General features: G+C 41.9%; 3 protein-coding genes across 12 annotated transcripts in view; all 3 read right to left on the minus strand.

Moving 5' to 3' along the window:
• Positions 1-1196: 1196 nt before the first annotated feature.
• Positions 1197-3395, minus strand: LOC135548543 (ras association domain-containing protein 10-like). The gene has a single exon (XM_064978272.1). It carries the CDS (start codon positions 3094-3096, stop codon positions 1702-1704), a length of 1395 nt encoding a protein of 464 aa, XP_064834344.1. The 5' UTR covers positions 3097-3395; the 3' UTR covers positions 1197-1701.
• Positions 3396-5794: 2399 nt separating this feature from the next.
• On the minus strand, positions 5795-59214 carry LOC135548550 (transcriptional enhancer factor TEF-1-like). Of its 10 annotated transcripts, none has more exons than XM_064978302.1 (16): positions 59030-59214; positions 58735-58764; positions 58482-58608; positions 40361-40613; positions 19430-19494; positions 17717-17779; positions 17563-17625; positions 15330-15341; positions 14115-14249; positions 13792-13838; positions 13424-13482; positions 13151-13275; positions 11744-11917; positions 10394-10534; positions 9600-9752; positions 5795-8959 (listed from the first exon to the last, which is right to left on the minus strand). In XM_064978302.1, the coding sequence occupies exons 4-16, from the start codon at positions 40560-40562 to the stop codon at positions 8846-8848; spliced, it is 1353 nt and encodes a 450-aa protein (XP_064834374.1). In that variant the 5' UTR covers positions 40563-40613; positions 58482-58608; positions 58735-58764; positions 59030-59214; the 3' UTR covers positions 5795-8845. The 10 variants fall into 10 exon arrangements, with proteins under 10 accessions (XP_064834374.1, XP_064834382.1, XP_064834358.1 ...); XM_064978310.1 differs by having other exon boundaries at positions 13792-13829; positions 58735-58817; XM_064978286.1 differs by having other exon boundaries at positions 58735-58817.
• A 7956-nt stretch (positions 59215-67170) lies between these two features.
• parvab (parvin, alpha b) overlaps positions 67171-72089 on the minus strand; it is an 11131-nt gene continuing 6212 nt past the window's right edge. Inside the window, exons 8-13 of the mRNA XM_064978390.1 lie at positions 71400-71419; positions 71195-71256; positions 71040-71108; positions 70857-70958; positions 70705-70777; positions 67171-68594 (exon numbers count right to left, since the gene is read on the minus strand). Coding sequence (XP_064834462.1) covers positions 68518-68594; positions 70705-70777; positions 70857-70958; positions 71040-71108; positions 71195-71256; positions 71400-71419 — 403 coding nt within the window. The 3' untranslated portion in view covers positions 67171-68517. The remainder of the gene's footprint in view (positions 68595-70704; positions 70778-70856; positions 70959-71039; positions 71109-71194; positions 71257-71399; positions 71420-72089) is intronic.

The raw sequence follows: 72089 nt of genomic DNA on the forward strand, positions 1-72089 counted from the left end.
CGTGTCTCTAAAGTACAAATGCCACCCCTTACCCTACCTACCGTGTCTCTAAAGTACAAATGCCACCCCTAAAGTACAAATACCCTACCTACCGTGTCTCTAAAGTACAAATGCCACCCCTTTCCCTACCTACCGTCTCTCTAAAGTACAAATGCCACCCCTTACCCTACCTACCGTCTCTCTAAAGTACAAATGCCACCCCTTACCCTACCTACCGTGTCTCTAAAGTACAAATGCCAACCCTACCTACCGTGTCTCTAAAGTACAAATGCCACCCCTTACCCTACCTACCGTGTCTCTAAAGTACAAATGCCACCCCTTACCCTACCTACCGTGTCTCTAAAGTACAAATGCCACCCCTTACCCTACCTACCGTGTCTCTAAAGTACAAATGCCACCCCTTACCCTACCTACCGTCTCTCTAAAGTACAAATGCCACCCCTTACCCTACCTACCGTCTAAAGTACAAATCTCTAAAGTACAAATGCCACCCCTTACCCTACCTACCGTCTCTCTAAAGTACAAATGCCACCCCTTACCCTACCTACCGTGTCTCTAAAGTACAAATGCCACCCCTTAACCTACCTACCGTCTCTCTAAAGTACAAATGCCACCCCTTACCCTACCTACCGTCTCTCTAAAGTACAAATGCCACCCCTTACCCTACCTACGTCTCTCTGTGCCACCCCTCTAACCTAACCGTCTCTCTAAAGTACAAATGCCACCCCTTAACCTACCTACCATCTCTCTAAAGTACAAATGCCACCCCTTACCCTACCTACCGTGTCTCTAAAGTACAAATGCCACCCCTTACCCTACCTACCATCTCTCTAAAGTACAAATGCCACCCCTTACCCTACCTACCGTCTCTCTAAAGTACACATGGCCGCAAGGGCATGAACACACACACACACACACACAAACAGTGATGCATGCATCCACACACTCTCACACATACGCACATGCATGCACGCACACCACACACACACACACACACACACACACACACACACACACACACACACACACACACACACACACACACACACACATGCATACACATACATTATTTAACATCATCCTACACTTTTTACTCTTCTCAAACTCTTTCCTGATGCATACAATTTGCAGACTTAGTATTGATTAGGCAAGGAAAAGTAATTTTCTACACATTTCAATGAAGCAATTGCACATAAGCTTTTTAAATTATCTTTATTTTAGTATGTCATACACCCTTCATATTTAAGACTCATTAGTGTGTCCACAAAATCACATTGGATAAGTGCAGAGCACTACTTCACTTCCAACTAAAATGTGCACTTGATCAGTGTTACATTTAGCATGTATCTATTTTAAGTCTGTTTAGTCTTGCAAACATAAAGATTTCCATTCCTTAATCAATAATAACCCGTCGCGATAACACAGAGGTGGGTCATATCCTGGTACAGGTCAAAGGGTTTTATATTGAAAAAAGGCAGCAAAATATGTGAATAGCTATAATTGCATATATTTAAGTGACCAGGTATTTTGACTATGTATTGGGGTAAGCTACATAATAGTTTATACATTTTGGGACATTTTTGAATACATTATATTGTGTTGTTCATTGTGGGGATAAACTCTATGTTAGATCCCTGAGTTTTTAGACATACAGTAATTATGTCCCATAATTGTCAATAGAATTTGAAGCATCCTGGCAATTCATACCAATGACTCGCACACAGGTGGGTTATCCGAGTCCTGACTGTGCATGGAGCTCAGGCCAGTGTCTGAGTCGTCATCGTTGGCATTGCAAGTCTTTGAAAGCCCCCTGGCTTGCTCCACCCACTCGCTTTTCGTCTCCAGGGGATGCATCATTGCTGCCTCAGTAACCACAGAGTTGCGGTCATTGTCCTCGCCTTGTGTCTCGTCATCCTCTATATACAATGAGTTCACTTTCTCCAGCAAATCCCGTATCTCCTTTTCTTTCACCCCCCAAATACCCTGGGTTGTATTCAAATCACTCCTAATAGCCTCCAAATCCGTGTTCAAGCGCAGTCCAATGTATAAACTAGCATCCAGCTGCGTTTTGATCCTCTCCTCCTCCAGAAACAAATCGTTCTCTAATGATTTATCAGCCTCGAGGGCTAAAGTTTCAGTGTGTGTCGCGTGGGCTGTTGATACCCACATAGCGGTCTCTCCCGCGCTGGGTTTCACCTCTTTACTTGACAGCTCCTCTTGCCTTCGCTCCATCCACCTCTGGTTAAGTTCCTCTTGGATCTCCACAGCAATGCTGTCCATGAGCGCTTCGTGCTCAGCCAATTCATCCTGAAGTCGAATCACCTCCTCACACCGTTGGGCATACTCCTCGAACTGGGCAACAGCCTCCGCCGAGCACGGCTTCTCGCCCTCCTGCTTGGAGAGCCCGTCAGAATGCGCATCCACTAAGTATGTGTCCTGCACGTAATTGATCCCATGCATTTGTATTCTGTCAAAATGAACTTTAGCTTCATACCTTTCTATCGCTCTGTCCAGTTCTTTAATTCTCTGGATCTGTTGGCGGATTGTGTGGTCCTGGGATATGACCAAGTGAACCAAAGTTTCCATTTTCTCCCCAGTGGGCGCATCCTTGGACACGGTTTGCGCCCTCTTGTTATTTATTTTATCCAACTTTCTGAAAGCTTTCCTGACAATCCGACGTTGTTTCTCGGGTGAGAAGCCCATGGTGGCTCTTGCTGTCCCCTTGTAAATGCACGGACTCTCCTTACTGAGCACCACACGCGCCTCTGCGCTCCGGGGTCCATGGTTAGCCAAAGAAGCCTCATTTTTAACCAACACAAACCGCACGTTCTCCTGCTCCTCTCCCCACGCGCCCCAAAGTCGAAGGATCTTTGTTTTATTCGGCAAAATTCTTTCAGATCCTCTCCATTTCTCTACGATGCAATAGGACTGGGGTGATCCCGAGAGCATGGCTGCAGAGACACGTTGTTTCAAGTTTTGATCCTCTAGAAGCACATTGACCACATCTGCACTGGTTGTGCGCTTTGACAGTCCGGAGACAAGCTTCTCCTCTCGGCAAACCCACACAGATATCTTACTTTCCTTGGACTCCATCATAAACTAAAACGAAACGTTATTCCCCTTTAGAATACCATTCACATTCCGTTTTTTGAGGAGGGAAACGGATTAGAACAGAGTTTTGTCATGCAAGTGCTAAATTAATTGTACATCCACATACGTTAGAAAATAAAGCAACATCCAACATTCTGAGATAAATTGTTCATTTTAAGCGTTCCCTCAAGTAGTTGGTAGAGGATGGGAAGTCCATGCAGCCGCTGTCGCTGTTTGCTCTGTGTCCAAGTAAGCACACTCAACTGCGCCCTTTGCGCGCTGTGCGTACAACAGGAGACTCGCGCTGCTTTGATCACATGACAACTTTACAGTTCCTAAACACAACAAGTAACACCGCCCATAAAGTGTGTTCCTCTCCCAGAGAACCTGATTGCGTATTTTGATGAAACATGATAACAACAACAACAACACTATTATCAATGAATAACAACAACAAACGACTAATACTACAACTAATAATGATAACAATAATTACAACAACTACCACATCAATAACAATAGTAGTGATATACTACATTATAACAACACGTAGAATAATAAGTGTATACATGCGCATCTAGTATTATTATTAATATTAATTTATAATAATTTACTGTCCCTTGACTGATGTACCTGGTCTGGTGCCTTGGCTGATGCCGACATAAACGCAGACAGCCCTGGGGGTTATGCAACACTTCAAATAGTGACAATGGGATATGTGAAATAAGGTACTGACATCCCTAAATCAGAAGATATTATCTTACTGCTGAGCATATATACTTTTAAAAAATCCATTAGCATGCAGTGTACAAAGTAAGACTAATTTACACACATCTGCATAGGAGGCTGTAGCCTAATACATCGCACCATGCATCTTCTCTGGGTGACACACATTTCACTTGACTGACAAACACCACAACAAACAGACCGTAAAAGAAAAGCGATTGTATTGAGTCAGTTTCGCGGGGTTCCACAATATATTGCCTCATCTCACTTTTCTATTCATGCATGCTGATCATCAACATCAGCTCAACAACCCAGTGGTTAAAAAAACATGGTTGAATCAATGTTTCCGCGTAATTTCAACAAAAAATAATGAATTGTGATGACACTGAATCAACGTGGGAAACGTATGGGAATTTGTTTTTTTTCTTCCAGCTAACTATTCATCTAAATCCAATTACATGGTGACATTCTTTGTTGATTTCACGTTGAATTCTTGTTAAATGACAAATCAACCAAATATAAACCAAAACTAGACGTTGAAATGACATCTGTCCCGAATGGGAAGATACACCACTTCCTGGTTCATTCAGAAGGCAGCGTTCTAATCTTGATCTCGAGGATTTATCTGGAATTAAGAGAGAAATTCTGACCCCCTGCTGGTACCTGTCAAGTGAGGACAGCTACACCATGAATCAAGACCATAGTAAGGAACATTTCACACCCATTATGAGGGTCCAGTATTCTTCCTCTTGTACTCAGATACAGAAACACAGGAAGTGTAGTAGTCCAAATCTGGCAGGGCTCTGACCCCTGGGAAGATTACACTGGTGCCCTGTGCATGGATTTAAAAATGACTCCATAATCAGATCCTCTCACACACATGAGCCAGACAGACAGACACACATCTGTTAGATATTATGTGGACAGTGTCAGTGGAGAGAGAGGATAGGGAGAGGGCATTCTGTAGACGGACGAGTTGTTCTCTCTGATTATTAAGCACACTAAACTACTGGTGTTACAATCATTACAACATAAAACCGTTACAAGGTGTAATCAATGTCTGAGTGAGTGAATGAGAGAGCAATAGACATACCTAGGCTCCAGGTTAAAATATGCTAGCACCATTTACAACAGCGTTACAGAATGACCATGTCAGTGCAACAGCCAAACAGCAGCACTGTGGCCTTCAGTCTTTTTTAGGTTGGTCCAATGGACAAGTCTTTCATTTGATTATGGCTCCATCTGGTGTTTGCGTTCAGTATTACCCATGATAACTGTTACGCAAAAAAAGGAAAGTGGTACATTTTATAATGACACAAATGCTTCACAAATCATTCACAATATATATATATATATATATAATTAAGTGCAATAGTCATGCTAGATCTAATTCAAAATGAACGAAACACAGAACTTTAGCTGAGAGAGGGCTGTGCTTCAGGGATGATAACATTGGGTGGCAGGTAGCCTAGCGGAACCTTGAGAGCTTTGGGCCAGTAACTGAAAGATCATTGGTTTGAGTCCCCCAGCCGACTACATGACAAATCTGTTGATGTGCCCTTGAGCAAGGCACTTAACCCTAATTCCCCATGAAAGTTGCTCTAGATAGGAGTGTCTGTTAAATGTAAACAATCTTTATCAAAGAATGCAGCCTGTGTAAGTGACTTCACTGGGCTTCATTATTGTTTTTATAGGGGATTCTTTTGTTGTCCCAGATTATGAAATCCAGTTTCATAACTGAAAATACTGCCACATGACATACTGTAACATAATGGAGATACTATAACAAGGCTGGCACCAATACAAAAGGCAGGGAATGGCTCCCTCTGTTGGTTATTTGTGGTTAGTACAGCTGATGTGTTCTTACATATTATGTTTATTTATCTAAAGGTTAAGTTCGAATTTAATGTATTAATGTGGAGATGCTCTAAATTGTTTTTGTATTCTCACTGTCAGTTGTTCACAGAATAAAAAGGGAGACCATATTTTTCCTGATTTATTTAACTTCAATATTGTATACATACAAAGTATCTAGAAAGCTACAAAATATCGACCACTTTATCAAGAAGGCATCAAAATGTTACGGAGCAAAGACAAGACCATATGCAGTAGAGAACACATACACATAGCAGGTTTTATTTTCTGTCCCTTGCTCCAACGCGTTACTGTCGTGGATATGAAAAGATATCACACTTCTGTACCAAGAAAAGCAAGGATATATCATTTTATACAAAGCACCTTTTTACAAAGAAAATCTCTGCACACAAACCCAATAGTTGTTTTTATGATACTATCTGAACTATGGAAAAGTTCACTTTAAAGCCAACATCTTAAAATGGTAATAACCAACAAAAAAGGTACCAGTACCTACATTTAGACCAAATTACAAACAAATAACAACAAGAGCTAAACTGCTGATATCTTTGTGTCGAGATTCCGTTACACATCCATGCTTTATGTCCATTTTATTCAGAGTGTCCTCCAGACAATTCATCTGACCAAAGGCAACAGTCTTCTGGTCCCCAGAGACATGGGAGGTACAGTCAGCTGTTCCAGCCTGGAACTGACATGTCAAATGTACCAGCAGTGTAGCAGTAACAGCATCACCACCCTCTTGGGGCTTGGAATATACCCAAAATGTCATCACAAACCATCATATACACGTAGAACAATAAAACAGGAACACCTCAGTAAGTAATTCATAAACGTGAACTAGTACACAGGGCAAAAAGGGAGATAAAACAGTTAACAAAGGAAAAATACATATGCCTACTGAACTCCAGTCTCCATAGGGCTGTAGCAAAAATACTGAGCAATTGAACCAACATTGTCTGTATCCACCAGAAATATTTTCTGCAATGATTCAGAATAAGATGTTCCCATAAATAATTTAGTAAGAATCAGGAAACATGTATCTCTTCTTAAGGTAAAGTTGTAAGCCTATGTGACTTCACAGCTGCTGGAACGAGTCACCATCCTCCATTCTATCAGTTGCTGTCTGGTCAAACAGGCCTTTCACAGACTATACATTTACACACATGAATAGTACAGGTACTCTTCTTAACAGATCATTTATTAAAACCAAATTATATTAATATATATTTTATTTCACCATGGATCGACTCACTCACTGTCCCTTGTCATCTAGTACAAACCTTCAGCAAGGCAATGTGGTGATTGGTTTCATTACATCTCTTTTTGGTTTAGCAATGCTTAATTCGTAATTATTTAGTGTTTTCATTGCTGGAGATTCTAAACCAAAGGCACTTCCATGCTACAGTGCAGGACATGACTAGAGATCGTATGTATCTCTGTATTTTTGGTCTTTCAAAACAGGAAAGGCAAAGTCAGTTCTTATTTATGTTAAAAAGTAACTCAGTTTAACTCGTGTGTGTGGTAAGATTTTGTACCAATATGTATATTGGTGAGTGATTTTATATATTTTTTTGTGCGTGTTAAAAACAAAATACATTCTTAAAAGTGAACCAAGGCCAGTTTGACACCATACAATAAGGCACTGTACACTGTTACACTTTGGCAGATTGTACTGTAGTAGAATTCCTACAAAATGTGAAAATTAGTCACCCAGCTTAGGAAAGAGATCACAGCTTTAGTGGCATCTTTTGGAATTCACACGTCCGCAACATGTTTAAGGCTCGGAATTGGTGTAGGCCACAGATTCATGGGGTGGTGTGAACGTAAAGGCAGCGACACTGGCTAGAACTTAGTAGAGATTATACTGCAATGACCAGAAAAAATACACAATCTGTTCAGAGGCAATGAAACTGCATACTGAAAACAGCCCGCTGTCTAAGAAGTGATCAATTTTCTCACGGTTATTTCAGGATATCCTAAAACCTTAAACCACACACCTAAAAGAAAAACGAAAAAGTTCAAAATCGGCATGTCCTAGAAGGGGAACCAAGTGCTTAGGACAAGGTGACAGTCCACTCAGAGTAGCTAAAGTAGTGCTTTCATGTTTTTAGAATCAAATCCATTTTAATGACTGTCTTCTCAGAAGAGAGGGACTCGTTTGTAGCGTAGGACATTGGAACAGGATAGATGTATGGTTTCCTTATTGCAATGTAAGACGTGTGAGCCCTGTCTGAGGCAGACACAGGTTGAACCAGGCCTCTGTAGTGTAATCCCAGTGCATTCATTCTGCTGTTAAGTGTCTAAGACCTGGATTGTCCACAGGGATCGGTATCTTATTTCCCTGAAAGAAACAGATGCTTTTGTAAAGCAATAACTTCACTATTATGATGCCCACAATCACTTGCCTTCGACTAACTTTCGTGAAGAAATGTCATTATCACCAAAATGCATTTTTTTTAAATGCTTTTCTTTGGAAAACCTATTGGTCAAGTGTGTATGTACGGTTTGTATATCTATACCACAGGAGGCTGCTGAGTGGAGAACGGCTCATAATAATGGCTGGAACGGAGCAGGTGGAATGGCATCAAACACCTGGAAACCATGTGTTTGATGTATTTAATACCATTCCACTGATTCCACTCCAGTCATTACCACGAGCCCGTCCTCCCCAATTAAGGTGCCACCAACCTCCTGTGACCTATACGCTCACAAATCAACTACAGATATACACGTAGTTTACAGGACCAATGGGGAACAGACAACATCTTCCTAGTGTTTTCTAAGTGTACATTACAAGATCAAAGAGGAAGAAGACAACATATACATAATGTCTGCTGACCAAATTAAACCCAACCAACAGATTCCTTACATGCTGCCTCTTATATATGTACATCCTACAAACAAAGATTGACTCGCCATCCTTTAAAATGAAGAATTTCTCCTGTATCAAAACATAGAACAACTGTACCGCAATTCACAGCTGCAGTCAAACATCAAATGCATACATTAATATACAAAGAAATGACTAACAATAGGCTTCACCCAAAATGTGACCGAAAAGCAGTGCATGTGTGATTTTCAGCTAGAGGCACTGTCAATTTGTTTTGAGGTTCTTTAGTCTATGTAAAGGGAGGATTCAGGGGGTTCAGGAGTCTCATTCCTTCACCAGTCGGTAGATATGATGCTGTGCACCGTGCTCGCTGTTCGACACCTCAAACACACACGCCATACACAGCAGAGTCTCCTGTGTGTCCCTGTTCGTCACCACCTGGAAGAGACGGAGATGTCATGTTAGTCATTCAGACCAAACGCAATCCCACTCCATGTAATGCAATGAGCAGTCTCTGGAGAGGAATATGGGTCTCAGGAAAAGGACTGTCCGATGTTTGAAGGCCCACGGACAGATCTCAATCAGCAAACAATGTGACAAAAACAAGTCAATGTGTAAATCTAAGGAAATTAAAGGAGTGGGTGAAAAGAAATGAAACAAACAAAACCGGGGCAGGGTTGAGAGGTCACACCCACACATCCATTAAAAAGAGCTCTCTCTCTGCAGTGGAGAAAAGGACTTTAAGCCCCCATGTGATGGCTAATAACAGGGGTCCCCACTCCCTGTGATCGCTCCCCTCCCCTCCTCCCTTCCTCTCCCCTGCAGATGATAAGACTCCTCACACTGCGTTCCATCCCCTGTGGAATGTGAGGAATGCAGGTGAAGGGAGCGAGGCTCATCTCAGGTTCCGGTCAGAGCTCCTCTTTTCAGGTTCGCTGGAGCCAAAGGAGCCCAGCAGAAAGCTAGGATAAAGGAGAGGGAGGGTCCTAGCCACAGGTTAGAGTAGTGAGAGAGGCTTTTGTAATTGGCTGCTTTAGGAAGCAGTAGTAGGACGGACAGGACAGGAAGTAATCCTTACCAATAGAATGGTGAAGTTCTCCAGGACACTGTTCATCATGTATTTTTCAGGCAGGTGTTTGAGCTTGTGGATAAAGTTGATCATGTATTCACACATGGGAGACCGGCTTATCCTGTACACAAAGCGTCCGTTCTCAAACCGGGCATACTCCGTCTGGGGGGAGAGAGAACCAACATCCAGAAATGTGTGACGCATATACTGATAGATATGCCACACATACCGTATACCTTCCCTATATCGGCATCGAACACGTCACCCTCCCTAAAAGAGGGGGTGACCTTGACAATTTATTGATAAAACTAGAGGCCACCTGGATCTTTAATTTAAAGATCTCATTGTAGAGTTTGATCTGAAGCCATTCCTGTGATGATTGTGTTTTTGTTATCCATTGTAAATAAAGTGTTTGTAGGCCTATATGATGTAGCCTAATTGTATCTATGATCGTATGCAATCCATTCATGCTTTTTTACATGTTCTATTGATATTTGTAAATCGACCAATGAAATCATGCCACAGCTGGCCATGATTACAGACACCTGTGTGTGTCCTTCCAAACTATATAAACTAGTGAACCGCAGTGTTTGTCATCAAACCCTGATGAAGACAGCTTGGCTGTCAGAACATTGGTAATAAATTATTGCATCTGAACTCCTCGAGTGTGAAGCTTTTCTTTTTGAAGCGTTCTACTTTGCTTGCCAGCACCTCACCTAACCAGGTGGGAGCTTCTTCGGCCTCCAAATATACTGCTATCAACAGGTGAATATGTAATTTACAGAATATATTTTTTTACTCACCTCCACCTTCTCCACGACCTGCTTGCCAAAGGAGCACACCTTAGTTGAGCAGGTGATTGTCATGTTCTCAGAGCTCTCATACTGACTGGTCACTCCATAGAAAGCCCCCACTTCATCCTGAATGTTGCAGTTCAAGTCAGCCTGGGAACCACAAATAACACAAAAATTAGTCGTTGGTAAGACAGAAATGTCTAATTTGTTCGTCCATATGAGGTGAGAGAAATGTGTTTTAGCAAAGAATGGTCATCACAATACTGCTCTCTAGTGAGAGGGCAATGAGATGACAATTTAATGGCATGCAGAACAGAATTGTATGTATATGCACCATGCAATGGAAAAATGTTAGTGTAGATTGAAAGTAATTGATTTCAAATAAAAAAATATCCTACACCTGTGAATGTATTAACATCTAGCGGGGCATCAGTGATCATGTGGACAGTCTTAAATAAATAACAAACTTCTTAGCCACCTCTCAATGACTATGTAAATGTAATCAATATTTGGAACTAGATGTTAAGGGAGATTAAATGAAGTTATGTTAAGAGGCTGATTCATGCTAGTGAAAAGGAGCAGTGCTCTGAGGGCAGCTCTCTAGTTCCAGGACATCATGTTCATTATAGGGACAAAAAGAGCACATCTCCTTCTATAGCATCCTCCTCCTTCATTAGTCAAAGCAGTTACACTTTAATTATTGTGCAGATTGTGCCTTTCATTTGAAATTCAGATTGGCCGGTCACTTCAAAAGGAATTTGAGCGGGCTGTTCTGGCTGCGACAGCGAGCCCCACTTTGTTGGCTGCCGCTAGTTAGCATTTTCCATTGGGGTAAAATACATGCAATGTTTAAACAGCCATTAAGAGTGCAACCAGGTCACTCCATTGTTTTGAGATATTGCACTGAATTAGCGAGCGCTTTGATCACAAGCTCCCCTGCTATGCGAGGCCAAATATAGCAACATGCATTCTGCAGCCATCTTCAGTGTTTAGCCTCTGATTAAACCCATTCACTAGAGATGAAACCAAACAAATCCTGTTTTCTCTGGGTTGTAAAAAAGGAAATGCTTTATACTATAGAAACATGAGAAATGATATACAGTATATCTTTATAGAGATACTAAGGTAGAACAAAATGCATTAAATCTCACCAGTTTCATTTCACAGGCTAATTAATAGTAAATAATTCTGTAAACAGATTTGTTTAAATATCTGAGTTTATTTTTCTTTCCACAATACTGGTCTTCTCTGTATCTTTTCTTCACCTCTTTCTTCATACAAACACACATGCCTACTGTACACACTAAAGTGCTATTCAGTCACCAGACCAGTGCAGATACTTAGCAACAAGATACTCACCCAAAATTTTATGAGGAAAAAGGAATTCTGGGGACCCTTGCCAAAGAGCTCCTTCAGTCCTCCTTTCTTTTCAGGGAATTTGTCATAAATCTGACGAATGTCCACTGACTCCAGCAAGGCATCGCTGTAGGAGTGGTTCGTCTGTCCGATGTGCACAAAGAGGTGCTTGTTGTACTGAAAGACAGTAAACAGGAGGATCTTACACAACTAATATCAAAAAGACGCATTTGTAAATCAGAAAAAAATGCTTTTGAGTATTGATCTCTCATGCAGAGATCTCTGTTTCTGTTTTCAATAACTGTAGAACATCTGGCTGCCTGAGATCCTCAGAAAAACGATTCTAATTTACAGTACCAGTCAGTCTGTTCTCCATGGTTTATGAGATAAAAAATATAAATAAGATAGTCATATATAGTCATAAAACAAAAAGGAGGAATGCCAGCAAATCCGGGAATATCTTCACAATGAAATCTGTACTATTGCCCTAATGCTCTGGTTGTGAGAGTCAAATCTTATCATGAGGGTTATTTCAAAGTCACTGTTGCCCTTTACTTCAGTACCAGAGTGCTGCATGGCCTCTCCAGCCGAGCCTTAAGGCCATGTAACCATCTCAAATATTCAGCTAAATACAAGATTAATGGCTGTCATGCGATATCAATAACAAAATAAAATCCTCGGGGGAATGCAGACAAACCAAGACAGATCGCTCACGTCCAAACCAAACAATAAAGAATGTGAGGCATGAGCTTAGGGCTGCTGGTCTGTGTGCCTTTTCACATGACGTGACATGGGTCTGTGGTCCATCTTACTTTCCCTAATCCCAGTGTTCTGTGTGTGTATGGTCGGTCAGAACTAGTGAAGGGAACTCAATCTAGTGTGTGCATTCATTCTCGTCTATTTGATCCTCGACAGTGTGCAGCTAGACCCTCTGTGTGTTGAGAGAGGGCCAGAACTAGCTGATAAGAGCTGGACATGACTGACGGCTATGTCTCATGAGAGTGGCCATGAATACAGACAATACCCTCCCTATCTTGACATGCTTTTACATGCTTTCATGAAAAAGAAGAGCTATAAGAGCGTGCAGGTATTTTTTCCCTCAACATTAAAACCCCATAAAAAAACGGAGGTAGCGCCAGTCTGGATACAGTGAATAGGTCAGTGGCAGTGTGTAGTGGTGCAGAATGGTGATGAGTAGCCTGGTAGAGTGGTACATGCAAGATACATATAATACATATGCAGAGTGGTGACGAGTAGCGGCAGGTAGCCTAGTGGTTAAGAGTGTTGGGCCAAAAGCTTGCTGGTTTGAATCCCAGAGCCGTGTAGGTGAAAAATATGTTGATGTGCCCTTGAGCAAGGCACTTAGCCCTGATTGCTCCTGTAAGTCGCTCTGGATAAAAGGATACTCACAGAGTCTTGGTCTCTCTGCTGCTCCAGGAAGGCAGAGAACTCCACCAGCCGGAGCTTGGATGTCCCAATGGAACGGCCATGCCACGCTGGAACTGTTGGGGCTGGGGCTGATGTGGGCTCAAAGCCTGCATCACAACCACCATGAGTAACACTCTCTCTCTGACATAACAAACTGAATTTTATCTCCATAGCTCATTATAATGTCAGATTTTAAACAACGCTATAGGTCTACTTATTAAGAAAAAAGGACATTTGCATGAGCGAAAGCCTTACTGGAAATCGTTGTTACTCCCGGCTGGATGGGATATGCTTGTTGGGTGAATGGCTTGATGCTAAAACAGAGGGAAAAATGCAATGGTCTGGAACTTCTACAGAGCAACATATTGAAAATATCACTGACAAACAGCAAATAAGAAATAAGGCTGACTGAAGTATTTGTACAAGAGCCCATCCATTTCTATCTATCATTTCTATATGGACCCTTCAACTGCTGCACCCACAGAGAAAATATTGGCGAGTACGTGAAATAGAGCGACAGAGATCGAGAAAGTGAGTGGAACAGCAAGAGGGTGACAGAGAGGGGGAGAGAAATAGAAAACTGTCACATTGCATGTTTTCTGAGAAGAGAACATGACACTCACTCTTGTGATGATCCAGGTTGGGCTGTTGATATCATGCCCTGCCAAAACTAGAAAATTAGATAAATCAACACACAACAAAACATCCAAACACACATCCCTGAAAAATATTTCCAAGCAGCACAATTAATGTAGTTATCTCGAATAGCATTCATTTTGACTTTGTGCTTATCAGATGTGGTCAGTTTCCATAAAACCCTGGTGTGTGTAATGTGATTTGGATGGAACGTCAGCTGTGTTGGCTGGGGAGCAGGGGGCCTGGTGGCTGCCCTCTGTGGTGTGTTGGTCTGAGTGGACCGATAGTGGGTTGCCGGCGAGTCTCTTACCCCTGCCGCTCCGGGGAAGGCTGGGCGCGGGATGCCTGGCAGGCCCAGCTTGTTGTGGATGGCGGTGGCAGAGACGATCTGAGCCGATGACATGGAGGCCATGCTTTGGAGGGCTTTGTCCTTCACGGTCTGATCCTTCAACAGCAGTCACAAAAGGCTTAGCACTCACAGAGGGCAAGATGGGGGACATAGAACAGTGATAACAACAGCCACGCTTCTAAACACACGAGCACACACACTCGCCTCCAACAATGACGGACAGCAGGCACGTTAAAAGCAAACATATTGCGGCAGCCATTAAAGAAGTGGATTGCTTCAGAGGAATGTGCCACAGAGTAAGGTGAAAACTGAATTCCTGAATAAAATGGTACGTGCGGGTATGCACTTAATAGAAGCACGTTTCCTTGTTGACTAATCTATCTCTAACACACTTCCTACCATATAGAATAGGTAATAGAGTGAGTAATAATAACTCCTTTCTCCGCTATTCCTTGAATATAACATAATTCAATAGTTCTTATGTCAAGGCTGGATTTGTCTGCCTGACAGAACAGTTAACCATACAAAGAGAATGACTAAAGTAAGTCCGAAGGATGAAGGCTTTGGTTAAGAGTTCCTTCCATGGCTCCTCTCACCACGTCCCCCCACTATTCTCCTTATGAGAAAGGCTTCAGCTCAACACAGTACATGAGGACTACTCTCAGCCTTTGTGTATCAGGAGAAAAATGTAATCACAGTTAATTTAATGTTGATATCAAGAAAGGTTAATTCATTGATAGTAGTGGGGTAGTGAGTTAGGGAGTTAGTGGCTGAGGGAACGGTGAAGAAATACTCACTAGCATCAATTCCACTCAGTTGTCTGCTGTATACCATCCAGCTAAACCCTATCTATGACATTCCGTTTCTACTGTGTATTAACAGAAATGTAGTTTCTTATCCCAACACAAGTAGAGCAGTATACAGTATGACTTCTAACCCATCCTTCCAGAACTAGGATCCCCATCCCACATGCAAAAGCTGAGGGTGAGCATGCTGGCAAGAGCTGTACAGTATCTGTAGATGGAAGGGTGTGAAGCTATGGCAGAGGACCACAGACTAGACAGTCACTGGGCTGCAGCAGCAGCTATGGTACAATAGCAGAAGCAAAGATACTCAACCAGCTGACAGGTCTGGCAAGAGCAGAGCGAGGAGCTTGGACAGATAATTGATACTTACCATGCTTGTAACCTGAATGCAAACAAACAAGGTTTTATTGTAATTTGACAATCCCGCTGGACAACAATCCTGCATTAGCAAGATGTAACAATTTATGTTTTAACAATGAGCATTTTGATTTCAATGATCCAACGCACAATACCTTGATAACAAAGAGCATTTCTAGAAATCACTTCAATCAATTTGACAATGTAGGTGAAAGTCGTATGATGTCATTCAATTAATCAGATTTCAGTTATTCAGATTTGATTACAATAATGCTTGTACAATTATATGAATTCTATTGAATCATCTTTTAGGACATGATATCCTTTGGTCATAACAAAAATGTAAGAAAACCCTGACTGACAAAATACCATTGTTAAATGGTATAAAATATTAAAATGTGTATTCAAAGCAAACTGCACTTTGAAGTATTCATGCCATGTCCTCTGTCAAAACATTACACTGAAATAATGTATCGGTACAGGAACCCCAGACTCATTAATCAACTAGTACTGCTGTCACACTGAAACTTGGATAGTAATAATGTGGGGTGGGACATTCTGGAGAATGTGGTGGACTTGGAATGTCTGAGGATTTGATCATTATGGTCAGCCATGGCTCGAGAGAAGTAGCACAAAGAATGGCACCATAATGACTGTCATTTCACTCAACATGTCTCAGATAAGAAAAGAGAAAGAGCAGATATACAGCGATGTTCCCTGTGAAATGGAGGGGGCCTTTCTCTTTGCTGCTGATCTCTAATGCTTTAGATGAGAGTAGACAGAGACCAATGCAAAAGATGGCTGTTTTAACTCAGACAGCCAAACTGTGCCTGAAAGACCAGGCATTTACAGCTGGCTGATACACACACACACACACACACACACACACACACACACACTAATGAGGGGTCATTAATCCATCTGAACACTGGGAACAGGGGAAAAGTGTGAGAGTCAAAAGATGTAGTCATCCCTTCATAAAGACGAGAGAGAAAGAAATCTGGCAAAACTTTAAGGTCCTTAAAACACACATACATTGCCAAATGACCCCTGTAAAAATGTTTTGGTACATTTATTACAAGATTACACCTTTCACAATATATTTATTTTCACAAGACATTTTTTGAAAGGGTATAGTTGGTGCTAGCACATGATTTTCAACACATTGGTAAAGATGAGTCACAGAGGAAGAATGTAATAGGACAGCTACACATGTACACAGAGAGGAGAAGGCAACTGATAGCAATGTCAATGTGATAGCCTAGAGTTATCAATATGGAGGGTTGGCACAACAGCAGAGAGGGCAGGTGAGATGCTGCTTCCTCATGGTCTTAACTCAGCGTGGACAGGGGAAGATGATTAGGTTAAAACATAAAAAATAAAGAGGCAAAGGTGTTTTCATAGACCACCCTTAATCTGTGAACCTAAACCCTTTTAACATGCAGCACATCAGTGGCTGATAGTGTGTCTGCTTTAGGACATGTAAACAGACTTCTGCTGATGACCTCTGAACTCCAGCTCTCAGCCACTCACCAACAGCCAATGCATCTTGCCAACATGCTTTCCCACATACAGTACAGATAACACCAGTACCAACCTCTGATTCTGGGTTCACATTGTCATGCCAAACAGAAAGAAAGGAGCAACAAAGTCTACAAACTATGAGCGCCATTTGCTTTGAGGGTTTTATAAGGATCCAACGCGGTTGGGCTCATTTTCATTTAACTGTAGAAAATGATGACTTTGCCTTTCGGATGTCTGGGCTAACATTAACATATTTTTCTTGGCAAAAGAAATTACAGAAAAAAGTGAAATTCTTTAAGCTCTTTTTGAGAATCTGTGGAACAGAGCCTTGCTCTCATGAGAATATTGAATTTCTAATTCACATTATATCTACATGTATTTTCAGACTTGCATTATGGACACTAGTAATAACTATATCTTATATTTTCACAAACTTAAAATATTATTAAAAAACCTGAAGTATTTAAACAGATCCTTACAATTGTTTTCAAAGCAAATGCACTTATTGTTCAATAACAATGAAGAAAATAGAAATAAAACACGTGTGTGTGTGTGTGTGTGTGTGTGTCAGAGAGAGAGGGTGTTATATTATGAATTCTAATCATAAGCAGGGGATCTAGGCTACGGGAATCAGAGCGTCAGGCATTCACTCTGTCACCAGGGGAAACAGGAAGTAAGGCGACGCACAGCAACCACAAGCCCAAAAGCAGAAAAGCGCATACCTTTAGCTTGGAATGAAACTCACGAGATTTCCTTCTGGCAAGAACCTGAATGTGACTAGACACCTGCGGGGTAGGGGAGGGGAGGAAAACAAAGGAACAGCCTGTAACCATGGCGATGAAAAGCCCCCCTGCAACTGGGCAAAGCCAGACGTACCTTGATGGCAGCTGAGATTTCTCGAACTTTCTTTCTTGCTAAGACCTGTATGTGACTAGACACCTCCATTTTTTTTAAACAAAAGAAGAGAGAAAAAAACAAGAACACCAAAAATACAAAAAGGATTACACATCTCTTTGTTGAGAACACTTCAGGGGGATTTGAGCTGCCCAATAGGATAATAGAAGCATCTCCAAGCCACACACCAAGCTCACAGCCACAAAGCATTGTGTTGCCTGTTGTTGTCACTTAAGTGAGCTGATTAAGAAGGATGCAGGCCTCTTTAGCACACATTAACAGGGCGCAGATGTGATCGACTGTGTACTGAATGAGAATCGGCCAGTCTTGTATTCTTAAGGGAGCCGGATAAGTCGTTTCAGAGGCCCATGCTGCTTTCAACATTCACACAGACTTGGAAATATGTCATGCTTTTGTATAAAATATTCAGTATGTAAGTGGTTGGCTATAGTAAGATAATGTGTGGTCAGTCTGTATTTCTGACAGGGGGAGGAACAAACGCTTGGTCTGAGGGGGATTTCCTTTCTCTGCTCTCGGTCTTAATCAGGCCAATCACACACAAGTGGCTGTTGAGGTAGTTCACCGGGGAATGATCAACGCCTAAAAGCATGTCTGTCAATATGGGGAGCAGGGTGATGGAGAAGTACTCCAATCCACCTCGCCAAAATAAGATTACAATTCAATCTGACATTCCTTATTTTAAATCAACCTATGTCCTGATATTGTTTTCTCTAGTCTCATACAGAACAGGGCTCTTTAGTTAAAGCAGTGAATGTGGAAGTAATCATAATATTTCAAATTATGTTAATTCACTCAAATAAATTACCATGATTTCTGATTGAGACTGATTTCTCAACATCTCAACACTTCAATAATTAAATATCAAATATTTGTGTTTTTTGGTTTTATCATAAATTATATTACAGCAGGCATACAACCTATCTTGTGTGATTCCCCACTGAGAGAGTGAATTACAGACATAGCACACTTTCTCTAGCTGGCTGATCAATTCCCACCCAGCTATAGAGTGTCAGTCTGGACACAGGGGTGTTTATCATGGACATACGAGCCAGTGGCCATAAGCATGACTTCCTGCTCAACCAGACTGATGGACCTCATGGTCAGACACCTTCCCACCAACTGATATTATGGGAGCTTATGGGTAATATCTATTTATATCTACAGTCTGTTGCTTACATCAACTGGAAACGTATAACAGACAAAAATAATGTTGTTATTAATCAATGTCCAATCATCTATGTCCTAATCCAGTTTCTGTTGTGATTATTTTAAAACACCAAATACATTTTTCACAACAAATATTGAATAATGTATCCATCTTATAACACTCTTCCAGACGGAACGAGTGTGTTATAGTTGCGTTACTGTAATGTGAGGGTGTCCAAGTCAGAGTGTGTGTGTGGTGTGTGTGTGTGAGAGAGAGCTTTTGAAGAGGCATCATCTCATGCAGTATAACTGTAAGAAGACTAAACCCTTCCAGGGTCTGGTAAGACAGCCTCCCATCAGACCAAGCATGCAGCAAAGCTCCATGCAACTGTGTGTGTGTGTGTGTGTGTGTGTGTGTGTGTGTGTGCCCTGTGTTCTCTCCAGCAGAGACACAGGCAGTTTTAATAATTCAAATAATTCAACAGGCAGTGTTAACATGCCATGCAAACTTTTCCGCTCCCCTCTTACCTGCTTCCTCGTCCTCGTCTTTCCAGTCCGAAGCTTGATGTATCGGGCAATCAGCTCATTCCGACCTGCAGAAAGCACACAGCAAGGAGAGAGAAAGGTTAGCACAAAATAAGCCATCATTGAGATCCTGGACATTATGTGTCCTTTTCAATTTACAATGACACAAATGAAGCACACAACAGTCAAATATGCATCACACTGTATAATCATCAGACATTTACTATATACTATATACGTCTCCACAAACAAACAAACATCCCATTTAAATGTAAAAGCGGCATGTTGCATTAGCATGCGAAAGCCTTACAACAAGCATACAGCCTTTCAAATTCATCTAATTGAATTCCATTCTCTTCAAAGCCTCACGCTATGAAAGGAAACTGATCCAGACATTCATACTGTTACTGTAAATAATGGCAATGGAAATATATTAATTTAAGCAGTGCTGTTCTCACTAAATGATAATTAAAGCATGGGCTTTGTAGTGATTTCCAATTAATGGCAGCTCCAAACATTCTTCTGCCCTCAGCTCGCCTCTAATTGCTGTAGCGATGCACAATGACCCCTGCTTAGCCTTTTCATATGGTAATAACATACCGCCACCCCAAAACTATTACGCAAATTATAGGTAAGGAGCCACTCTAATTATGTGTCCAGCTGAAGGCAACCAATGCCATGGACCTACTGCCCCCTCCCATGTAATGCAACACGTCCTTTAAACAACCAAACAGGCTTTTTTTCTCCAGCTCAATGAAAGGCCTTGTCTTGATATTTCACTTAGCATCATCAATATACAACGGTACATTGGCTACGGAGCAGTGACTGTGTTCTCAGAATGGAAAAGCTACAACATTTCCTGTGAAAGGCAGTGGCTGGCCTAATGCAGAGGCTGCACATGGGGGTGGTGACTAAAGTGAAGTATAGAACAAGTGTAGCGGAGGTGGTGGCAGGCAGGTCTGGGTTGTTAGGCTGGGGCTGTATGTGCTGCCTGTTGTTTGTGTAATGTCACACCGAGGCAGCCAGGCAGAAGCCTCCACCTGCTGTGAACCCAGGGAGCGCGCTCTGTTCAGGTGTGCCAGATGAAAGGACGTTCAGTCTGGGTATTGCCCCTTGAGTTACTGCCATTAACAACACCTGTCAAGGGAGAGGGAGTCTCTCTCTCTCTCTGTGTGTCTCTCTCTGTCTCTCTCTTGGATGCCAGAGGGGTTTGGATGCCAAGATCTTTGCTTTCACTATTTTATCAAATGTATTGGCCCCTAGTTTCACTACTGGCTCCACATAAGCATTTCAAATGTTCAGTTTCTTTTGAAAGATGTAGCAGATATAATCCGTGCCTTTTCAAAATAGTACATTTAAATCAACGCACTGAAAAAAACTGAAGAAGTTAAGTAAACACATGTTGTGTAGCTCAACACCTTGCTCCATGTGTCTGGCACACCCAGACAGGTGTTGCTCTGCAGCGTGACGGGGGCTGGGGATTGTTGTGGGCGAGGCACCAGGAGGGAGGGGTGTGGCGAGAGTCGTGACCCAAGTCTCGTCTCCTCACAAGGAGCATTTAGACAAGGCCAGGGTGACTGAATTAGGTTTCCTTCCCCTGGAAAAATAAACAGCATCTGGGGGATTTCAATCCCGGCCCGGGCCTCCCAGCACTGTCATCTCTCCCAGATGAACCTGAGGGCCGCGCTATTTTCAATCATTCACACACTGTGAACACATAACATGACAATAAGGGCATTCACGCAGACGCCTGATTCCTAGATCAAAGCACACAAATGCTTACCGCTGAATTTTTTTCTTTTTTCTTGACCAGGCTGAAAAAAGACTGCTCAGCGGGTCTTGGCAAGCCTGCTTTCTTTCCTGTGTTTCCACTGCAAAACAGCATTTGCTAAAACAGCAACTGGCCACATTCAGCACTCTGAATCCACTTTATTCAACTGCCCTCCTCCTACATAAAAAGTTTCGAAGGGGCAATACTGTGTCTCCCATAAACTAATCAACACTTGTGTTTTACTCTGGGAGATGTGGCACAGTGCCTGGAGTCGCGGGGTAGAGAAGTTACCCCTGTTGAGAGTTCTAATTCCCGGTTTGGCCGGGGTAGGCAGTCATTGTAAATAAGAATTTGTTCTTAACTGACTTGCCTAGTTAAATAAAGGTTAAATAAATCATATAAATAAATACAAATAATGCAACATTTTAAAGTCCGGCCTTCTCATTTCACTGGAACCTAAGAAGTGCCACATGTCTTTATTTATCTCTCTCTCGCTCTACTTTTTTATTCACACTTTTTCAAGTACAGTTGGTTTCAAGTAAATCTTTGTGTTTTTAATTTCTTCTTTTAAAAGCACATAATGTAATTGGAAACAAATGTCATTGGGTCAAGCAAGCTTTTCGATGCCATGAACATTTTGACTTAACTAAAGTGAAAGAAGTAATTACATTCATACAAATGAGAACAATCAATTTAAATAAGAATCAACAGATTTTTATGCCCTAAAGAGTGAGAACCAATGGGAGTTGAAAGTTGTTGTGAATCAAGATAGAAACTTTCCTCCACATGAACATAAGGCTCCCATCTCTGCTTCATCACACATGCTTATTTCAACTCTGTGGGAGGTAAGAGTCGGAGCTGACATGAGCTGTTCATCTTATTTAGTGAGGTATACGACTGGGATGAATTATCACCCCTAAAGACGCTGCAGCAGGCTGTTTTACTCCACTATCTGTCAACATGTTGGCTAACACCTTCTCTCAACGCAAGACCAGACTTTTACGTTGGCCTGGCTCCTCTGCATCTCTCCTCCAGAGGTTTCCCGCTGGGCAAAAGTAACCCTGCATCGTAACCGATGATGCCCTGGGCATCCGCCTGAGTTACAGAGCGCTGGAAGAGAATTGCTGAGGGGGAAGCTCTCAATCTTTGGGAGTTGGGACCATCGTAAGGACACGTGATTTAATTTTCATTCAGGTTGACGGGTGGATAGTTGTGCCCCACTAGAGAAAAACGGGGAAAGTCATGACGTGGGGATGCGGGTTGACTGAGGGAGTTAACTCTTGAAGGAGGGTTCTTGTTGTCACTCAAAGCAGCAGGAAAAGGATTAGATCTTTATGGTGTGACCCCCAGAGTAGAGTCATGCTGATAGGCATGCTCTGTGGATTCCTTCCCCCCGGTAAGAATGGTCTCCTCTGACCCTCAATGACCCTGAAGGTCCGGGGCCATATCAATGGCATTCAAACCACAGCACCACAAAAAGCCAGTCGGTCCACTCTTCCTGGGATTGTCCCCCAGCAGCTGATTCTTCATTCAGACAGAAGTCTAATTTGGCCCTTAGCATCCTTCCTCCCTGGGAGGACCCTGGGACAGCCTCACCCTGGTCCCTAGCCCTGTTGGGTGTGTTACAATAGTAGTAGAGAATAAAGTCACAGTCCACTCAAGCCTGACCACACTCAAGCCTGACCACATTTTCTTCCCCTGCAATCAAAAATCAAATTTTATTTGTCACATGAGCTGAATACAACGGGTGTAGACTTAACCGTGAAATGCTCGCTTACGAGCCGAGCCCTTCCCAACAATGCAGAGTTCAAAAATAATCATTTGAAAAAATGGAACACAAGAGGAATAAAATACACAAGAATGGAGCTCTATACAGGGAGTACCAGTACCAGATGAGGTGTTTGAGGTAGATATGTACATGAAGGCAGGGTAAAGTGACTAGGCATCAGGATAGATAATAATAAGAGTAAAATAAAGAACAGAGTAGCAGCAGCACACAATGACTGTAGAAGAGAATGCATGTGTGTGTGTGTGTGTGTGTGTGTGTGTGTGTGTGTGTGTGTGTGTGTGTGTGTGTGTGTGTGTGAGAATGCTTGTGGGATTTGTGTGAGCGTGTCAATGTACTGTGTGTGTGAGTGTGTATATAGTGTGTATATAAAGTCTTGTGAGTGTGCATAGAGTCAGTGCAAAATAGGGTCAGTGCAGATAGTCCAGGTAACCATTAATGAACTATTTAGCAGTCTTATGGCTATTTAGCATTCTAATGGCTTGGGGTTAGAATCTGTCTCGGAGCCTGTTGGTCCAAGAGCCCATGCTCCGGTAACGTATGCTGGACAGTAAGGGTGCACAAACACACTTTTAATAGGATAATGTTTCAATTCAACATGTGATGGATGAACTGCTACTTAGGCCTATTAGCTGTCATGGTTCACACAGCAGCACCACTTCGTTTATGGTTTGAAACATCTAAGGTATGTAGTCATTGTCGCACATAACACGTTCCACCATTAAAACTGTAAAAAGAAGACCATGTTTTTTCAGTGAGACAGCAGTAGTCAATGAGGATAACTGGCCTAGTTGGAAATCCCCCCCCCCCCCCACTCTATCCCCCATGGACTGTTGGGGTTTACACAGCTGCTGTGTCTGCTTGCTCCTAGCTCCCATCCAACACCCCCCTACCGCCAGCCCCCACACTGCCTCTACCCCACCCCACTCATACCCCCTTTGGTGCTGCTGGAGCCTGCTGCACCCCAAAAAAGAACAGACTCACAGTTTATTTACAACTCCTCCACTTTCCCTGTGCGTATTCTGACAATGTTCCATCACACTACTTTGAGTAACATTAGCATTACTCAGAGTTGAACTCGCTCTTGAGCAATCATTTCCTCTGAAATTTATAGAGGCTTTCTCAACGTTTCAAAAATCCCCACTGTGTCATTTCCTGGTTGAGCGTTCCAACTCCTTTCTACCTTGAATGAGTCCTTTTGGAAGTTTTTCTTGGTAAGCCCTTCACATCATTTATACGTCTTGACTCTCTCTCCTCTTCCATTCCCATCACATTACTGTCTCTCTATTTAAAACTAATCACTGCTAACAAAACTTCCATCATTAGCTGCTCTATGAAAAGCAGAGAAGCTGAATCTTGCAGGAGATACAGTATATTGACATTTGAGTTGAAGATAGTTCATCCCACATGTCCTTCTGCTTCAGCCCATTTTCTAAAGTACTTATGAGTGGTGAGTGACACCGGGGGAAGACAGGTGGTGCTGTGGCCTGACTATTGTCACCTGCCAGGAGAACATGGGGGCGGCATATATATGGCCTGAGAGCTTAATTTTGCTCAAAAATGGAGCTGACCCTTCAGAAACTTGAACTCAGCCCAGCCATGGCAGTGATGAGATACATTTCTCCAGAGGGTGAGCTGGTCAATTAGTGATCTTGATGTGCATACATTAGCCATTGATAATGCACCCAGAGGCCATTGTAAACAAAGCATCTCCACTGGCATATCAATGAAAAGATTATTAAATCTGAAAAGGCCCCAAAGCAATACAGCCACATATGATAGACATTGGGCTAATTTAGGTTATGGTGTATTAAACGTTTTAACTGCCTTGGTTACGTCCTTTGAGTGGTAATAACAACGCTTTCCTGAAGGTTTTTTTCCCTCCTCCTTTTCAAGGCGATCATTTCCTGTAGCAGCACTTTTGTTTAATGCAGGCACAACCACAGTCACATCTGGTCCGGCGGTGGGCGATGATGTCAATGGATGTTGAGACCGTGCTGGGCTTGGCTCCATGTCAGCCAGCGGTGCGCTCACTCATGTGGTTTTAACTCTCTCCTCTTAGTAGGAGCACGGGACACGCATTGAACAGCACAGGGGGCAACCTCTCACCCACACCACCCGCCCCGCCCTGCCAAACATATCTATCATTCATTCTCATTACAATGTAATTTTCTCAAGTGTCACTTGTCAAAGCCCAAAATGAACCACCAATGTGATTTAGCCCAGGCTTAACCTGAATTAGACTTGTGAAAGCTTAACACGCTGTAAGATGTTACGGCACTGCTCAGTCATTATCTCAACCCAATATTTAGAACCTTGTGCTGTAGGAAACTACTGGGTAAAGCACCTATTACACATTCTCCTGTCTCAAAACATTCATTTGTAAGTCAAGGAGCACTACAGGGGACTTTCTCAAACCTCTCTCTCTCTTTTCTCTCTCTCTCTTGCTTTCTCTCTCTTTTCTCTCTCTCTTTTTTCTCTCTCTCTCTCATTTCTCTCTTTTCTCTCTCTCATTTCTCTCTCTCTCTCATTTCTCTCTCTCTCTCTCATTTCTCTATTTTCTCTCTCTCATATATATCTATTATATATATATATATATATATATATATATATATATATATAAAAATCTCCCACCCTCAATCTACAGACACAGACATCTATGTAAGTGTTGATTACATGAATGCTTGTCAATGTAAATGGCTAGACCGTTTTCCTGTCTGGGTAGAGTAAGAGCGGCATTGATCCTTTTCCATTGGGTTTCCTGTCCCAGAATGCAGTGTGGGCCAGAGGCCAGCCTCTCTATCTATCTGGATGGAGTAGCAGGTTCAGACAATAGGCCTGACTTCCTTGTCATCCCTGATAGATGACTCAGGGGTCTCAGGCTGACATTAGCATCACAATAGACTAAAGCAACAATATGGAGGCATTCAGCATGAGGGTCCCTGGCTGGGTCAGGGTGTGGGTAGAGGAGGCATTCAGCATGAGGGTCCCTGGCTGGGTCAGGGTGTGGGTAGAGGAGGCATTCAGCAGGAGGGTCCCTGGCTGGATCAGGGTGTGGGTAGAGGAGGCATTCAGCAGGAGGGTCCCTGGCTGGGTCAGGGTGTGGGTAGAGGAGGCATTCAGCATGAGGGTCCCTGGCTGGGTCAGGGTGTGGGTAGAGGAGGCATTCAGCAGGAGGGTCCCTGGCTGGGTCAGGGTGTGGGTAGAGGAGGCATTCAGCAGGAGGGTCCCTGGCTGGATCAGGGTGTGGGTAGAGGAGGCATTCAGCAGGAGGGTCCCTGGCTGGATCAGGGTGTGGGTAGAGGAGGCATTCAGCACGAGGGTCCCTGGCTGGATCAGGGTGTGGGTAGAGGAGGCATTCAGCACGAGGGTCCCTGGCTGGATAAGGTTGTGGGTAGAGGAGGCATTCAGCAGGAGGGTCCCTGGCTGGATCAGGGTGTGGGTAGAGGAGGCATTCAGCAGGAGGGTCCCTGGCTGGATCAGGGTGTGGGTAGAGGAGGCATTCAGCAGGACGGTCCCTGGCTGGATCAGGGTGTGGGTAGAGGAGGCAGAAAGCCTTTAACTTGACAAGAACAGCGGCACACTAGGAAACACCGCTTGCCAAGAGGAGAACCTGTCACTAACAATAAATGAGACTTGTGCCTGGAAGTTGAACAGGTGACAGGCAATGGTATCCTACATGTGGCTGTCAGTTTCAAGTAACCTACATTTGAATATGTACAAAATAATAAAACAAATATTTTTACGTAACGATAGCCCAGATTTTATAATCGTAAAACGTAACCACACTGCAAAAGTATGCTGTTTGTATTGTATTGAACAAAACAATAGGTCTGTCCTTTGAGCGAGAGGCTAGCTGAAACAATTCCAATGCTTCTAAAAATAAAGGATTGAAGTTGCTAAGATCCTGCAGGTGTTTCCCCATGAGGGTGTGGCTCAAAGAAACTCACTCCCCCCTTCCTCCTCCTTAAACCCCCCCCCCCCCCCCCCCATTTAAAGCCTGGGGCCCTAAGAAAGACTTCAAGGCCAATGTCGGCATGTCGACGATCACACACACTCAGGACATTTTTAGGGTCACAATAGTTTACCCCACCCCCCACGATGACACACACACACGTCCCACCCATCCATCCCTCCTAGCTTTTACAAACGGAACGTTTAAGCCTATATATCTAAGCCTATATATCTAAGCCTATATATCTAAGCCTATATATCTAAGCCTATATATTTAAGCCTATATATCTTCCAGAGCGGCTGTCTGTGTGTGCGTGTGTCCATCTGCCTCCTGCTGAGAGGGCACGGTCACACGCAAACACACGTATACACATCCTCTACATCCTACTCACTCACTGATAATCCATCGCATGGTGCCATGCTGCTGAGTTAGAGGAAACAAGGATTAATAAAGACCATATGTTCGTTTTTTTGTGAAAATAGTTTTCAAGAACGTTCTGAATTATTTGAAGTGAAACATACTGAGGGATTCTGATTGTCATCTGCAGTCTGTACATTCATTGTAGCCTCCACCCAAAATTCCACAATCCATGATTTGACTATTTGATTTGTAGAGCCTGCTGTGTGCCTGTGTAAATGTAGGACAGGCTCCTTAATGTCTCTGGGAGAGAGAAATAGAACCTCAGTGGCTGTTTGCTTTCAGCTCTGACCTCGGCCCCAACACTCAACATGGGTATTTCTCATTCATACAGCCACAGACCACAACAAGTCTGTGCTCATTTGAAACAGAAAATGAACAAAGTAACCCAATCCATGAGGGCACTTATGTAACACTGAAGAAGAAATGTGAAGAGCTAATGAATTTGGTTTAAAAAGTCATTAAGTAATGTGTCCCCTCTTCAGGACTTCTCAAACAGGCCGGTGGGGCAGACAGAAACCACAAAGATTCATATCACCCATTTACAAAACATGAATGTCCTCAAATAACTCACTAAACTCACATATGGGTTTACACGAACAGATGATGTTTTTAAGATTATGTTTACATAATATCACGTTTAATATAAAAAATGATGTATAAAATGAGCTCCACAAACAAAAAGACGTAATCCAGTCCACTTTCAAAGACATAGATATAATGACGTTCCCAATCTCTTACATAACCTTTTAGCATACAATGTGAAATGATAGAAAGTAACATTCAAATGTAATGACATGATTGTCATTTTAGAAACAGGGGCCTACTATTACTCAAATACATTTACAGTATTTCTCTAAAATCGATGTGCTAGTAATCTGTTGCAGACGAATACGTTGCAAAACTACCATAAACCTATATTTTTAATATTTCCGTCTAAAATGTATTTATCTACGAGAAGATAAGATCTTATGAGAAGATATGAGATATGAGAAGATATAAGTTCTTATGAGAAGATAAGATCTTATATTTATTGAAGTATAATCACATTTTCTCTTAGATACACTGATTTCAAGAGATTCATCGATCCCATTTCTGCAGTTTGTTAATTTGATGTTTCTAATGTAAGGACTTTGCTGATTGATTGAGAAAATAGAAGCAGTTCCTTCTGACGATCAGGGCTACAAAGGGTGAGCTCTTCTATGGAACGGCTAGGCTATATTTGTGGTCTTAAGAAAACAAAGAACAAACAGAGCAGCAGACCCCAAACTTGAGTAACGTTTCTCATTCAGTCGTCGAGCCGTCCAACAATATCCACTACTTAATCATTGTCATGTGATATAACTGTTGTTCCACAGTGAGTAACAGCATGGAATGCAACCAGGATCTACAAGCATTCAGTGGTAATAGACCATCACTTTCACCCTCAGAAAGTGGCCAGCTGAATGGGCTTTTGCCAAGTTCTTGCGACTCCTGATACACATCCATAATTCAACCCAGTGGAGATCGGCGCACACACACACACACACACACACTCAAAGGCACTGTGTTTAGTCTTCCGGCCTGATTAATGGATAAAAAGTCTCATTCGGTGGCTGGAAATCTGACTGCGGATCAATTCATTTCTCCGTATAATATCTTTGTATGTAATTAATACCTCTTTAGAAATCTATTTATTTCTGCCAACACCAAAAAGAAATCAATACTTCACTTTAACTGACCATAAAGTGGGTTAAAAGCTCAGTGAGTGGTTGAGGTAATGAGTCAGGTTAATCGTGAGAGGCTAAAGGTGGGGTATTTCTTTCTCCAGCTAACAGGACATCAGATATCAACAGGTTACTGACCCGGGTCTTCATGGAGACACAGAGAGGATTACACCAGCTAACCTCTGCTAAATGTTGACTGTGTTTCGGATAGGGGCGAGGAGTTAGGGGCGCCACCCATCACTCAGAGGCCCTGGCCGGCTCTACGTCCTCTCTCCCTGGCCTGTACTGCTCAGGCGAGCCTGCGGCTGAGGCCTACTCCCCCCTCTCAGAGCAATACATGCGCTCACCGGGGAACAATTAACGCAGCCAGCACTAGTCTGAATCACTCTATCAATTAGGAGCCACTGAGTATATCATCACATACACTACTGCAGAGGCAGACCTGGCCGTTGGGTCGGGGTGTGTCTTTTTAGGAGTTGTGGGGGAGGAGGAGAGAGAGAAGGTGGGAGGGATTAAATAAACAACCAGGGAGTCGGGCTACAGTCAGACTGGCTGCTGGACTAATCTGTGAGGGCGACGGTAATTAGCAGTCCCCTGAGGAACTTGTAGCGGAGCGCGGCCGATGTGTGAACATGACGCTGGCTGGCAGGCAGGGAGGCACCCCCACCCGCCTCCTCACAGGGTTAAATCAATATTTTCAATCTCTCAGGATCAATCCGGCATCTGAACACAAAGAAAAACCTGTTAGCGGCGACCAATATGTGTAAATGAAAAGCCCAACTTTGTGGCCCTGATGTGGTCTGCCTCTCCTTCTCCTGTGTGCTTCTCTTTAACTCACACAGGCTGAAAGTAAAAACCTTATCTCTCAAAGTTGTGAGGGAATTCTATCCTTTTCCAACAGAGAAATCGCACACAATCTTCTCTGTCAAGGCTGTAACAGTCTGACAGCTCCAATCAGTCTAGAAGAGATAGCTGCCTGTGATACAGACCAAACACGATAGTAAATGATAGTAAACGTGCCCAATGTGATCATTTCTCTGCTGTTGAGATATGAATATAGAAGTCTTCTAAGTGCAGCTCCTTTGTCTGCTTCTCTGCGATAAACACTGCAGTATTGGCAAGGCTAGCTTATCTCCTACCTGTTCTTCATGATCCTCTTCACAAACAGACTTACAGTTTGTACATTTGAGAATCCTATGGGCTGGGCTTTACCTTGGTCATACAATCACAGGCTTCAACATCTGCTGCCAACATTAAATGGCAGGCTTTAGGAGCACTGGTTGAAAAATATAGAGATACAGTACAGATTCCATTCTTACGGATTCCATTCTAGACAATCTGAACCCTCTCTTCCTAAAATTATCTGCCGCCATTGTTGCAACCCCTATTACCAGTCTGTTCAACCTCTCTTTCGTATCGTCTGAAATTCCTAAAGATTGGAAAGCGGCCACAGTCATCCCCCTCTTCAAAGGGGGAGACACTCTAGACCCAAACAGACCTATATCTATATCTATACCTATATCCATCCTGCCCTGCCTTCCTAAAGTCTTCGAAAGCCAAGTGAACAAACAGATCACCGACCATTTAGAATCCCACCGTACCTTCTCCGCTATTCAATCTGGTTTCCGAGCTGGTCACGGTTGCAACTCAGCCACGCTCAAGGTCCTAAACGATATCATAACTGCCATTGATAAAAGACAGTACTGTGCAGCCGTCTTCATTGACTGTCAATCACCGCATTCTTATCGGCAGACTCAACAGCTTTGGTTTCTCTAATGACTGTCTCGCCTGGTTCACTAACTACTTCTCAGATAGAGTTCAATGTGTCAAATCGGAGGGCCTGTTGTCTGGACCTCTAGCAGTCTCTATTGGGGTGCCACGGGTTCAATTCTCGGGCCGACTCTTTTCTATGTATATATCAATGATTTCGCTCTTGCTTGCGCGGGTGATTCTTTGAACCACCTCTATGCAGACGACACCATTCTATATACGTCTGGCCCTTCTTTGGACACTGTTTTAACAAACCTCCAAACCTTCTATTGTGTTAAGAGGTTCAATGCCATACAACACTCTGTCCATGGCCTCCAACTGCTCTTAAATGCTAGTAAAATGAAATGCATGCTCTTCAACCGATCGCTGCCCGCCCGACTAGCATCACTACTCTGGACGGTTCTGACTTAGAATATAAATACCTAGGTGTCTGGCTAGACTGTAAACTCTCCTTCCAGACTCATATTAAGCATCTCCAATCTAAAATTAAATCTAGAATCGCCTTCTTATTTTGCAACAAAGCCTCCTTCACTCATGCTGCCAAACATACCCTCGTAAAACGGACTATCCTACCGATCCTTGACTTCCACGATGTCATTTACAAAATAGCCTCCAACACTCTACTCAGTAAATTGGATGCAGTCTATCACAGTGCCATCCGTTTTGTCACCAAAGCCCCATATACTACCCACCACTGCGACCTGTATGCTCTCGTTGGCTGGTCCTCACTACATATTCGTCGCCAAACCCACTGGCTCCGGGTCATCTATAAGTCTTTGATAGGTAAAGCTCCACCTTATCTCATCTAACTGGTCACCATAGCAACACCCACCCGTAGCAAGCGCTCCAGCAGGTATATTTCACTGGTCATCCCCAAAGCCAACACCTCCTTTGGCCGTCTTTCCTTCCAGTTCTCTGCTGCCAATGACTGGAACGAATTGCAAAAATCACTGAAGTTGGAGACTTATAACTCCCTCACTAACTTTAAGCGTAAGCTGTCAGAGCAGCTTACCGATCGCTGCAGCTGTACACAGCCCATCTGTAAATAGCCTATCCAACCAACTAACTACCTCAGCCGCATATTTGATTTTGTTTTTCAGCTCTTTTGCACACCAGTATTTCTACTTGCACATCCTCATTTGCACATCTGTCACTCCAGTGTAAATACCTAAATTGGCCTATTAGTTGCCTTACCAACTTACTTCATTTGCACACACTGTATACATGTATGTATGTATGTTTTACTTGCTATATTGTATTTACTTCGCCACCATGGCCTTTTTTTTACCTTTACCTCCCTTATCTCACCTCATTTGCTCACATCGTATATAGACTTGTTTATACTGTATTATTGACTGTATGTTTGTTTTACTCCATGTGTAACTCTGTGTCGTTGTATGTGTCGAACTGCTTTGCTTTATCTTGACCAGGTCGCAATTGTAAATGAGAACTTGTTCTCAACTTGCCTACCTGGTTAAATAAAGGTGAAATAAATAAAAAATAATTTAAAAAAATACAGATTTTTCTATTGTGTTATTGACTGTACATTTGTTTATTCCATGTGTAACTGTGTTGTTTTTGTCGCACTGCTTTGCTTTATCTTGGCCAGGTCGCAGTTGTAAATGAGAACTTGTTCTCAACAGCCTATCTGGTTAAATAAAGGTGAAATAAATAAATGTATTACACAATTGATTACACAGAATGGTTTTATCATTGTAGAATGGTTGGTCTCATCAGTAGAATGGGTTTCATATATATACAATGGTGCCATCATCAGTGTTAAACTGATGCTGTACATGAATGGAGAGCATAAGACACTGTATCTTTAAGAAGTCCAGAGTTCCAGCATTTTACTCAAACAAAAGCAGCCAATTGGGAGCGTGCAACCTGAAACCAGCCCAGCTCTATAGAGACTCACACAGGCTTCCCTGCTGGGACACACCCCATAAAGTCCCTGACACACACAGGCAGCAGAATATTCCCTACTAACCTAACCCTGCTCTCACATGCAAACCTTTCCTGATAAAACATTGAGCAAACCTCACTATGGTCAAATCACAACTGAGCACTCTGTAACCCTCTCTCTTCCCTGCATGTCAGGAATTACATGGCACCTTAAGAAAGCGCTCTTTCTTCTCTTGTTAGAACAGGATGGAACTTGAAAACACGATAGTGTCCCTTACATGGGAAAAACAAACATTGTATTTTGTACAATCATTTAAGGATAAAAACAGCCTCAGTGTTGATCATTTTAGGACAGAGGTCCATGCTTGTTGTGTGTACGCTTGTGCGTGTGTGTGTGTGTGTGTGTGTGTGTGTGTGTGTGTGTGTTTAGCCTACATGCATGTGTGTGTGTATGTTTAGCCTACATGCATGTGTGTGTGTGTATGTTTAGCCTACATGCATGTATGTGTGTCTGCTTTGTCTGTGTATAAATGTGTCTGGGTTCTCACAGTCTCTAAGAAAGCCATCTGAGATTCCATGGTACATTCCATTCTGATGAGGAGCCTGTGTCTGGACATTGATAAACCAACTGAGGTCCTGACCTACAAAAGACAAACTGAGACTGCAGTTCATACCAGCCACTGTATGCTGATGGATTTACATAATATACCGAAAAGTCCCTAAATGCCACTAAACAAATCCAGCGGAAAGAATTTACAAGGATTTTCCTTCATCCAACCCTGACATATGGATACACCAAAAGCATCCTCAATATTCAAAAACGTTGCACACAATCTCAAATCAAATCAAATCTCCGTTCCTATTGCTCCGTCTGCGAGCAAGCCATCTCTTTAGCACTATTTAAGCGCCTGCCAATAGCATCCCGTCACCCACTGGTCAACAAATAACAACAACAATAGTCCAGGGCCCATTGTTCTGGCTGAGCAGCCAAGCGTGGTGCAATTCCCCAACAGCCTGAGGCTGGTTAACGCAGCAGGCAGGCAGGCAGGCAGACAGACAGGCAGGCAGGCAGGAGACAGGAATCTAAGACAAGTGCCAACATGCCATGCCTGGTCACACCTCACACACAGGGTCACTTCAATATCAACACAGGTCGACACTGGGGTCTACATGCTGGGGAGACCCCTACTAAAAATAACAGTACTGATCATCTAAAAAGCTGAGAATCTAGATTAAAATCCCTTCTAATGTAAATTGATTACATTACGATTACATAAGTGATATGGAATCCAGTTGTAAATATAACCAGACCTGTTTCTATCACCTGTACTCCTACTCTTCGAGCTGGGCCTATTGAACAAACACACGTCTCTCTCTTCATTGCCACGGGCACAAAACAACAACAGGTGCAGGCAAGCAGCAGCAGGATTGTCAGCGTTGAGCTTGGTTTAAAGTGACAGCACAAAGAGCACATATAAAAGGTACCCTCCTCGAATTTTAGAGGCTGAAATGTCATGTGAGTCTCATTATACTGCAACAGTCTCCCTTTGAAAATCCGACAGAATTTTAAGGAGCAGACAATTGGAAGCATTGTCCCTGAGAATAAACGAAATATACTGTAGTGAGTGGGACAGGGCGGACGACAAACAAACAGAGAGACGGGCAGATAGAAGCAGAAACATCTTCACTGACTGACCCAGAATGACTACATAACTTTGGTGTGTCAACCTATGAACTCATGACCTTTACATCCTTTACATTATTCAACACAACCCCCTGCTAGTCTCACAATGCCAACATCCAGCCCGTCCAGACTGAACTCAGATTACACTTCAAGGGTTCCTCTTATCAGGAGAAAAATATAATATAATTGGAATTTTTCCTTCATGTGTGTAAAAACACAGCAGTGCTCCATTGCCACAATGGCTCAGGAACAAAGAGGGGATTATTGTGGAGGTGTCTGATGCCTCTCCGTCCTGAAGTTCCGCACACTCCAATCTGTGTGAATGCAGGTGACTCAGGGAGCCTGAGCTGATCCCAGAATTCCTCATTATCCGCCCAGCGGGGGATCTCAGGTCCGCTCGTTGTCTCTGGAAGCACTGCAGGGCCGGCGAAGCGGGCCCCAGAGGAGCACAGAGCTGGGCCATCGGGGGTGAGCCAGGTCTGCTCATTATGCCTAACTCATCCTTGGCATCCCTGCAAACCAAGTGCCACTTAGTGCCCGTAGGAGAGGCATGGGTCGGCCCACTGATGAGATGACAGAGCACACAGCAAAGCAGTAATGGGAAAGCTTTGTTTCAAAAGACAAGGAGGATCAAGACATACGTGGACTGTGTGTGGACTGATAGTGTCGCCAATCTCCAGAATCGCATGTAAAGCCCTGTCTTACCTGTACCTTAGTCATCAAGCTGAAATGACAGAAAGCAGTAAACATTTTCCACCTCTAAACTCAACAGATAGAGTGTAGTGATTGGCCAGGCTCAGATAGGGCCCAATCAGACAGCCTCCAAGAGCAGAGCACAGATGGTCGTTTCACACATCATAATCATTACTGTTGCCACGGCTTCACTGCTCCAACACAAACATATTGTGATATTTAGGCTGGTTTATGAAAGCTGTGCCAGTGCTTTATCTACATTGATGTAAAGTGGAATATTTTGCTGCGGTATGTAACACACACACCAGAGTTAAACAGCTCTGCAATGGAACACATGAATTATATACAGCCATCCTTTGAAAGTGATGAGCGTAAAATAGAAGAAATGTGACTATAGGCAACACCTGGGAAAATTGAATGAATTCAGATTTTCTTTGGCAGCAGTAAAATGGGAAAGATTCACTCACTTGTATTGCAAGGCTAGCGCGTAAATGCAAATACACAGTGAATACATTCATAATGTGGGGCATGTCATTTCATGCGTCAACCCCATTTCTGGGCTGAGTTAAATAGAGGCTTGCACAGCAGGTGAATTATGTAAGTAAGCAGCAGTGTTGGGGGCTTGGGGCCACAGCCACTTTCTCACTGTGCTTTTCATGATCCTCTCATCAGCCAGCCCAGGGCCAGGCTCTGCCTACCATGCAGCTGTGCTGTTGTTCACCCCAGTCACAATTAACCTCTGAGACTGGGCACGGTGCCAGCCCCGATGAGACTCAGGGCACCAGAAAGCTCTTCAGGTAAACACCGCCACGATAGGCTAAGAAGCCGAAATTAGACATTGTTTTGAACCATGAGGCAGTTGCTATAGAGACTGTTGCTAATTAACTGCACTCGGCCCGGGGGCACCAAAGGGCTTAAGGGCACTCAGGACGGTTCCTCTTGTGATGAGCTTTATGCACGGTACCCAAGTACTATCCCCAGGGTCTCTCATCACCAAAATACCTGTGTCTCCACCCCCCACCTGTCACAGATGCCATGAGAGGGGCGGTGGTGGTCTGTCTGTCTGTCCATCAGGACCAAACCCTGTGGACCAGGATTACAAAGCTGTGTGAGGGGAGATGCTCTATGGTTGGCAGGGCCCGGCTCGCCCTCTTAAAACACAAATCACTGTGGTGTTTCAGACCAATCAATGCCCTCCATCAGCACTGAGGACCACTTCATGGCTTTCTCATCATCTCTGGTGGCATTCTGAAGTGATGCCCTGCGAGCTAGAGCACCTCACTAATGGAAATCTGTAGCATGCAGGGAGAAACAGACACATATCTAACATCATAAACAAAACGCTTCAGTTTTTCTCGGGGAAATGCAACAGGTCGGAATGTCTAAATATGAGGCTCTTGCTGGTAAATCTGCTTTGTCGGGGGCTAACTCTAGAGATATCCCCTTTGTTCTCTGTTTTTTAAAGAATGACACCGGCATCATACAGATATCCCAACAATTCATGATTGGTGAGAAAGGAAGGAAGGTGTGAGATTCCTGAGGGAGATGGAAGAGGCTGTGTTGTGAGATTCCTCTTGTCTCTCCAGTCAGACACAGTGTCTCCTGTGAGACAACATTGCCTCATTGAGAGCTGCATCTCTCCACAGTTTACAACACCACTGACTACATCCATAGCAGACTACCCTCTAAAAAATGGGCATTCTTCCAATAATAATACTAATACAATTTCAATGTTTGATAATTATTACATTTTTGTGCAAATAGTATTTCTTAATAAAACAATAACATTTGAGTTAAACTATTTTGGTAAAATTGCTTGAAGGTAAGATGTTTGATATTTCTTACTATTTCCTTAATTACACAGTCATAATATGTAAACAAACACTATACCCATGTTTTTAAAAATAAAAACAGTCCCAATAAAAAGGCAGCCTATTTTCCATACCGGGCAGTGCTACAGTCCTCTTAATGGCTCAGTGAGTATGAGTGGGGTCACAGTTCACGCTATGATGGGTTTGGCACTAGGACCCAGCAACAGCTGCAGGGTTGAACAGAACAGCTAGCCTTGCCCCCAGAAAAAAGCCCACAAACACACTGAGACCAGTTCCAATCTGCTCCACTCCCTGCCCTCCCGCCTCAAAGTCCCACCAAACTTTGTGTTAGTTAGGCACTGAAAGACCACGTCCCCCCTCCTCCCTAGCCCCCTGAAAAAAACAAAAACAAATCTTCCTCTACACACTATCTTTCAAAAGCTCTTTCACACAGCTGAACACTGGCTCTCGACCCAGTCTGTTTCCAAGGCACAACAAACAACCTTGTATAGAGCTTTCATGTGCAGCATGTAAGCTTGTTGTCTTCACATCTTTGGATCCGTTGTCCATTGTGCTGCAGAAAAGCAATTGAATTGTGCAGCATGAAAATTAAGAGAGAGTGTTACACACATAATACACTGTCCATTAACACATCCCTTGATAAACTTCAGTGGTACTTGAAGCATTATTTCAATACAAGGATCATCCCACTAGATTTACACACCTACGCATGTTGCCTCCAGAACAGCCTGACTTCTTTGGGGCATGATGTGCTGTGGTGTTCAATTGTTGCTCAATCGGACATGCTACCTGTCCCAGACCTGTTGTTTTCAACTCTCTAGAGACAGCAGGAGCGGTAGAGATACTCCTAATGATCGGCTATGAAAAGCCCACTGACATTTACTCCTGAGGTGCTGACTTGCTTCACCCTCGACAACTACTGTGATTATTATTATTTGACCATGCTGGTCATTTATGAACATTTGAACATCTTGGCCATGTTCTGTTATAATCTCCACCCGGCACAGCCAGAAGAGGACTGGCCAACCCACATAGCCTGGTTCCTCTCTAGGTTTCTTCCTAGGTTTTGGCCTTTCTAGGGAGTTTTTCCTAGCCACCGTGCTTCTCCACCTGCATTGCTTGCTGTTTGGGGTTTTAGGCTGGGTTTCTGTACAGCACTTTGAGATATCAGCTGATGTAAGAATGGCTATATAAATACATTTGATTTGATTTGTTATCAAGGGACCTTGAAAACATTCCCGACACCAGTACACCACTACCACCAGCCTGTACTGTTGACACAAGGCAAATTCGCTTCGGTCACTTGTTTTGCACATTCTAATGTTCAATCGGACAGTAACTGAATGCCTTGATGCCAGTCTGCCTGCTATATAGAGCAAGCCACGGCCAAGTGACTCTGTCTGTAGGAGTGAACCATTTCCATGAACAACGTACCTAATAAACTGGCCACTGAGTGTATATTTCAGTCAATATTTCACTGTGATGGGCTGACATCTCTGGCTCAGGGCACAGTGAAAGGCCAGTCCGGGGACACAGTGGATTATGCTGGTGAGTACAGTGGGGCAAAAAACGTATTTAGTCAGCCACCAATTGTGCAAGTTCTCCCACTTAAAAAGATGAGAGAGGCCTGTCATTTTCATGATAGGTACACTTCAACTATGACAGACAAAATGAGAAATAAAATCCAGAAAACCTAGTGAAGACTTACAGAAAACGTTTGACCTCTGTCATTGCCAACAAAGGGTATATAACAAAGTATTGAGATATTAGGGCGGCAGGGTAGACTAGTGGTTAGAGCGTGTGACTAGTAACCAGAAGGTTGTGAGTTCAAACCCCCGAGCTGACAAGGTACAAATCTGTCGTTCTGCCCCTGAACAGGCAGTTAACCCACTGTTCCTAGGCCGTCATTGAAAATAAGAATTTGTTCTTAACTGACTTGCCTGGTTAAGTAAAGGTAAAAAATAAATTGACCAAATACTTAATTTGCAAATAAATTCATTAAAAATCCTACAATGTGATTTTCTGGAATTTTATTTCTCATTTTGTCTGTCATAGTTGAAGTGTACCTATGATGAAAATTACAGGCCTCTCTCATCTTTTTAAGTGGGAGAACTTGCACAATTGGTGGCTGACGATATACTTTTTTGCCCCACTGTGTGCAAGCGGATACCCAGCACATCAAGCATGGTTGACCTCCGCTCAATCCCCCTGATCCCAGGCAGGTCAAGGTACATTCAATACCACCAATAACACAACCACTGACGGAATAGCTGTAGACACCACTCTGTATGGCACTTCCCTTTCCACAGCACTGGAAACAAACAAAGCAGAAGACAATGGATTTTTATGAAAATGAATAACCTTGAATCGATTATTATCATATTCTTTATGCATTAGCAGAGCCAGCAAAGGCCTATCAATTCTCCCAAGGTTTGCATTTGACACAAAACGTGCTGTTTTATGTTAAATGCTGTTTTGTGGAATTTGAAATGGTAGAAGTGCCTGAGCTATATAACTTGTCTGATGGTGGCCATTTGATCTCTTATCGGAGAGAAGAATGCATCCAACCAAAAATGAGACTGGCGTGTCCAGTCTGCACTAGTGAGTCTTGTCCTTGGCGTTAATCATTTAAAACATGCAGGGCAAACCTATTTGTTATGCTCAGAATGGCACTCCCATTCTGCTTGTGGGAGAGAGGAGGTGGTGCTGAGGTGGTGAGCTAGTTGGTTGTGTGGTCTGAAGCCTCTTTGTACCGGCAGCTGAGGGTGCTTCGCTGCAACTCCTAGACTTTACATTTGGTTTGGCCAGAGGGGTCACATGACAGCTGCAAACTAACACCCCGAGGGGCTTTCTGCTTTCACTTGACACTGACAGGCTGTGAGAGAGTCCAACACTGCAGAAAGAAAATATTCCCTCTTTCCATGACATCACCCAGCCAGGAATGGGGTTGGTGGCAGCCACAGCTGGTGGCAGCCACAGCACCATCTGCCCCTGCCTAATAGTTAATGCTGCTTTACTTATAGACTCCTACTTCTCCAGAGAAGGGACATGAATGTATGGCTACCGCCAAGGAGCCCTTAACAGCTTGCAAGTCCCACAAATGAATTCCTGATTGACATTTTCACTCCCAGTCTATTGTTTTACTTGTACGGTCCCTTTATTAACACTGAATCTCTCCGAAAATCTTCCTCAGTCACTTTGGGCACTTTTTAAGCTCCCATACCAAGATTATTTGAGTGTGAAATGATGATATGCAATTGGTTTTAAAAGTGAAATGTTGTGACTGCCATCTTAAAAAATCTACGTAAAAAAATACTATATATATATATATATATATATATATATAATTACAAAGGAGGGTATCGTCGCTCTTCCTCCCATGTACCAACCAACATCCCTGACCCCATGTACTCACCGTACATCTTTCCCTCGTCAGATAGAATGATCTTCCTGCGCCCACAGGGGGGATAGATGGCCAGCGCCTCCTGAAAGCTCTGCTCGATGTCGGGGCTCCACACCCCCTCGGCGTCATTGTCAAGGGGCTTGTCTGCCGAGTCGCTCATCCTCTCCATGTCCTCGGCAGGGCTCTCACTGCCGCTCCAGCTGCTGGGGTCCATGGTGGTGCTTGGGATCTCCAAGCCGAAGCCTGGAGCACTGTAGAGAGAGATCTGGAATTCCCAAATAAACAAACACAAACTATCCGTCACTCTCCACAGCACAGGCATCTGCCTCCAAGGCAACAACACACTGCTCATGGCCACTGGTCAATAGTGTGGTGAGCCAAACAGGAGAGGATTCTTGGCCTGGCTATCTACCTATGATGTTAGAATTAGGATGACTGTGGTACAGTTTTACTAGATGCCATGGAAGGGACTGAAATGTTCCTTCATGCTAGTTTTTGTCCGAAATTTTAAATGGTACTCTTGAAAATACTTCATGTTATCTCCCATTTAAAACAAATGATGTGATGGAGGTCAAGTGCAGGGACTTCATCACAGGATCCATTTTTAGCTTGTTGTAGTAGAATCCCCTCCTTTATTTTCCAAAATAGATAAGCAGGCAAATAAAAAATACAAGACTGCAGACTTAAAATATCTAATGAGAACATAACCCTAAAACACATCCAGCGCACCTGGCATCTCCTGCACAGGAGCAGTTGAAGCCTTTTAATACCAGCTGTCAGGACTGTCAAATAGACTCTTAAATCTGGATGAAATTCATGTAGGACAACTGTAGAATGTTTATGAGGCAAAAAGAAATAGAGAAGCCCACTCAAGAAAGGACACAACCATATCTGTACCACTTTAAATTTCAAATGGAAAAAAATATCCCCTGTCTTCTTTGTTCAAGGAAAGAGTCTGTTTTCCACATTGTGAATTCCCTTGACAGAAAATTCCACTGTGAGATTCCTCAATTTTCTTTGCATGTATGCTGTGTAAACAACCTGCTCTAAATTAGATCCCCATTAAAAACTCATTCAAACTGCTAGACTGTAAGCGAAGGAGGAGGAAATCACATTTAAATTCGAGGCAGAAAAGTACCTAAACTGAAAGTGTCCATCTCTCCTCAATCAAAACTATTGTCCTCAAAGTAACTCATGAAAGCAATGCAGGTTCTTATGTATTGCTGTAGACAATCATGCTGAGTTGAATTTTAACGGTGAAAATCACAACTGGGGAGTTCATTTGGTGGATGTTTTTGTAGCCCTTCACTCTAGCACCCCCCCCCCCCCCACCCCACTTCCCCATCTCCCTCCCTATCTTCCCCTCTCCCTCCCTATCCTCCTCTCCCCTTCCAGACGACCGCTTCCTCTCTAGGCAAGATCCTATTCAAGCTGCACAAGCTGTTGTGAAGTGGGACTAGCAGCATATGTTTCTTCTAGAATGTCGGTTCGTGAGGGGGAGAGGGGGGGGAGGATGGGAGCAAGCTGTTTGGGAGAAGAAAAGAACCTCCCAGAGAGTGGAGGGAGCGTTTACTGAATTCTGTTTTTGTGAACTGACTGCTGACTCTGCAGAACTTACTCACAGACTGATGAGGGAGGGGGAAAAACGTCCATTTCAACCACTAAATGGCTTGGGCTTTTTCTCCAGCCTTGCTCCCTCCACCCAGACTGAATAATAAACTACACCAGTAATCACAGGCAGCACGGTCATGATTGTAATACCTGACCTCAAGCAAGATTTTTTCTTTACTTCTTCAACAAGTCAAACCCAGTCAAGTCATAATAGTGGTATTTTTGAGAGGACCTTTGAAAAACATGCCTTTGCATTTGTCATTGCCAATGCCGTAAGGGATTCTGAAAAATGAGTCTTCTCTGTGATACAGCATTTATTTTTCTTAAATGGCTGTGAACACTCTTTCCAGGGGTTCACCATTCAGAAAGAGAGAGAAAAAAATATATATATAGAGAGAGAGAAAATAGAGAGAGAAAAGAGAGAGCGAGAGAGAGAAAAGAGAGAGCGAGAGCTAACGTGAGTGTCTGGACACGTCTGGTTTCCATGCTAGCTCATGATTTCCCTCCAAAAGAGGGAAACAACACTGATATTTGGAGGGGTGTTTAGTGAGTTCATGGCCATGTTCATTCCACAATGGTCTGATGTTTCCCCGCTCTTCTACAGGTGGTTTCCCCTGACGCGCCACACCAGGAAATGAATACTGTTACACTGAAGCGTGCAATGAATTATTGAATCCACCACCCCACCCTGTCCAAAAGAAAAAACTGAGCTCTCAACCACAACTAGCATTTACCGCTAGGGAAGGGCAGCAGAGAGCCTTGGCCTATCATATTGCTACATGAAAAGAATAGAGCAGAAAATATTTGAATCTGGGGTATAAAGATCGAGGGGAGTAGGGGTGGAGGGGTAATACATATCATTGAAATGGTATAATAGAACTTGGTAGGCTAATTCATTCATTTTAAGTGGTACTCTAAATTAATTTTGTTAATATAACCACTATAAATAAACCTTTCCTCTCTCCTCCATCCATTGCTGGGGATGGTGGCAAGCCGCATCTGCTGCAGGATTACTCTGAGGGGGGAAACAGCGGTACACACTCCATGCCATGTAATCACAAAGAGCTTCAAAGACTGAGGCAGCAAAGGGGCTCAAGAGTACCTCTCTTGGCCAGTAGAAGCATCCACGTCGTACAGCTGACAGATCTACAGTAAGTCAATGCTATTTAGAAATGCATTTACTTAGTGGCAGTTACATTGTGATATAATCAATGTCCGCATAATTCTATGACATACTGGTGTCATAGAATACACATTTTTCTTGTTATTGGTACGTTTATTGCCACCATTCGCCAAAGTCAATTCAATGGAATAATACATTGTCGAGGGCGTCAAGAAGTTTATTCCCCACCAAGACACCACAGCCAGAAGCACTCTACCGTATGTCCCCTGAATGAATGACTTTAACCTAACACTGTCATTAGCACGCTGTAGTCTATTAACCTGAACAAGTGTTAGAGAACATCAGATAAATCTATTGAGTTACAGCAGCTTAATCACTGGGCATGGCTGAAGTGACTCTGCAGTCATTTGGCTTAGTAATAAATCACCCTACATAATTGACCTCTGTCACTATTGCATAAGGAGCATCTCTCAGGAGAGCACCTCCACAACCAGATGAATTCTGGGTCCAAGCGGATGACCACCTCCTTGAGCATGCTGAGGAAATATGAGGTCAGGTTCACTCAATTAGCCAGAGTTTGATGGGTATGTCTTCATCTTTCAATTACTGATAACCCTTTGTTTCATTGATCTCACGACATTGACAAGTGAGTCGTTCTTGCCGTTTTGAACAGAGTGAGATCATCAGTGGAGCATAGCAGTAGACGTTCTTTGCTGAAAGTTTGCACTTTTTTAACGGATAAAACATGTTTTTAAACACAAGACAAATATCATAGAACACCTTGAATATTCTTCTAATGAACATCCTCTAAACTATGGTCACTCAGCTGTCTTAATGGAGAAACAAACGCAGGGGCATGTTTGCAAACAGAAAATAAAACACTTCTCTTTCTTGATAGGAGAGAATGAAGGATTTGCTGACTCCCAAGACCTTGACTTTTCATCCCTAAAACACTTACATGACAAACATAAATCATTGCTGTCCCCTATAGACTTGAGTAATACAAGGCAAGGGAAAGACATTTACCAATAGAACATGATGTAGATGAACTGAGCCAAATCCAAATGCAAACCATGCCAAGTGCATAGTAACCTAACAGAGTTACTGTGTTAAGAACTTTTTTACAGCAATCAAACAAGTGTGTCTCTAATATTTAGTCTATGTTACACAGCCTTCTGTATAAATACACTCATAGGAGAATGTGCCTGGGTGCTTTAGCCATAACAGGTATGCTATGCTGAGCTGGCTGTGTGTTTGGACCGGGAGAGAGACGAGTGTTGTGATTAGTGCAATATGTCTCCAGATGATGCTGAAGTGGTGATGTTAGTCCAGGCCCCAGTGGCAGATGGGAGACAGAGATTAGTCATGCAACAATATACTGTGGCTGGGCTGCTGTCGCTACACCTCGCTCTCAAAGCAGGGAAAGCATTTCAGACATACCCAGAACAAGGACACCATAGGCTACAGACAAGTCCCATTCCCACCCAGGGAGAGGCGCTTTCTCACGATCATACGTACATCACTCAAAACAAAATAGCCCACCAACAAACATGATAATTTCATCTGGTGTGCACTAACGTATCACTATAAGCAGGTGTTTGCTGCACACTTTTCAATACAATTATGGAGCTAGACTGGTAGAGCAACATTGCATTAGTTGCCCTACAGCAAGTCTACAAAGTAGAAAGATGCTTAATTAAAATGCATTTGGCTGTAATAATGGAACTGTATGGTAGATGGGAGCTTCTCAATCTGGCTCCATTCATATATTTCTGCGTAATAGTACAAAAATGGTGAAACAATACGAACACCTGCAACCTTCAGCAGGTAAAGAGCATTGTGGCTTTTGTGAGTCATTACAGTTAATTGAATGTCTGGAAATATTTCTGTGAAACTCTAATCAAATTCCCAACTCAACTAAGCCCAACTGTTTCAGTCATCAAGACTAATGGACAAGAACACAGACATCAACAAAACCCCACATGAAAAGTATGTGATGACTATAATGCGACCACTTTAAATTAATTTGATTAATTGAATTCCCAAAAATCAAATCAATGATGAAACAACAGCGTGTACCCAAAGTGTGTACTTTTCTCCACGCACATTTTCCTATAACCCTCTTCACATACAATGGATGATTTCTTGCATCGTGTCTTCTACTCTAACATAAAATTGGAAATGAGGATTTCCCTTCTCTAAGAGCCTAACACTGTGGATGGCAAATTCTATGCTTTTAAATCTCAGTGGCACGGTCATAAGCCAGGCCTATGTTTATATAATTTTGTACTGATGTGCCTATAATATCATAGTGGAGTTCAATAGCTTTCCCTCACTCACCAAAAGGTTGTGTTCATTGTATCTGTGTGTGTGTTCACAGGTTCTCCTGAGGCTCTACCCCTCTCTGAAAAGTCTCCCCAATCACTGCAGCCAGGATATGCCCCTACACGCCTCTTTCACAACTCACAGACATCTACACACACACACACACACACACACACACACACACACACACACACACACACACACACACACACACACACACACACACACACACACACACACACACACACACACACACACACACACACACCAACAGTTCAAGGATTGGGGATTTGGATCTGTAAAACAAAATGATGGTAGCTTAACAGGATACACCACGTGGCTGTTGTTTGATGGCAGGATTTCTGGTATCTGTTCTGGTTGGATGATAAGGCACTGATGTGTCTCATCCATTATTACACAAGAGAGATAAAGAAGGCGAGAGAGAGAGACAGGGAGAGAAAGAGAGTGAGAGAGAGAAAGAGAAGGAGGGAGAGACAGAATGATAGAAAAAATTAAGTTAGAAAGCAAGAGAGTGATAGAGCGAATCAGGGCAAAAATCAATTTATCAACATGCATAAACAAAGAAAATTACAACTTATACCTCAGAGAGTTCAGTGATATGGTTGAATGGCGGGAAACTGGTTACTGAAATTTTCCAGGATTTACCGCCCAAAACCACTCCCTTTTCCTGGGATAAATGAGTATGAGAAACTGGTAAATTATAATAAATTATTTATATGAACAGCACGGTTGTAACGAGTGCGCTGAGAGTCAGGAAGCAAGTTCAGGGAGTGAGTGATTTAATCAATAAACGAAACATAATACAAAACAAGAAACACGAACAACGCACAGACATGAAACAGAAACAATGATGCCTGGGGAAGGAACCAAAGGGAGTGACATATATATATATATATAGGGAAGGTAATCAGGGAGGTGATGGAGTCCAGGTGAGTCTGAAGACGCGCAGGTGCGAGTAACGATGGTGACAGGTGTGACCCATAACTAGCAGCGTGGTGACCTAGAGGCCGGAGAGGGAGCACACATGACAATGGTGTGAAGTGCAACTGTTAAATTAAATGCGATGCTTAAATCTGGCTTCTCTACGGCCTCTGCATGATGAATCAACGCTGAGTGTGGGGACAGACAGTCCATCTCAGTATGGAGCGCAGTTCACAATGCATGTAGACTTACCATCTCATCATGGTAACTTTTTTTTCTTGTGACAGGTAGGCCTACATTTGCTGCAGAATAGTCTATGCTACAGTAATATAAAGACCCAATTGGCGTCTAATTTACCCATCTCCATCTGGCTTTCGGGGGTCAGCTTGTTTTTTAATTGTAAAGATTATATATTTTTTAATTACAGCTGCAGAGTTTAAAAAAGGCCTATCACTCGAATATCAAAATGTGGAAAATGTCAAGTCTGAATACTTTCCAAAGACACTGTATGTATTGGATAACGGCATTTGGGCTTTTTTACGCTTGGGCTCATTAAATGTCTTTAATGTATGTCTCATCAGGCTCAGGTAGCATCAGGTTGGAATTTTCATGCTGATCAAAGTTCCAATCAAATCCAGACATGCTTTATAATGCTTTCGAATGACACTTCCGGTTTTGGCAGGAAATACCGGGTTTTGTAAACATGTGTAAAATACAGGGATGTAAAATTCAACCCTATTCTGTAATAAAACATGACACAAACTATATCATGATTGATATGTTAAGACCCTAGAGAAGTGAACTGTCTAATCTGGGTGCTTGCCAAAAACTTGCTTACTGGAACTCCAAAGGCGATAGCGCTATCCAAAGATGCAAAGACTCGGCTCACTGCACTAGTAATATAGGACGGACAATTCAAAAGATGTTGACAATCATAGAATTTCACTTTGGGCCAATTTTACGTGTCACGCTCTCTCAAGGTCATTGGAAAAGATGGAGGAAAGAGATTTCGCTAACAAAGGAAACCACTACGGAACAAAGTTTGAGATTGTCAAATGTACAATATTCAGGGGGGGGACATTCTTCCCATAATTGAATGTTTTCTGTGTCCTGCTTTTCCTTAGCAATGACAATACAACTACAACAAGATTACTTTTGGACAGATAATAAGCATCTACACTGAGTATACAAAACATTAGGAACACCTTCCTAATATTGAGTTGTCAGGGCGTGGACTCGAAAAGGTGTCGAAAGCGTTCCATAGTGATGCTGGCCCATGTTGACTCCAATGCTTCCCACAGTTGTGTCAAGTTGGTTGGATATCCTTCTGGTGGTGGACCACTCTTGATACACACGGGAAACTGTTGAGCGTGAAAAACCCAGCAGCACTGCAGTTCTTGACACAAACCGGTGTGCCTGGTACCTACTACCATTCCCCATTCAAGGGAACTTATTTTGTCTTGCCCCTTCACCCTCTGAATGGCACACATACACAATCCATGTCTCAAATGTCTCAAGGCTTAAAAGTCATTATTTAACCTGTCTCCTCCCCTTCATCTACCCTGAAGTGGATTTAACAAGTGACATCAATAAGGGATCATAGCTTTCACCTGATCAGTTTATGTCATGGAAAAAGCAGGTGATCCTAATATTCTATACAATATTCTATATTCTGATTCCATTGTCTTTGTAACCCTAGTAAACTCCATGGCTTGGTTTGACATTTTAATTTACGGTACAACTATGTTGAGTACATTCCAACCCATATGTTTTAAAACAAGCTTCTTGTGAATAAGGTTATTGCCAAGGATTATGAATAAGGTTATTGGATCAATTCAAAATCATTTCTACAAACTACAATCATAAAATGTCTACTCAATTAAGCTAACCTAAAAATAACCCCATAATCTCCACCGACCTTTCACATTTATATGGCACACATCTGTGTGAGAGTGTGCATATTTTGTTGTGTCTGCTCACTCTCTGCTGAGTGGGTCCGGGTTCTTGTATTCCTGCAGAAGACTCCGTGGCAGTAAGAATCATTATCACCTCATCACACAGGCTGTCATGGAACAGACCCATCTCCTTGTGTATTCCTGTTACTGGTGTTCATAGACTCCACATATCCCCAGGACACCATGTTACACCTTGTTTATCACAAAACCTCCAGTAGCCACCAGGCCCACAAGGAAGAACAGCCATTACTGATGCTGTTAGAAGGTACTTTTTAACTCTGCATTGTTGGGAATGGGCTCGAAAGTAAGCGTTTCAATGTAAAGTATGCTATACCTGTTGTATTCGGCGCATGTGACCATTCAAATTTGATTTGAAGGTAATAATGCTGTCGACAGTCAAATGTGATAAATAGAGAACTAAAAGATGTTAGGAATTAGTAAATACATCATTTTTGTGAAAAATCCTCCTGAAACATGGATTGAGAGAGTGCATCACAGAATTCATGCTCAAAACTATGTGCGCCCAGATTCCATCTCCATCCCTGTCCCCAGATGCCAGGTCTTCAACACCATGTGGCATCAATCAGATAGTCCTGAGATGTGAGAGGTACATGGGGACTGTGAGGTTTCCTATTGAGCTGGTCTCCTAGTGTCTGAGAATCTGAACACTAATTATCCCGGCCAAAGAGAGGTTGGAATGTCACCTGTAGAAACACTTGGGGCCTTAACAGATAATTGCATACTCCTATCACACCAAGGTCGGAACCATGGAAATGGTCTTATTAGCGAGATAAGGACAAAAGCGGGCAACAAGTGAATGCATTGGCAAGGGTTGGGCCATAGTTGTGACATGGCATTATGGGAGATGACACTTATCGGCAGATTACATAAACCACTCTCGTTCACGCTAAAATGGAATCCAGCTCCTTAAATTAAAAGAACCCATTTCACCGATCATACAGACCTGGGTAATGAAATAGCAGATGAGAGGTCTCAAATGTAATTTTCCATGTGGAGTCCTTTTGTGCTGTTATCTCAGAGGGTGCAATAATGATCCTGTGAATGGCTTTTGCGCACCCCATAATGACCCATAGTAGTTAAGCCTGCACTGTGGAGAACTATAATTACCATGTGATTACAAAACTCAATGTTCGCTGTGAGTTTTAAAGGAGTACCATGGGCTTCGGCTAATTATTTCAGTAATGTTGAATGTATGCCAAAGCCCTCATGTTTGGAACAAAAAGTATCCAATTATGCATATTACCATGATGGGACATTACTGAGATTCCATTTACAGTTTGCTTCATCAAAACATGTTCATTATAACTGGAATGGCATGTATCAAGAATGACAAGCAGAAACCCTTTCTGTACGGTATGGACCTTGAGATATAAAGGTATAGAACATGAAATGATACAATTCAAACATTCATAAAGCTTTAGATTTCTTTTCATTTCTTAGATGCACACCTAGCAACATCGAAATATGACGTTTCTTCTGTTAGACATCTATTCTTTCTGAAACAGTCTTATTAAAAGCTTTACCCCATCTATGACTATGGACACAAGTTTTGACTGACGAACCCAGTGCACCAGTATTGTGCAAAAATGTCCAATTGGCGCAATTTCTGTTCTGCTGTAGCCTCTTTAAGGAGGGGAAAATGACATGGTGTGCAGGGGAACACAAGAATGTCCAGCCGTACACAGGGACAAACCGATTGATCTACGTAGTATTGGATTTTCCTCCAGGTTTCATGAATAAATCTGCTGGGTATGGAGTGCTGATAAATGAATGAACACGGTTTTCAATACCAATCTCCCAATGCAGGGAGCAAAAGGTTCAGTAGAGTAGCTCGCTAATGCTCCCTCTGTTATTGGCAATGGCCAAGCGTTTATTTCATGCCTCTTTAAACCAGCAGGCTTGGGTGTAGTGAATCTGTCTGATAATATCCCACTCAAATGTGAGGCCTAGAGCCCGCCGCCCAGCGCCCGACCAACGGGCCGCCCGCTCGGGGATCAATCTCTACTCGGTAGAGAATGGGATTGATTTACAGGCACTGTCAAAGAAGCTCTCCCAGTCCCCACCTGCCTCACGACATATCAGAATCAAGTAGCACCTTCTAGACCTGGTCACATCAGATACAGTGGGAGTACAGGGGACCAATTTCCATCAGTCTTTTACTGTAGATGTCTATTCAGAAAATTAGCAAATGATCTGCTGAAAAATGTGCCCATTATACATTCTTCACGTCAGAAATGATGAACTACAAATCCATGACATAAAAACATGCCATCCAACCGCAACAATGTTGGAAATCAATGCATTCGACGCAATACACTTCTGTTCGTCAGAAATATGCAGGGCATTCCAACGTCTGCTCATGGTCGCGTCACACTAGTGAGGAGAGAAGGGGGAGCACATAAAGCGCAGGAAATTAAAGCTGTAAATAAACGTCCAGCAGATAAAGGATCCCCTGACAGTTATGAGAGCAGAGGAGTCTGGGGGTTTCAGGCTGGGCGCGGGCTCAGTCAGGACACTGTGGATTGGCATGAAAAAACAAATCAGCGATGAGCATGAAGACCACCATCTGCATCCAGCTCCTCCACACCACACTCACCATCACAGAGCCCTCCATCTCAGGAAGGACGTTTGTTTGGGCCTCCAACTGCCATAAACAAGCCCAAGGTGATACCGGTAGAAAGGTAAAATGGAATTTTCTAGAAACTATTGTTTGCTGTTCATTGTGTGGCGGATGCTGTCCAGTTTATTGGTACTTAAAGGAAGGCTTGGCCAGATGAGACACATCATCCCCCATGAAGTTCCAAGGTAATTTGATTGAGAAAATTCCTTGTTGACCTGGCTTGGTTAAGTACATATTGAGTCACTGTACGAAACAAATAGCATATAAATCTGCCAGTGTCAAACAAAAGCTCAAACCTCACTCAAGGTTTTCTCAAACTCTGATTTACTCAACTGAATTTTTCATCCAACTTCAGCACAAAGCTTTAATTCATTTCATTGAGCTATTTCAATTAAGCAAGCAGTGTACACAAACAAAAAACCATTGAACAGTTATTGAAAGAAACTAAGTTTTACATTGACAATGATCATTTCCCTATTTGAAGCCCAAAATGTAAGGAGGGGAACTCTATTGAAGTGCTTACCTTGTAATATAATTTATTTGTCAGGGCAAAACGATACCAAAACACACAACTTTGTCAGAACATTTTGAGACAACATTTTGAATAAATGCAAGGAATGTCTCAACATGCTGTAGTCCATAGCCACATCCAGCATCAACGCCAAAATGGACCAAAGCAATATGTACTGTATGGTCCTCAGACGGAGCAATTAAAACTGTTTATGAGGTGTAATCATATTAGGCCAATGTTTCCCAGCCAAACATGCTTACAGTAGTATTTACATACACAGATCTAAGCCGTAAAGAAACCTACGAATGCTGTGCTTCGGGCTAGAGTTCAAACTCATTCACTGGGCACAGAGTGCATACTAATGTTGGGAACTCACCCAAAGTCTATCTGTGCCTCGGCTGAATCCAGGGCAGCTTCAGGGCAGAGCGAGCCTGCCTGATCTCTGTCGGCCATGATAACAATACAGCAGCCATTAATGAAAGGCCCTGTAGGGATTTATTACAAGAGAGGACTGGGGAATACGGTGCCAGAGAGCCTGGACAGCCCACATTTGAATACAGACCACAAATTATAAACAGTTTCAGTAAATGAAGTGACTGAGGGCCTTTGTTCTACGGGCGTACATCTTCCTATTGCTAGTGGGCACTAAACCACTAGCATCGCCTGCACTGGGAAAGGAAGTTATTGAAGCCTGGATTTCCTGCTTTCAGCTGTGGCCAACAACTTGAAGGTTTATAGTGGTTTCAGGAACTGACTCATCTAATGATTCATGGATTAGATATTGCTTCTCATGTGTGTCTGGTAATGTGGTAGCTCGTTTAAATGACTTTTTCCCATCCACAAATGAAGAGTTTGGAGAGTGTGAAAGTAGGGAAGGTACTTATAACAATTTCCCAATAACATCCAAATCATTACAGTTTAATAAGACGCGATTAAGCCGACTTTCCTGAGAAACTGACTGAGGCTGACATATGGTAGGACTTAGGAGGCTATAATTGTAAAGTGCTGAAACAGTGGTTTCTTTACTGTATGACTTCTAAAGATGAGGAAAGCTCTTACATTTTATTTTTCTCTTTCCTTCTTATTTTCCCCAGATTTCCTGCAACAGTATGGCAGCATAATGCTCTACAACTTAGCTTTTTAAGGCTTCTTTGACTCTTTGACTTATCTAGAGAGAAAGTGCTTTGGACCTTTTGAAAATTAACATATGATGAGGTAAAGGTCAATATACCAAAAGACAAAGCGGGACAAACAAATTAATACAAAAGCTGTTTGCCATAATTATACATATGTAGAAAAAGTGAATTACACTTGCAAAGGCAGTTGACAAGGCCAAAGTGCACTCTAGCTGGCAGTCATTTTATGACTGCAGTCCTGAAGCAGATTTACTTAGATGACGTCAGTGGCTTTGAGCCAGCTTTTCCTTTTTGGTGGCACTCTACATCAGCCTCTCTGAGGCCTTACTGAAACTGTTGAGCAGCAGACCATACTGCAAAATTCTCTTTCTAGAACAGAGTTTACCTCAGGGTACAGATTGACTGGAACTCAGCAGTAAGGTAGTGTGTTTTAGCGAAGCATGCCATCCGATCACAGACACAATGATGTGACGATGAGTCCCTCCCCTGCTAAATGTCTGCATGTAATTACACAATTAACGACCCTGTGTCCAGATTAAATGACAGATCACATCTCTTTTACTCGCCCTACTCCTCTTGTTTTGTGTAGCTATAACAAAAGCAGCATCCTTTCATTTCATCAATTCTTCCCTTGATTAGATAAAGGAATGCTTTGTGCCATTCTGATTCCCACAAGGCATTTCTCAGACTGTTATCATACAGGAAATAGAAAATATTTGTTGGGTATGCGTAATTGTGCTTTTGATCAGTTTAGGCCTTTATTCCTAACAGCTGTTTCCATTTCTTAAAGAATGCAACAAATGTAAGAGGATTGAAAAATAATAGATTTTCTGAAGAAAATAAATGTCTTCCATGCCAAACTACACTACTAAGTAAATACATAAAATAACATTGTGAAGGAAAACTTGATATGTGGCACCAGCCCAAGCACAATCCCCCTGCACAAAACCAATGCACTCAAACATCCAACAGTTTCCATGGCATTATCTTTTCCTATGATAACTCAGATGGATTTTAATAGGAAATTATGACTTAGTAGTATATTAAAACGACAGGACGTGCCTGTTTGCTTTGGGCTGTAATCCCACTACAGTTTACATGTTCACAATGACCCATGACCACAGAGGGAAAAACCAGCTTGCTGATTGTAAATGATGTGGTAATGCCCATGTGTGGTTCATTCATACCTACTGTTGCCTTGTCTATGTGAAATTGTTTACAAAACTATGAACGTATTTGTTCGCTTAGTAAACCTTGAAGTGCAATTCAAGGCCAGGAATTTCAAGTCAAGAAGAAATCACGTATGTGCACAAATACACATACAGACACATGCGCTCACCTACAATAACTCACACACACACTGTCCTACAGATGGCGACTCAAATATGAAGCATATTAAATGCTATTGATAAGGTAAGGGAACAGATAGCTTATCGGAAGCATACAAGAGCCATATGGTGTCATAGTCAGCACAGCCTGTTTTTGACACAACAATGGCCTGGCCAGGACGTAGAATCACAAGTTGACGAATAGTCGTTGGCATGAAATCTCAGAGCAGTACAAGCTAGAGCAAATGTTGATATTTGCATTTTTTCATACAGGTGCAGAAAATGACCCAAGCAGATGTCAATGAGAAATGGCTTGTTTGCGCTCAGCAGCTCAACAGCCTCACACACATTCAGTCTTGACAACAGGAAAGACAATGGGTCTCTCTCTGCTCCCAGAAGAAATCCAATCCACTCAATGCCTCAGCAATGCACATATTCTCCCCACATTTCACAAGTGAAAGACTATATTCTTTTTTTCCCGGCCCTGAGACTTCCACATTCCTAGCCAAAACAGTACAGCGGTGGGATCTATAAAAAGGCATGTGTATTCAGAGAGAGGTGGTCTGCGTACAACTACTGAATGTTGAAGTTCAAAAACTCACATTTTTGAGCATGTTTTAAGCTAGAATCCTTAGTTGCTACATCCATTTTGTAAAGTATAAATTAACGATATACCGTGCATTCGGATAGTATTCAGACCCCTTGACTTTTTACACATCTTGTTATATTACAGCCTTATTCTAAAATTTATTAAATAGTCCCCCCCCCCTCATCAATCTACACACAATACCCCATAATGACATAGCAAAAACTGTTTTTTATAGTTTTTTGCTACTTTATTAAAACCAAAAAATGGACATATCAAATTTACATAAGTATTCAGACCATTTACTCAGTACTTATTGAAGCACCTTTGGCAGCGATTACAGGCTTGAGTCTTCTTGGGTATGACACTACAAGCTTGGCACACCTGTATTTGGGTAGTTTCTCCCATTCTTCTCTACAGATCCTCTCAAGCTCTGTCAGGTTGGATGGGGAGCATTGCTGCACAGCTATTTTCAGGTCTCTCCAGAGATGTTCGATCAGGTTCATGTCCAAGCTCTGTCTGGGCCACTCAAGGACATTCAAAGACTTGTCCCGAAGCCACTCCTGCATTGTCTTGGCTGTGTGCTTAGGCTTGTTGTCCTGTTGGAAGGTGAACCTTTGACCCAGTCTGAGGTCCTGAGCTCTCTGGAGCAGGTTTACATCAAGAATCTCTCTGTACTTATCTTTACCTCAACCCTGAACTAGTCTCCCAGTCCCATCCGCTGACAAACATCCCACAGCATGATGCTGCTACCACCATGCTTCACCGTAGGGATGGTACCAGGTTTCCTCCAGACGTGATGCTTGGCATACAGGCCAAAGAGTTCAATTGTGGTTACATTAGACCAGAGAATCTTGTTTCCCTTGGTCTGAAAGTCTTTAGGTGTCTTTTGGCAAACTCCAAGCGGGCTGTCATGTGCTTTTTACTGAGGAGTGGCTTCCGCCTAGTCACTCTACCATAAAGGCCTGATTGTTGGAGTACTTCAGAGATGGTTGTAAGGTTTTGGGGCAGCAGGTAGCCCAGTGGCTAGAGCATTAGGCCAGCAACCGAAAGGTTGATGGATCAAATCCCCGAGCTGACAAGGTAAAAATCTGTCGTTCTGCTCCTGAACAAGGCAGTTATTCCACTGCTCCCTGGTAGGCCGTCATTTTTTGTTCTTAACTGACTTGCCTAGTTAAATAAAGAGCCCTTCTCCCCCGATTGCTCAGTTCGGTCAGCTCTAGGAAGAGTTTTGGTTGTTCCAAACAGCTTCCATTTAAGAATACTGCAGAAATGTTTTGGTACCCTTGGTTTTTGCTCTGTCATGCACCGTGGGACCTTATATACACAGGTGTGTGCCTTTCCAAATCATGTTCAATCAATTGAATTTACCACAAGTGGACTCCAATCAAGTTGTAGAAACATCTCAAGGATGATCAATGGAAACAAGATGCACCTGAGCTCAATTTAGAGTCTCATAGCAAAGGGTCTGAATACTTATGTAAATAAACAAGCTTATATTTTGGGTTCCGGTGGGGTACGACAGTTGACCTAATCTCATGACACATTTCTAAGTTATATTCTTCAAGAATCAATGGTCCTACAGTGACTTTGGGAAGTATTCAGACCCCTTGACTTTTTCCTCATTTTGTTAGGATACAGCCTTATTCCAAATTTGGTTAAATATACTTATTTTCTCAGCAATCTACACACAATGCCCCAACATGACAAAGTGAAAACTTGTTATTGATTTTTTTGCAAATGTATTAATAATAAAAACAAAAATACATTATTTAACTCCAATGTTTGTAAACAATGTAAATGTAAACAAACACTGTATAGCCTCAAAAGGTTAAACTACATATTTCATATAATGGGTGGTCAGTCCTTGCAGCCATAGCTCTGTCTGTGAATTTGAGAGTGGTTACATTTCTCCAGCCTCATCCCTTAGCTTTTTTAGCAAAACAGGGACGGGGAAAACGCTGTATTATTGTTTAAATAACAGCTTTAAGCTTATATGTGTTTTTGTACGATGTAATGCATTGTGAAGCTCACTTCCACAACATTGAAACTGCACATGTAAAATTTAGTGCTAACAAATACCTGTCCAATGAGTCATTGGGGCTAAATGAATGTTATAACAAAAAACTATGCAAAGCTTATGTTTAGAAAAGGGGGAGGAAGGGCTTACTTAGTAGGCTACAGTCTATCTGTTTTAAATGCCAAGTTCAACATACCTTCAATACATATTGCCATAATGTACATTGACTTGTTATTTTTTTATCAATCTTATATGTTTCTGTGATGGGGTTTTAACATAAGTTTAGATGGTATTACTTTGGAATAAGAGAAATTCCAGATAATTATTATAATACTTAATGACAAATTTGGGGTTCAACTGATATCATCTGGTAAAATAGGAATTCATAAGTCCACTTTCAAAAGTAAAAACTCATGGAGTCAAGCAAAGACAATGTACTATTCTTGCACTTGAAAATGCCATGCGGGCTAGTGTCCAACAGGTCCACTTGTTGCATAAGCAGAAAACAAAGCATCTATTGCTGTTCTCGATTTCCCCCCTACAGCAAGCAGCTTTACTTCTCAACATCATGACATGTCAGGGGTTAAGTCTGATAGAAGTCAACCTAATTAATGTAGTAAATTCTAAATGCCTAGTTAGAGGAATCAACAAATAACACATTGTATCTTGCTGGCCCCCTACTTTCAAGAGAGACAAATTGAAATATAAGGCTATAATTAACTGCAAGAAAGGAGGTCTTTCCCCAATCACACAATAGGGGAACTTAAGAGAATTAAGAGGTGAATTCCACTCTATATCAGAGAACTTGCACAGCCAAAGAATATTGAATATTTACATTATTTGAGATAATTTAAACAACACTATAAGTTAATTACACAATAATTGCATAGCCTACTCTATAAAATATATTTGCTACATAACCTATTCATATTCATATGTTTTTAAACACTGTAATAGCATCACCGCAAACCACTACATCCACACAGCCTACAATAAAAGGCAGTGGAAAGTTTCCCGCAAAGTTACCCCCAACAAATTCATCCTTAAAATAGCAACAGTTGAGCATCTGTGGAATCTATAGGTAATGAATGTATATTACGAAATTCTAAAGCAATAAAAAACTATATGATCTTCCTTAACATTCCTTAATCTTGATCTATACTTTCCTGAGATTAACGTTATTGGCCTACATGCAATAGGCATCGGATCACATGGTCTCTTCGGATGCGATGAAACTTTATAACACATAGAAAGAAGTGGCCTTGGCTACATAATACGACACCCCATCCCTGTGATTTATTCAGATTTTAGCTGAGCAGGCAACAATGTATCCCGAAAAAAGGCGGATATGTAAAACAAGGATCGAACAGAGCAATGAAACAGACATAAACATAGCTCAGAGCCCACAATAGCCTACTTGTAATAATTTATTTTTGAAATAGTTCAAATCAATATTGAATTACCAATTGTTTAAAAACTAAACAGACAAAGAGAGTTGCAAATAAGGACTGGGTATCAATGGTCGTTTTTGTTGTTGTTGCAACGTTTCAATAGTGTCCGAAAGCAAGAAAAACCTAGCATTGAATCCAAACAGATAACAAATGATTCCATTCACTATCACTAGAACTACAAAATTATGTAATAACATTTTCAGATTATTTTGTAAATGCAAAAGATGTGTTTTATAAATTATATTCTCTAAAAGTATGTTGCCCAGCCCACTATCCTACACTGTGAGAGCACATGGGCAATATGTGTTTAAAATGTAGGCCATAATCTTCTACTGTCAAAGATGATCAAAAAATATCTTAAAAGACACATCAAATCAATTCGGCAACATTGATGGATCTTGCCTATGATCGGTTGAATCAATTCCGCATGTGGAAAATGGAATGCAAAGAATTTGATGGAATTTTTGTAGGCTAAACCTGATAAAAGAACAAAAATATACTTACAGTGACTTCAAGGTGCGATGGATAAAATACACGATCAAAGGTGTTGGAGCAACAAGTCTTTCAGCAGAATGTGTTTGCACTGCTCCGAAAATGTTCCACTGAAATCTCCAACTCCCGGCTGAGCCAACTAAGGAGAAGAAAACAGCAACATTTTGATCCGTCATCTTGTCCAAAATTGTCATTCATAAAATAATGTACGTCCAATCGTATCCGGAATCTTGTTAGGAGTTTGAGGTTCATGCACTGGACTTACTGTGATATAATAGGGCGTATGGTCGGGCTTCTTTACAAAAATGTGAAAAATGTCAAAGATATTCGTGTCAGTCGAATACAACCCTGAGTGGACAAAGTGAAAGCACCCTGTTGCAACAGCGACAAGAAACGGCAACCTACAATCTCACCGAGACACACTTTTATTGTAATGTAAAAATATGCCCACTCATTCTAATACCATACATTACTTCTTATTGCTAATGAAAGGCGCAACTTCATCATAACAGTGTTAGTCTGCAACCATTTTGCATATAATTAACTACATTGAAACTTACCTCAAACACCTCCGTTATTGTTATTTGAAATAAAATTCGTCCCCCTTTGTTTGTCTAATGTGGGATATTATAGTTTTTGTAAACTGTGTAAAGTTATTGTTGTGTTTCTGGGTCAGCCAGATATGTGTACGTGAATCGACAACGCACGGACAGAGATGCGAAGAATGCTCGGAATGAGAACAGGAATGAAATGAACGCGAAGAGCGAGTTTGCATTGGGGGCGGAGCACAGGTGGCGTCATCCCGAACCGAACAGCCCTAGATTATGGTTGATAGGAGGGACAAGCGGGGAAAAAATAAGAAGAATGACCTCACATGTCGAATTCAAATTGGTAGGAGAAAGAAGATGGGATTTCTTTGTGAAGTTAGTTCATTCGATTTTAATCATCTACCTCAATAAAGCTGAATAAAAGTAGTACCTTTATCATAACCATGTCAGTCATTTCAAATGTTGTTGCTTGATAAATATATGATGTGAATACAACACTGACATGTTTTATTTGACACTTCCACAGCTGGGACATGAAATGGAGCACATTTAGAAACATTTATCAGGTTGAACATCTGTCACCTGCCTCTCATACTTCGGTAGCTGCATGTGTTGTAAATGTAACATCAGTGGGACTCATATATGGGGCGGCAGGGTAGGACTAGTGGTTAGAGCGTTGGACTAGTAACTGAAAGGTTGCAGGTTGAAATCCCCGAGCTGACAAGGTACAAATCTGTCGTTCTGCCCCTGAACAGGCAGTTAACCCACTGTTCCCAGGCCGTCATTGAAAAATAAGAATGTGTTCTTAACTGACTTGCCTGGTTAAATAAAGGTTAAAAAAAAAAAAAAAAAAATTAACTTGTAAGTCGCTCTGGATAAGAGCGTCTGCTAAATGACTTAAATGTAATGTAAATGTTCCTAGGCCGTCATTGAAAATAAGAATTTGTTCTTAACTGACTTGCCTAGTAAAATAAAGGTAAACAAAAAAAATTCAGAACTATATCTTCGATACAGTATCATCTGAGACACAAGCAGAATAGAACTGTTGGCTAGACCTTGTGAGCCTGTGGAGAGAACCATGCCAGTACAACCACATGGGAGTGGGAATTATGAAGTACAAACTGGTAATATGGGAGAGCAGACAATCATAAGACATGTCAAAGAACATAGAGCAAGTTTGCTTACAGCAAACCTGGTTTGGGCTACATGTCTGATCGTGTCCGTGCAAGCCATCCATTAGGAGGCAATGTTTTGACACCAATTCTTATAAAGAGAGATCTATGAAGATGAATGGCTGGCTTTTTGAAGACATCCATCAACACTTGTAACACCTGTCTGTGCATGTTTAGAAAAGAGAGACAGAGGAAGAGAGCAGGCAAGAGAGAGAGGTGGGTGAAGAGGGAGAGAGGTGGGGTTTTGCTCTTGAACTATAGATAGTATCACGCACACATGGATTGCCAGTCAACAACATCCTCATTTGAAATTTCATTTAAATTGTGGTTCACTTCCATATTCCTTATATCAGGCAGTCTCAATTGCATAATCTTGGGGGAGCTCTACTTTAAGCTGTGATTCTTAACCACCGACTGCATGTCTGCTTTCCAAGGGCCCCTTATCTTATCAGCTTCTCTCTTCTCCAGAGTGGTGTCTGTTCCCTCAATACCAACCTATTAACCATCAAAAGGGAGTCTTATCTATGCAAATGCAGCAAGCCCTAGAGGAACAAACTCTGCTAGCACAGCACATGTGACAGCACACCAACACCTGAGTACAGTCACAGCGGTGATTCATTCACAGCCATGGGGTCATCTGTCGACAGTGTTTCACAAGCTCCTTGTTAAATATTAGCCCTGCATATCCAGGAAGCCCACCGATGGATCCCAGCATAATGGCAAACTGTAAAATGGTTCATAGCCTTACATCAGAGCCAGTTCTCATTGCCTTATCGGGCACATGAGTCGCCTGGCAGATTGCATCCAGGAAATGTGGCCATATGAAAATGTGTGTGTGTGTGTGTGTGTGTGTGCATGTTTGTACCCAGTTTGGACGGCATTTGACAAGGTACAATATTGAACCAACACTAATTTCAGTGTAGAATGTGTTGTTATTCCTTATTCCTTCCGATGTGTAGGTGAACAAGTTAAACTGAGTTAATAGTACACATTACAATAGATATTACATGTCATAATGAAGCCATAAAAGTGTTATCTGACAGCATGGAAACACATTTCTGTATGACCTGAATTATTTATCAGTGCACGTGAAAACGTAACATTCTCGTGTGTCTCCACTGGCAAATTTTACCAAGACTAATCATTGAATCTGTGTGAATTGTTACAAAGGACCACTGCATGTGGTGAGGGGAGAAGACAGTGCTCAACACGGCTGAACTGTTTACCCCAAAACAGACATTGCAGGTTTCTGTCCCCACCCCTTATTCACACACAGCCTATCAAACTCTTTTATGACTGGGTGTGGCCACAGAGCAATAGGAGTGGGGGTGGAATAAGGGAGGACAGAAACCTCACAGCAAGGATTTTAGTGGTGGGGGGGGGGCTAATTTGTAATAATTATGTATTCGTTCACAGATCATTGTTTTTAACATTGACATCTTTAAAAAGTTTAGAATATTAATTCAAACAGGCCACTTTTTTATATGACACATTTCTCATTCAGTCTTAACTACATAGGTCTTACTCCAGATAAGGATTTGCGCTCTACAGTACCATTTGTCACTACAGAAGCCTCCAGGGATAGCTGCCTGCTGCCTGACACCAGGGCAGATAAGGCCCTACAGGTCTAGTGTGGCAGGGCTTTGAACTGGAGCCTTCTGGAGCCCTGAGGTGCTGCTGGTTGGGGAGGATGGGGAGAGAGGTGAACCGGCTGCCCTGCCCTCCGACCTCTCCTAATCAGGCAGCCCTGGGAGGGCAGGTGCAGACCATCACTGGCTCTCTGTTTTGACGGCACACTGATTCACTTTATTAGAAGATAAGAGAGGGGTTAGCAAGGAGCTGAGGACCATTCTCTCTGGTGGAAAAAGCTCACATAATTTCAATCAAAATATATAGAGAAATTGGTAATACCTAAGGTGGCTCTGGGTCAATATGATCACTTAAATTGATTTCAAATTAAGTGTATCTTACATAAAGTAAAATGTTTTTCTGAAAATGAAATACCAGAATGATTCCTCAACACCTGAAGGTTAAATTATTATAACAAAACAGTATATCATAGTGTGTGGCCATTTTTGTGTTGACATTGGCCAAAATTGGACATGCGTTGGAGTTTGTTTGGGAACTATAGACATTCAAGTGCATCATGCAAACAAACCAACTGTGTTAGCAGATGCCATCTTGTGGTCACTTAGAAACAGTGCTTTGTGAACATACTAAGGAACATTGAGTGAGCTGCATATGTCGACTACTTTTATTTTATTTATTTTTTATTTCACCTTTATTTAACCAGGTAAGCCAGTTGAGAACAAGTTCTCATTTACAACTGCGACCTGGCCAAGATAAAGCAAAGAAAGTGTGACACAAACACAGAGTTGCACATGGGTTAAACAAACGTACAGTCAATAACACATGGTACAGTATGACCAGGCCATAGTAGAGCCAGAGCTCAGTCAACGACTGACACATAATTGCAAATGTTCTCTCTCTAAGGTCCAACTTCATGTGACCTTAAAACTTTCAACACTGTACACAGCCCCCACTTCAAATTAACTTTCCATGACCAATTATTGTGATGTATTGAACAATGAGAAATTGAAGACAGTTGAAAACAATGAAGTATGAGGATGTAATTTTAAGCTGGGAAATTATGATGTAATCTCAAAGTTGGAAAATATATTTATCTGTGTATATAAATGAATATTCAATAGTAATTGACAGCAAAAAAGTGCCTTGACAAAAGGCCAAATTGTGACAAAGGGCAAAACTTGAATTACTGCATAGTCCAGCAGTGAATTCAGCAGGCAGACTGAATTACAGACAGTGGATAACAGGGTACACTTGGGCCTCTCACAAGGAGGGGCAATTTCACTCCTTACCATGCTTACCCTCTGAACTGACATACATACAGACAATCTGCCCGTCCATCCGTTCATCCTCTCTCTCTTTCTCTCTCTCGCTCTCTGAGGGTGCAGACACTTAGCCAGTTTCACTAGTCTCCAGGCAACAGCTGACGTTTTGATGTCTAAATGTTTGTGCACTAAATGTCTCTTTAATTCAATTCCATAATGCAGTGTTTGAAGATATGGATCGATGCCTGCTGCCTTTGATGGTCATCCTGGTAGTCAGAGGCATGTCAATGTACCAATCCTGCACTACAGAGAACAACAAGGACCCTATCACATGATGCTGCCAACGTGGCCATGCAGATCCTTTCATTGTTGTCTCATCATAGAGGACTATGTGCTATTTCAGAATCACATCACATGAAGGATAAGTGTGCAACCATGTGGAGAACATTTTCTTCTTTGAGTACAACTCCTAAGGTACTGGAAGACCATTATACAGTAAGCATGAATCCTACCAACCCTACCCTGCATTGAGAAGAACAGACCAGGCGCAATCTTTATTCACATATCTTATCTCTTCATAATTACACCCTCTGCCAGATCAATACAAATAGCAAGGGAGAGAGTGGATGAGTTAATCAATTGTCTGTTTTGTAGTAACCTGACACAATGTAAATAGAACGAAGAACAGCTACAGGTTTTTCTGGAAATTTGATTACCCCCAACAAAGTATATAAACTTCTTGAAGAGGTAACTTCTTAAAGAGCTAACTGGTAATCATTAAATAAGACACATAAGTCCTGGTCAACACATTATTCATTGAAATAGTGTTTTTCTTTCACAGCATTGCATGTAAAACAGATACTGTTGAAGTTTGGAAGTTTACATTACATTTTAGCCAAATAAATTTAAACTCAGCTTTTCACAATTCCTGACATTTAACCCTAGTAAAAATTCCCTGTTATAGGTCAGTTATGATCACCACTTTATTTTAAGAATGTGAAATGTCAGAATAATAGTAGAGAATGATTTATTTCAGCTTTTATTTCTTTCATCACATTCCCAATGGGTCAGAAGTTAACATACATACACTCAATTAGTATTTGGTAGCATTGACTTTAAATTGATTAACTTGGGTCAAACATTTCAGGTAGCCTTCCATAAGCTTCCCACAATAGGTTAGGTGAATTTTGGCCCATTCCTCCTGACAGAGCTTGAGTAACTGAGTAAGGTTTGTAGGCCTCCTTGCTCACATATGCTTTTTCAGTTCTGCCCACAACTTTTCTATAGGATTAAGGTGAGGGCTTTGTGATGGCCACTCCAATACCTTGACTTTGTTGTCCTTAAGCCATTTTGCCACAACTTTGGAAGTATGCTTGGGATCATTGTCCATTTGGAAGACCCATTTGCGACCAAGCTTTAACTTCCTTCACGATTGGGATGGTGTTCTTTGGGTTGCAAGCCTCCCCCTTTTTCCTCCAAACATAACAATGGTCATTATGGCCAAACAGTTCTATTTGTGTTTCATCAGACCAGAGGACAATTCTCCAAAAAGTACAATCTTTGTCCCCATGTGCAGTTGCAAACCGTAGACTGGCTTTTTTATGGCGGTTTTGAAGCAGTGGCTTCTTCCTTGCTAAGCGGCCTTTCAAGTTATGTCGATATAGGACTCGTTTTACAGTGGATACAGATACTTTTGTACCTGTTTCCTCCAGCATCTTCACAAGGTCCTTTGCTGTTGTTCTGGGATTGATTTGCACTTTTCCCACCCAAGTACGTTCATCTCTAGGAGACAGAACGCGTCTCCTTCCTGAGTGGTATGACGGCTGCGTGATCCCATGGTGTTTATACTTGCGTACTATTGTTTGTATAGATGAACGTGGTACCTTCAAGCGTTTGGAAATTGCTCCCAAGGACGAACCAGACTTGTGGAGGTCTACAATTATGTTCTATGGTCTTGGCTGATTTCTTTTGATTTTCCCATGATGTCAAGCAAAGAGGCACTGAGTTTGAAGGTAGGCCTTGAAATACATCCACAGGTACACCTCCAATTGAATCAAATGATGTCAATTAGCCTATCAGAAGCTTCTACAGCCATGATATCATTTTCTGGAATTTTCCAAGCTGTTTAAAGGCACAGTCAACATAGTGTATGTAAACCTCTGACCCACTGGAATTGTGATACAGTGAATTATAAGTGAAATAATCTGACTGTAAACAATTGTTGAAAAAACTACTTGTGTCATGCACAAAGTACATGTACTAATCGACTTGCCAAAACTATAGTTTGTTAACAAGAAATTTGTGGAGTGGTTGAAAAACGAGTTTTAACGACTCCAACCTAAGTGTATGTAAACGTCCGACTTCAACTGTAGATTAATCTAAACCGAGCAGGACTTTCCATCTACAAACTTCACTGTCTATTCAGCAGAAGGTATCTGCCAGTAAACCACAGCCATTGGAGAGAGATTATGGCATAACCGATTTCTAAAATGTGATTAAAACCAGATGGGAGTGCAGATTGTATGAGGCAGAGGGTTTTATAGTATCACACAAAAACATGTTTTTAAAGCAGAGTTTCATGTCCTGCCATCTAGAAAAAAAATCATTTTAGTGCTGTAGATCTTTAAGCAAATTAAGAATATCTCCCTTTAGAAATGTCTTTAAGCAACAAACAGGAATGATGTGTCTCTAAACGTGATATGTATTGCTGCCTATCTGCTAATTTTTTGACGGGATTTAATTACAGAAAATCTCAAAACTCTTACCAAACATAAATCAATATCTTCAATCTATTGTTGAAATATGTGTGAAGAATCATGGAAAGGAAAAAACTGATTGCACACAGGGAAAATGGCTTAAGCAATCTTCAGCAAGAAATGTAACAAACCATCCATACAAAAGGAGTACAAGGTAAAGCCTTTACACTCATATGCTACATAGAAAATAGGAGCTTTCAAGTAACTTCAATGAAGGACCAATTCACTCTTTCAGATCAGAATCCATGGTGCCAATCAATAGATGCCAACATAAAGTGCCAACCCTGTAATAACTATGAACCACTTATCAGTAGTATTACTCACTTCTTACTTCACCTTTTGTGTGTGCGTCTGTTTTCTCAGCATAAGAGCAGATCTTACACTACAGAGGCAAGAGAGTATCATGTCTGTTAGTCATGCGTAGAGGCTTATTTTATATAATGAATGGAGGGAGGGATGTAGAAGATGCGATGGGAGGGTAATTACTTTAATGGCTGCAAAGGCTCCTGTTCAAAACACCTTTGCGCACAATGGTTGATTATGGATGGTCATTTCAGCTTTCTGATGAAAACGCAGAGCTCTTAGTCTCTGGGCTTGACTGATAATAGCATGACCAGAAATGTGTCAGGACAATGAAGTACCGAAATACATTGTCACATTCTCCCCTAAAGGTCTGAGCTTCAATTCATGGAAATAGTGGTATTTGTTAAACGCACCACAAAAAGCAAGATGAAGACAGAGGGTCAGAGGTTATACAGTATGATGTATAGAAAGATAGCAACTCAGTTCACAAGAGATATGACCAAGAGTAAAAACAGAAATATCAAGAAACAAAGAACTGAGCTATGAGTATGTTCTACTTTAGGTAACTCACTCATTTCTCCACTCACTTATTTCTGTGCTGAATTAAATTAGTTGACATGACACACTAAAATCATCTTAACTAATCTTAAGTGTCTGTAAATTGAAAGAAGTGAATTTCAACTCCTAAAAAGAAGCAATTAAATAAAAGAAACATGCTACATAGATCAAATCAGGCACAAAGAAATTCCACTGAAACTTCTATTGTGCCCTTGTCATGCATTACGTGCTGTGCTCAGTAGTGTTGTTACTCAAAGGAAAAATGTGACCTTCCTATTCGCAGCTAAGCACTTAGCAAAGCCACTCCGTCAGTGTGTGGTTAGCAAATTCATTCATGAATTGCATGTAGAGCACCTCTACTTCTTGGGAATACTGTAAGCTAAGTTTTCGTTGTAAAGCAGCCACTTCCACCAACACCCACAGTCCCACACAGTATTATTTGTCTATGAAATGGTACAATGTCAGGTGTAATGAAAGTTGGGTAAAGTTATGTTAAAACCACCAAATCCTGATGGTATTTAAAAAATGTATTTAAAAAAGGCAAGTCAGTTATAAACAAATTCTTATTTACAATGACGGCCTACACCGGCCAAACCTGGACGACGCTGGGCCAATTGCACGACGCCCTATTGGACTCCCAATCACAGCCGGGTTGTGATACAGCTTGGATTCAAACCCAGGTGTCTGTAGTGACACCTCTAGCACTGAGATGCAGTGCCTTAGACCCCTGTGCCACTCGGGTGCCACATTTTCTTGTGCTCTTCTATATTTCACTTGATGATATGGCATATTAACAATACAGAGCATACAGGATTCATGGGAAGGAATGCCACAAGTTTGCTACAGCACAAGGCCCATAATCAAAACTGCACTCAAGACCACAACATAGGAAGAAATGATTACGACCTTCAAATTAAAGTACACAACGGAATCAATTTTGGTCAAATTCCCACACTACATTCTCAGCACTACTAGCTAGTTCTGTTGAATATAGTGTATGTTTTATCGTTTGAATTCATACTCCACTCTTGAAACTGGCACTGTACTGGGGTCTTGCTGTTCTGTAGTTTTAGTAAACACTGCTCTGGAACATTACTTTACAAACCTTTTTTATGAATAGATTATAAACAAAGAGTCAAAATTAGCCATACATCATGCTTTGGATAAGTACAAAATATTTTTAAGACGAACAGCTTCATATAATTTATCTAAAAGACTATCATCTTTGGTAAATGATGAGCCAAAATGTCACTAAAAGGTAGACTATTTTTAAAGCACAATGACCAGTATTAAAATATATAAAATTAGACATAAACCAAACAAAGGTAAAGATATGCAGCCTGGCAGTATATAAATTAATAGTGCGTACTGTGTGGTCCCACTGCTTTATAAGCACAAAAATCAAAAACACTCTGAGCCAATTCAAAACTTCTGATTTCTTTCAAAAGTTGGAAGTAAATACTTTGATAAGCACACACTCAGCTGTCATACATTCAATACATCTATATTCTGATCCTTCATGTAGTCGCAAGTGAATCCAAGTAGACTTCAAACGGTGTCGGCCCGGAATGACATGGGCAAGAACAATTCAACATGGCAATTGACTCAACAATACAACGGCATAATCAACAATTCATTAAGTTAACCTTCAATAATACTGAAATATATCTGTCTTTTCATATCCAAGTACTTTACAACATACTGTACTTGTGTTTTAGTGAGCCTTCAGCAGGACAAAGCTAACACAGGTGTGCTCTCCCTATTAGATGCATTGTGTTTGCCCTGAAATATACATCTAAACAGGGCATTTGCTTGATAGATACGTCGATATAACTGAATGAACGGTGAAGCTCCCGTCTTTACTCCACATTTCTGTATTTGGTGAAGAGGTTGTAGAGTACCCTCAGAGTAGACTTCAGGTCACAGTTCACAATATCTGCCAAAAAAATCAGAAAAACCAAAGGCAGACTTTAGTCTGGGAAACATTTACTAGAAAATCATCTAAAATGACCCAGATTCAGAGCTACGATTTACATGCTATATGATACCTTCTTCAAACATTGCCTGTAATTTGAACCAGCTCCGGTTGCTAGCTACTGTATACTTAAGACACAACACCTATAAGATCTACATTAGCCCATTACAACCAGTGAGGCAAAAAACTGGCCTCTTTCAGCTACGCTGTGAGGAAAGATGCATTATAAAAACAGATGCTTCCATGAAGCTGTTTTGATTGCAGTGCGCTTTAAGTAGACCTATTGCTATAATTTGGCATGCAACCACCTTTAAATCAAAGCAAAAGGGGAACACTTAATGTTACAGCCCAATGCAGTCATCATGTGCCACTCACTGGTGCTTGACCGTACCATTAAAACTATTACAGGCCATACTTCAATTAACACAACGGTCACATAGTAATAGCCAGGAGGAAAAGTAATCCCACATCAAATAGGGCGGCAGGTAGCCTAGCGGTTAAAAGCGTTGGGCCAGTAACTGAAAGGTTGCTGGTTCAATTCCCCAAGCCGACCGACTAGGTGAACATTTTGTTGATTTGCGCTTGAGCAAAGTAGTGCCTATAATTCACTTTGGATAAGAGTGTCTGCTGAATGACTAAAATGGAAATATGTGCGCTCTCCCTTGGTTGTTATGATTAGAAGGCATGCTCTGATTATATATAGAGTGTTGAGTGAATACTGCCCCAAGGGAAAAATATTGCCAATTTATATATTTTTTAAATATTTTTATATTTTGTTTATACAAAATGTTGAAATTCTGTTGTCACATATCTTTCTTTCAGAAACAATGTACAGTGGGGCAAAAAAATATTTAGTCAGCCACCAATTGTGCAAGTTCTCCCACTTAAAAGGAAGAAAGGGGCCTGTAATTTTCATCATAGGTACACTTCAACTATGACAGACAAAATGAGAAAAAAAAATCCAGAAAATCACATTGTAGGATTTTTAATAAATATATATTTGCAAATTATGGTGGAAAATAAGTATTTGGTCACCTACAAACAAGCAAGATTTCTGGCTCTCACAGACCTGTAACTTCTTCTTTAAGAGGCTCATCTGTCCTCCACTCGTTACCTGTATTAATGGCACCTGTTTGAACTTGTTATCAGTATAAAAGACACCTGTCCACAACCTCAAACAGTCACACTCCAAACTCCACTATGGCCAAGACCAAAGAGCTGTCAAAGGACACCAGAAAAAAAATTGTAGACCTGCACCAGGCTGGGAAGACAAATCTGCAAGTAGCTTGTAAGTAGCTTGGTTTGAAGAAATCAACTGTGGGAGCAATTATTAGGAAATGGAAGACATACAAGACCACTGATAATCTCCCTTGATCTGGGGCTCCACGCAAGATCTCACCCCGTGGGGTCAAAATGATCACAAGAACAGTGAGCAAAAATCCCAGAACCACACGGGTGGACCTAGTGAATGACCTGCAGAGAGCTGGGACCAAAGTAACAAAGCCTACCATCAGCAAGGGCATTGAAGATGAAACGTGGCTGGGTCTTTCAGCATAACAATGATCCCAAACACACCGCCTGGGCAACGAAGGAGTGGCTTCGTAAGAAGCATTTCAAGGTCCTGGAGTGGCCAAGCCAGTCTCCAGATCTCAACCCCATAGAAAATCTTTGGGGGGAGTTGAAAGTCCGTGTTGCCCAGCAACAGCCCCAAAACATTACTGCTCTAGAGGAGATCTGCATGGAGGAATGGGGCCAAAATACCAGCAACAGTGTGTGAAAACCTTGTGAAGACTTACAGAAAACGTTTGACCTCTGTCATTGCCAACAAAGAGTATATAACAAAGTATTGAGATGAACTTTTGTTATTGACCAAATACTTTGCAAATAAATTAATTAAAAATCCTACAATTAGATTTTCTGGATTTTTTCTAATTTTGTCCGTCATAGTTGAAGTGTACCTATGATGAAAATTACAGGCCTCTCATCCTTTTAAGTGGGAGAACTTGCACAATTGGTGGCTGACTAAATACTTTTTTGCCCCACTGTATGTGTACAGAATGAAGTCACCCACCCTCTGCCCGTGGCTTGGGTTTCTCCAGGCTTCCATCTTGCATCAGCTCAAAGGAGAAAGCCACATTGTGCACCTATATGGGAAAAGAGATCCAGCATGAGGCATGCCAGTCCAGTAAGCAGCTCACTGTAAACTTTCACAATGTAGCCTACCTTTTGGTCAAAATGCTCTGGCGTTAGGAAGAAGTTGAAGAGAGGAACAAAGTAGCCCTCAAGCAGTCCCATCAGTAACACCAGGTACACACCATCAGCAAACTGCATGACAGGTAGAACAACATACCAATAATGACCATGTTCATAAGCAGGTATATTAAAAGGGAAACAAAGTAATCTCACCTGTGTGTCCAATTCAGACACCTCCAGGTTCAACTTGTTCAAGTGCTTGTTCACAAAGGTGATCAGAGTCTGCAATAAGGGCAGGTATTCAGTCATTTTTAATGTTACACAAACAATGAATACCTTCGATTTTTCAAATTAGGATGGAGACTTGCCTTTTTCACCACATTCAGCTTGTCTGGTGCATGGTCAAACAAAGTGTCAAACGCATCTCGCTCTGAAATTGAATAGAGGTTAAATGATTACAATAACAGAATGTTCATTTTAGTAACACAGAAGTAATACAATATAATATATAATGTAATGACTCATTAACTCAAATGAATACATGGTAATATGACACATTTTGAAAATGCTTACCATGTCTTCCTGATAGAGCCCTGCAAGAGAAGAGAACAAAATATTTCAGCACTGGTATCGGACTGTGTAATCACAGCGCTGGAGACCGACATTAGACGAAACAGACAAGTTCAAATGAGAAGAAAAAATTAACTTGGACTTTGTTTAAACTGGAAAATATTAACTGAATGCAGATGGTCTAATCAAGAAAGCCAGGCGGAAAGACAAACAAAGAGATTTGCGTTGTGGTTCTATCCCAGGAGCAGTCCGATCAAACGCTGTGTGGTGGGCCTGCCTGGTGGACATGTGCCCGGGAGGCAGTGGCTTGTCTTTACGGTCCAATCTTCCCCGGCAGAGACATGCTTGAGCAGCTGCTGCCCCTCGCAGGACAACAGCCCAGGGCCCCTCCCTCTTATCTCCAGAGCTGATTTGCACCCGTTGGACCACTATTAATCAGATGCAGCTCCATAAAGCAGTGGTGTGGCTGGCAGGAGCAGAACCCCCAAACCCTCCTCCCCTCACTAAATCTGCCCATCAGCATGGGGCTCCAACTGTCCATATCAACCCCCCAAGGTGTTGGCGTGTCTGCATTGTCTTTCCGCTTTAACGCGAGGCCGGGAGAGGCCGTTCCATTCCCCTCATCAGTCCCTCAATTGTTTCAACTGCTTCAATGCCCAGCGGACTCATTTGCTGACTAATTTGTAAACAGAT

Source organism: Oncorhynchus masou, chromosome 1 (assembly GCF_036934945.1).
Source record: "Oncorhynchus masou masou isolate Uvic2021 chromosome 1, UVic_Omas_1.1, whole genome shotgun sequence".
In the NCBI taxonomy this organism is placed as follows: Eukaryota; Metazoa; Chordata; class Actinopteri; order Salmoniformes; family Salmonidae; genus Oncorhynchus; species Oncorhynchus masou.

Bases quoted from the DNA above. Each gene is read 5' to 3' on its own strand.
- LOC135548550 (XM_064978293.1), bottom strand. From the start codon at position 40,562: ATGGACCCCAGCAGCTGGAGCGGCAGTGAGAGCCCTGCCGAGGACATG. The intron at 13,839-14,114 runs GTAAGAGACTCG...CTAATTTTCTAG, and splicing joins CCTTCCCCGGAGCGGCAGGG to TTTTGGCAGGGCATGATATC. The intron at 13,483-13,791 runs GTGAGTGTCATG...CCTCTGTTTTAG, and splicing joins CAACCTGGATCATCACAAGA to CATCAAGCCATTCACCCAAC.
- LOC135548543 (XM_064978272.1), bottom strand. From the start codon at position 3,096: ATGATGGAGTCCAAGGAAAGTAAGATATCTGTGTGGGTTTGCCGAGAG.